Source organism: Microtus oregoni, unplaced genomic scaffold, assembly GCF_018167655.1.
Source record: "Microtus oregoni isolate MIOR12 unplaced genomic scaffold, Mior012 000014F_ref0000157, whole genome shotgun sequence".
NCBI classification, from domain to species: Eukaryota; Metazoa; Chordata; class Mammalia; order Rodentia; family Cricetidae; genus Microtus; species Microtus oregoni.
Window position 1 is genome coordinate 16,854,768 of NW_024543073.1, and position 72,089 is coordinate 16,926,856.

At 45.2% G+C, this 72,089-nt stretch overlaps 1 protein-coding gene across 1 annotated transcript; it reads left to right on the top strand.

Annotated features, from left to right (window-relative positions):
• Positions 1 to 10,840: 10,840 nt before the first annotated feature.
• Tmem174 (transmembrane protein 174) lies at positions 10,841 to 11,780 on the top strand. Its single transcript, XM_041663209.1, has 2 exons — positions 10,841 to 11,469; positions 11,641 to 11,780. The coding sequence occupies exons 1-2, from the start codon at positions 10,841 to 10,843 to the stop codon at positions 11,744 to 11,746; spliced, it is 735 nt and encodes a 244-aa protein (XP_041519143.1). The 3' UTR covers positions 11,747 to 11,780.
• The last annotated feature ends 60,309 nt before the right edge of the window (positions 11,781 to 72,089 follow it).

Genomic DNA, 72,089 nt, shown 5'->3' on the forward strand with positions numbered 1-72,089 from the left:
CGAACACGAGCACGGGCAGATGCCCTGTGGACAAGTTCATGTCCTTCATGGAAGAACAGTTCCAAAACACGTGAGGGAAACAGATCATCTCCTGCCTCAGCTATGAAGTCAAATGACTCCCCTCCTGCGTTGGGGTTAATCACCTAGAACATGGAGGCCCCTCCCCTTGCTAGGATCCTGGGAAGCCCGAGTCAGGGGAAAATCTAAACAGGCAGGATTCACACAGAGGTGTCTCCACCCTGATGGCTCGTGCCACTCTTGAAACAAAGCAGTGTTTAACTTCGGTGAGACAGTTTCCATTTTCAGCAACACTGGGGTACCTAGAACAGTCTAGCCACAAGCCAACTGCCTTGTCTTTTCATCATGAGACTAACACTAACCATTTGCTGCCACAGTCAGACATATTAAAGAAATAAAACAGGTCACTTCATAACTCCTGCTATTGCGACACCCCTCAAGTCCCCCCCCCCCCGCCAGTGACTTACCCCAGGCATTCAGAGAAGTGGGGGCTCTGTGTGGGGTCCAGGAGCCAGTGCAGGGTTCCAAAGCACCTTTTAGTGCACTGCCCCTTTTGTTGAAAGTCCTTGCGAAGATGCTGGTGAGTAGTGCGAGTTGCCTCATCTTTGCCTAGAGTCCTGTGAAGACCTCATTCTTGGACCCCTGAAAGCACAGAGCTGAGCATGCAGGCTTTTTTGACTCTGCTCACCCCTCTCCCTGACATTTGCCTGCTTCTGCTCTAGCCCCATGGAACAGGCATGTCATGATGCTTGGCTTGGATGGGAGATCAACATGTCTAGTTCCTGGGTTTCTGAGCTCTGAACTCAGACCCTGTGCATCTTTCCAGTCTGAGGGCAAAGCTGAGTCCACAGGTGAATTTGTTTGAGGACCTAGTCAGACCATCTACACCCATTTGACTTTGTTGTTTCCCAGTGTGAGGGATGATGGCCATGGATGGGCTCCCACCACACAGAGCAGTGGTCGTGGATGGTCTCCCACCACACAGAGCAGTGGCCGTGGATGGGCTCCCACCACACAGAGCAGTGGCCGTGGATGGGCTCCCACCACACAGAGCAGTGGCCGTGGATGCGCTCCCACCATACAGAGCAGTGTCTGCCTGTGCTGCTTCTCTGTCTTCCTCTCCACACCATGTGCTTCAGAGAAAGGAAGCCGATTTATGTTGGGGAAAGGTTCTTTGCAGTCTTGGACATTTCTGGTTTTCCATATCCTCGAAGCTCGTGATTTTATTTTACTTTGCTGTGCTGTAAGTGATTTAAATATTTGACACTTAAAAATTATTTTTTTTAGGGTTTAGGAAACTATGCAGAAGAGGAGACAGGATTGTAAGAGTCAGTGGTGGTTGGAAGACACCAAAGAAACAGTGCCTCCGGTCAACAGCAGGCCTCACATGCACACGAGCCCACAGAGACCATGGCAGCACACATAGAGTCTGCACAGGTCCAAGTCAGATGGGGTTCCACCACTGAGATGGGATGTGGACGTGAGCCCCTATCCCTGACCCAGAAGTGTTTTCCAACTGATAGCTGCTCACATAGGACAAATCGGTTTCTCTAATGGAGTTCTGTTGGTTACATCAATCACACTTAAGGGCAGGCCCCATGCCCAACAGTAGATGGCCAACACAAAAAGAATTCAATGATATTTTTGGAGCTGTTAAGCCTCATAATGTTTTTGTCTGGGCATTTTTTCCTTCCTTGTTTTTTGCATATTTATTATAGTTTTCAATTTTGTATTGTTATGGAATGTGTGTGTGTCTTTTTGTGACTGTGTTCCTCGTGTCTTTCCTTTTTTATTTTCCCCATTTTTTTCTCTGTTTTGTTTTATTCTGACTTTTTTTTTTTTGTCCTGTTTGTTTTCTAAATAGAGAGAAAAGAAAGTCGTTGAATTGGCTGGATGGGGAGTTAGGGAGGATCTAGGAGGAAATGGGTGTGTGTGTGATCAGAATACACTGTATAGAATAAAATTATTTTCAATTAAAAAAAATCAGAGAGCTTGGTAGTTTTTCACGGTAGTCAAACCAGAGTGAATATGACCCACATTATTGAGGAAAAACCCACAAATGAGGTCCTGAGCATCTAAATTTTTGAAACACAAACTTGTCGCATTACTAAACTCTTTCTTGTTGTGTTGTTGTCCCGCTGTGTGACCTGGGTTAGCTGGCAACACACTAATACATTGTGTAGCCCAGGCTGGTCTCAAACCCATAGATTTCCAACTGCCTCTGCCTCCTGAGTTCTGAGATTAAAGGTGTGTGCCAACCACATGACTAAACTTTTTTTTTTATTTTTATTTTTCGAGACAGGGTTTCTCCGTAGCTTTTGGTTCCTGTGTTGGAACTAGCTCTTGTAGACCAGGCTGGCCTCGAACTCACAGAGATCCTCCTGCCTCTGCCTCCCGAGTGCTGGGATTAAAGGCGTGCGCCACCACCGCCCGGCATGACTAAACTTTTTATAAAAGCATTCAATCACACACACAGAGAAATACTTATACACATACCTCATACACACACGCTCACACACACACACACACACACACACACACACACACACACACACATCTCTGATAGCTTCTGAAAGTCCTTTTTTATTTTAATGCCATTCCTCCTCTATCTCACTGACCCATCCTCTCACTTTGCACCTTTTAGCCAGGAAAGGTGCTTACACACAGGAAGTCTGATGTGTCAGTCTGAAAAGCAGTGAAAATAGACAGGAAATGCAGAAAGTTCCAGAATGTGGCACTGCTGATGAGCGGGCTGATGTCTCCTAGGGACGCAGTGGGAACTTGAGCCAGGAGGAGGTTAGGAACCAATCAGTGTACAAATGAGTATAGGCACGGCCGATCTGAGTCTTCGTGAGTTCTCGGGTGTTCTTGTGAACAGATGTCCCAGTAAGAAGTCCTCAGTGGAAGGTATTTTGTGAAGAGGGCAGCCACTATAATCTCCCGTCCAACAGGTCTGTCTGCAATGTGACCTTCACATTCTTCTCATAGTGAAGAAGAATCACCTTCCATTCCCTGGCATAGGGGTTGCTTAGTCACTGAGCAATGGGATGAAATGGAAATGTTTTTCCTGGTGTTTGCAAAGCCGGGCAGACTGCTCTAAGACACTGTACAAATGGAACATCTTCCGGGTTCCCAGTGTGTATCCTGTCTGCCAGAATTTATGCACACACACTCAGTGTCCAGGATGCCTCTCTCTCCTGGCACGGCACAGGAGGCTCACTAGCTTCTGCTCCCTTTAGGCAACAATGCATCTTGGGAGATTATGCCGAGTTTGTTTATACAGACCTGACTTGTTTGTCAATCGCAGATCCTTGTAATGGCTTCTTTGGCTCTCCCATTTACAGATTGCTGTTGTGGGGCCACTTAGTGTTTGACTGCTTAAGTCAATCTAAGAGTAAATTTATTAATAACTCTTATAACTTATAAGAGTAAATTTATTAATATAGTATATATATATATTCTATTAAAGAATCCTAATACCCCATTATCACTATAATTGGCCCAGTCCACCACTGATGGGCATCATTAGATTATTAAAAGGCAGCTGTAGAGAAACAGAAGACTTGGTCTGACCTTAGGTTTATTTACAGCGAGAGAGCACTTTTGTCACACATGTGTGTGGCCAGCTAAAAGGCCTACAGAAGAAGATGGGATGGGGCCCCTTACAGGGGCAGAATGGGGTTCTGTGTTACGCAAGGGAAGCTGGGAAGTGTAGTCTTTTAGTAGGAAACTATCATTCCTAACTCTGACAGGATTTTATATATGTGTGTGTATATATATGTGTGTGTATGCAAGGCAGGGTTTTCTGCCTGTTTCCTGCTGAGGAGGGTCTTTGCTGGAGGGAATAGTTCTGGGTCCTCTGGTCTTGTAGCAGGGGTAGAGTCCTAACTTGATCTGCTGCGCTGGATCAGGCAGTCACTGTCTGATATTCTTGAAGACACTTGAGAAATAATTATTAGAGGGTATAAGTGGATGATTCGGTTACAGAGTAAAACGGAGAGATGTCCTGGGAAGGCTGAGGGAGGGGGAAGGGCAGAGGTGGGAGAGACAGAGTGGGTGGGTGAGAGGAAGTAAGCATAATGTTGATTCAGGATGCCAGTGACTGGTCCATTGCCAGGACTCTTGCACCAAAATAAGCCAGCAGAAGTAGCAGAGAGCCAAGAACATCAACGAAGGGAAGAGGAGACCAAATGTAAGGAACTGTATCCTGCCTGGGGTGCGAAAGAGGAAGGTCCCTTTTAGCTAGTCTCTTGACAGTGTCTAAATGGTCTGTGCACCAATGTATCAGGAACAAGCTGCGGAAGGCTTTGGGATCACTCTGGTGGAAGATTCTGTTTGGGTATAGAGTGAAGTTTAGAAAGTAAAAAGGGTAAAAACCCAGGTGTGAGGATAACAGAGAGGAAGCAGTCGTCAAGGGGAGGAATCAGAGTGGGAGGGAACCAGAATGAATTTTTGTCTTGTTCCTGTGTCTTTAGGCCCGATTTCAAACCAGTTAGGATTTGTTACCATGGAAGCAGCATCATTCTCAGAGGAGGGCACAGATCCCATCCTTAGCCTTTTTAGTTGTGAATGCTACAGCAGTCAGGAGTGAAACTGGTCCTGCAGGTGGAGCTGATCTGAGCTGGTGAGGCAGAGAGGTTAGTTGATGTGAAGAAGGCTCAGGCACAGCTGTTTCAGTTCTGAGTCCCAGGAACAACGTCCAGAATATCAAGAAGAGAGATGAGGTAGATGGCCCTTGGACCAATAGACTTCTTATAGAGGTCTTTTTAATTGCTTTTAGGGTTTTGGGGGTGTTGATCTCTCTCAGTGCTTTAAGGTTGGCAGAAGGCAGTTAAGAGACTCAGACGAGGGTCTATGATAAAACTTAACAGCAAAGATCTAGAAAGTAAGCCAAGAGGTAATAACTGCAACTTTGCAGGAACCATTAAAAGACAAAGTTACAGCAGGACATGGTTTTAATCCCATCACTTGGGAGGCAAAGGCAAGCAGATCTCTATGAGTTCGAGATGAGCTGTACAATAGGCTGGACCATGACCAGAGTTCTGTAGAAGGATAAGGTAGCTGTAATTAGCATAAAGAACAAGCTCCTGGAAGCTTTGTAAAGAAGTCAGTTAAAATCAGCATCCACGGAATGAATCTGAACAGCAAGTGTCTAAGTGATAGTCCCTGTTTCCAAGTATGATGGCCTTTGTATATTGGGACTGTTACCTTCAGTGACTACGTCTAGTGTTTGAAAACATGACAACACGTATTTTTGTTGACACCGAATTGTTACAGTAAACATGCTTCATATTGTCAGGCCATGTGAAGAGACAATTTAATTCTAAGTTGTATTCCCCCAAAAGAAATGCTGTTCAACTTCCAATTTAAAAATTATACTCCCAGAGACAGGGCTGCCTTGTCAAAAGTAAATGATTTATTTTACAAAACTTTTAAAAATTTACCCTGTTAACAGAACCCTTAAAACTTCTCTAAAACATTTTCATTCTATACACTCAGCCAACAGATGAAAAAGCAGCCAGTTATATTAAATCTGTGAAAAGTAATGTACATGTAACAGACTGAATTAACAAAGGCTAAAGTCAACTTTTCACTCCTCCTGTCAATGGATAAATCTCTAGGTCACCACATACTGACAGTAGTTAGTATTTCTTAACATCATTAAATTTAAAAACAGACTGTTTAGAGGCATAATTTATGAAGCAAGCTAATTAAATGGGCTTTAACAAATCCTCGCTTTTGGAATTTCTTGGAGAACTTCCACAAGCATCACCCAGCTCCTGGAGAACAACAAACGATGTATCTTTTTCACTCAGGCCTTTGCTTCACTGCCAAAGCCCTTGTACTCCTTGTACGCTTCAAGGTGAGGGTAGACCAGTTGCCCCAGGTGCTCTATCTATGTAGAGACTGGATCATATTCCCAAAGCTCCACAGGTGAGCCTAGGTTGGAAAGAATCTTATTCATCTGCATCATCTCCTCCTGAAGAATCTGAGGACTTAGGACATCATTCTATAGACTCATTGGATGACTGTACAGATATAAAACTAACTGCCAAAGGAACCACTTGGGTATTCCCAGGTCTCTGGCACCATATGTTAGATTATGAAAAGGTAGCTGTGGAGATACAGAAGGTGGGGAGAAAGAGAGGTGTGGTCTGACCTTAGGCCTGACAGTGTTTATTCACATTGAGGGGCCAATTTTGTCATCCAAGTGTGAGGATGGTCAAAATGACTACAGAAGATGGCCTCTCATAGGGGTGGGAATGACTTCCACAGTCCATGAGGGAAGCGGGGAAGTGTAGTTTTTTAAAAAAGATTTATTTATTTATTTATTATGTATACAATGTTTCTCATGAATTTATATCTCCATGCCAGAAGAAAGCACCAGATCTCATTACAGATGGTTGTAAGTCACCGTGCAGTTGCTAGGAATTTAACTCACGAACCCTGGGAGGGCAGCCAGTGCTCTTAACCTCTGAGCCATCTCTCCAGCCCCCAGTAGTGTAGTATTTTAGCAGGAAACTATCAGGCTATTAGGATTCCCCTCTCTAACCCACACTTAGTGACTACAATGTTTTGTTTTTTATTCTGGTAAAATATTCCTATGGAGCTGTCTAAAGAATACATGTTATAAGGGCTGGAGAGATGGCTCACTGGTTAAAAGTATCCCTGCTTTTCCAGAAGATGCAGGTTTGATTCCCAACACCCAAACTGCAGGTCACAACTGTCACTCCAGCTCCAGGGGATCCCATGCCCTCTTCTGACTTCCTCAGTCACCAGGCATGCAAGTAGTGCACAGGCATACATGCATGCAAAGTGCCCATACACATAAAAATAAATTTCAAAAAAGAATACATGTTATATACATAAGTATATTTATATATACATTAAATTATGGTTTAAAAACCCTCCAAATTGTGTGATTGCCACTGTGTGATGGTCATACTGTTATGGCCACCACATGAAAGCCACAGTGTGATGTCTGTGTAATGGCCAGCGTGCAATGGCCACTATTTGGTGGTGGTCACTCTGAAATACTCATTCTGTGATTGCCACGGTGTGATGGTCACTGTATGATTGTCACCCCATGATAGTACTGTGTGATGGCCATCATATGGTTACCACAGAATGAGGCCATCGTCTGCTGTCACTGAGTGATGGCCACTATATGATGGTTATAGTGAGATGGTAGCTGTTTGATGGCCATTGTGTGAAAGCCAGTGAATGACGTACACTATATGGTGGCCACCATGTGATGGTCACAGTGTGATGGTCACTATGGCCACTGTCTGGTGGTCTCAGTGTGATGGTCACTGTATGATGCTGTCCTAGGGTTTATATTGCTATGAAGAAACACCATGGCCACAGCAACTCTTATAAAGGAAAACATTCAACTGGGGTGGCTCACAGTTCACGGGTTTAGGCCATTGTCACCATGGCAGTACATGGCAGCATGCAGGCGGCAGACATGGTGGTGGAGAAGGATCTGAGAGTCCTACATCTTGATTCACAGGCAACAGGAAGTAAGCTGAGACTATGGACATTGTTTGAGCATCTCTGAGACCTCAAAGTCCTCCCACCCCCTCAGTGACACACTTCCTCCAACAAGGCATTGCCTACTCCAACAAAGTCACCCCTTCTAATAGTGCCACTCTCTATGAGCTTATGGGGGTCAATTATATTCAAATTACCAGATGGCAACCATGTGACAGTCACTCTTTGGTGGTCACAGTGTAATGGCCACTCTTTGGTCATCACTGTAGGATGACCAGCATGTGATGGCCATAGTGAGATGGCCACTGTGTGATAGCTTCTATGTGATGGCAAGAGTGATGGCCTCCAAGTGATAACAACCACTGGGTGATGTCCACTGTACATGGTCACAGTGAGAGAGAGTACCAGCTGAGGACCTGCATCCCTGCTGTCTGCTCTGTCCAGATGTGAGTAGCAGCTGAGATCTGCTTGCCCCATGATGAACTGTATCTTCGAACCATGAGCCAAAGAAAACCCTGCCTCTTCTGGTTCATTATTGTTGGGGATTTGATCACAGGATTGAGATGAGTAACAACCATAGCATCCTGTAAATATATGATGTATTTTATACCTGAAGACAAGCGGCAAACATAAATACTTTAGAAGGACGGTTGCAGAGCCTGGGTGTTTCTGAGTGTCAGAGACTGTATCGACTATTAACTCAAGACTCAAGAGCCTGGAAGCATGTCGGGCTGGCCAAGCAGAGACATTTTGACCAAAGAGAGAAGGTGGTTGGTGTCAGAAGGCTGCATCTGTCCATGTCTGTGGACTCTGGGAAAGACGTTTCCTCCTACAGCAAGATGGCCCAACCTTAGTTGTTTGGAGGTCTCTTGAGAAACTCTGAGGCCACCATACAGTTTCCCATATAATTGACTGTGACACAAGAGGTCCCAGGCCATGTCCTTTAGCAAAGAGGGGCATTTGGATGGGTAGAAACAAGTCTCTGGGCTTCTAGAAGCATTTGGGTTAGATTTTTCTAAGCTTCCTGATGAGGGTCAGGAGGCACTGGATTAGTGATTTTCTCATTGCAATAACAAAACACCTGACCAGAGCAACTTAAAGGAAGAAAGTTTGTTTTTGGCTTACAGTTTGAGGTACAGTCACCAGAGCAGGGACATGGGTGGTGAGAGGACTGTGAGCCATCCAGTCACACTCTGTTCACAGTCAGGAAGTAGAGAGATGGACGTTGATGCTTAGTTCATGTTCTTTAAAAAAAAAAAAAGACTTATTATTATTTTTATGTGTATCAGTGTTTCTTTTTGCATGATGTATGTGCACGCCTAGTGCCCAGGGAGGTCAGAAAAGGGTATCATATTTTCTGAAAAGGAAGTTACAGATGGTTATGAATTGCCCTGTGGGTACAGGGAACTAAACTTCGGTCCTCTGCAAGAGCAACACCTGCCCTTAACTGCTGAGCCATCTCTCCAGCCCTCTTTCTTTTTATTAAGCTCTTGAGACTAAGCCACTCACATTCTGGGTGAATTTCCCCTCCTTACTTAAATCCTTCTGGACACACCCAGAGGCCTCCTTGGTGACTCTAAGTCTGGTTAAGTTGAGGGTGAAGATTAACTATCATAGGCACTTGGCGACCTTCTCCCTTGAATATTTTGGGTGTGTTGGTTTAAGAGCTGGGAACACAGCTCAGCAGTAAAGCCCTTACCTGGTCTCCTGAGGCAGCCTGGCCTCCACCCCCAGTACCTGTTGAAAACAGTGACCTGCGTGTCTCTTATCGTCAGAGGAAGTTTAGGAAGGCGGCCTCGGACAAAAGGGCAGTTCTCTCGCTTCTACAAAAGGAAGCTGATGTAATATTTAACCATCGAAGAGAGGCAGCTGCTTGGACAAAGTCTGTCCAGGAATTAAAAAAAAAGAACAAGACCTAAGTTACCATTCAGTGGAGGAAGAAGTTCATGGGTCTTTTTGGAAATTCTGTAGTCTGTCATAAAAGACAAGATAATGTCATTGAAGATCAGGTGGTTTTCTTTACATCGGCTTGGATTTGGTTGCACAACAGGGCAGGTTCAAAAAGCCAGCAGTTAGTCTCACCTTTGTTGACCCGAAACTGTGCAGCTTCCAGAACACAAGGCCCGAAGTCAGTGTCCAGGCAGCATCTCACTACATTTGATGCTCATGCAGAACCTCTGCCAGTGATGCCACACACACCAAGGGCTCCTGCGCTGTCTTTCCTCTCCCACCGCTAGAGTGCTGCCCAAATGCAGAGAGCTAGAGAACCATGAACTGGGGCCAGGACTTATGCTCTCAAGGATCTCAAGCCTTGCTGAGAGATGACACGAAGGACAAAGTATCGCTGTGGCTTGTGTGTGATCCCAAGGCTTGTATGTAACTCACCTCTTGGATTCACGTATTGATGGCATTTGGAGGTCAAGCCGTGGGGACATAACCAGGGAGAGGTGAGGAAGCCAGGGTGGGGCTCCCTGATGGTATTAGTGGCTTTCTGAGAGGAAGAGAGACGTGGGCTGATGTACTGCCGTGTTCTCATCAGATGGGGAGAGGCGACAGAAAGAAGATCTTCCGTAGATGCCTGCATGCTGATATTGGCCCCAGAAATATGGAACTGTGAAAAATAGCTTTTTTTTTTTTCTGTATAAATGACTCAGCTTGTGGTTTCCTGTTATAAATGGCATAGGAGATTGCTTCTGTGACTCAGACAGGGAATACTATGTATGGACCTATTTCTGCCGAGCCGACCCAGCCAAAAACCAGGCAGTGGTGGCACACCACTTTAAGGCCAGCACTCAGGAGGCAGAGGCAGGCCGAACTCTGCGGGTTAAGGCCAGCCTGATCTACAGAGCTAGTTCTAGGATAGCCAAGGCTACACAGAGAAACTCTGTCTCCAAAAAAAAAAAAAAAAAGTCCAGTTAGGCTTCAAGCAGGTGGTGGCTTTGGTAGGACAGAAACAGAACCACATGCAGTGCCATGTGTAACTATAGAAAAGCAGCCCCTGATACAACAGTGGCTTGAGAAGTGATTATTATTATTATTATTATTATTATTATTATTATTATTAATGCATAGGCGTCTGGATGAATGAATATAAAGTAGAAAGACAGCTTGCCAATTTTTCATAAAACAGAAGCCTCCACTTTCTGGAAATCCACAACAATACTTAAGGCTTCACTTGGACCTTATTCTCCTAAACAAAGTTCAGCATTTGTTATACTCTGTTAACCACGGAAACCCAAAGGTCCTTCTCTAACTAACCCGCTGCGCTCCCCCTGCTCTCCCAGTCTCTGTGTCTTCTCATGTCGGGAGAGTCGCTGCGTGTGGAGCCATGGAGCACAGCAGCAATCGCCCAGAGGACTTCCCGCTTAATGTGTTCTCTGTCACGCCTTACACGCCCAGCACCGCTGACATCCAGGTGTCTGACGACGACAAGGCAGGGGCCACGCTGCTCTTCTCGGGCATCTTTCTAGGACTGGTGGGGATCACGTTCACTGTCATGGGCTGGATCAAGTACCAGGGTGTCTCCCATTTTGAATGGACCCAGCTCCTCGGGCCCATCCTCCTGTCAGTCGGCGTGACGTTCATCCTGATCGCTGTGTGCAAGTTCAAAATGCTATCCTGCCAGCTGTGCATGGAGAGCGAGGAAAGGGTCCTGGACTCGGACCCGACTTCCGGCGGACAGTCGTTCGTTTTCACGGGCATCAATCAGCCCATCACCTTCCACGGGGCCACCGTGGTGCAGTACATCCCTCCTCCCTACGGCTCTCAGGAGCCTCTGGGGATGAACGCCGCCGCCTACCTGCAGCCCATGATCAACCCTTGCGGTCTTGTACCTTCTAGCGGAGCGCCGGCCACCACCCCAAGTCCCCCTCAGTACTATACCATCTACCCTCAAGACAATGCTGCATTTGTGGAGAACGAGGGCTACCCTCCTTTCGTGGGTGTTGGAAATGACAGGTATGCGGGGTCCTGGGATCTCTGCTCTCCCGTTCAGCGTCACAGTTAGTATCGATGGCTAGGTTTGGATCTCCAGGCAGGAGATGGGAACTGTAGATGTCGGTGTAGCCTGCCGCCCAGAGTGGTGGCCACGGATCTCTGCAAGTGCCACTGTGTTTTGTACTATTTCAGGCCCAGCTCTGATCCTGACCAGCTAGAAGGGACGCAGATGGAAGAAGAGGACTGTGTACGTTTCTCTCCTCCCCCCTATGAGGAGATATATGCCCTCCCTCGCTAGAGACTGTAACATTAGGGAATGGACATTTAGGTCATTGTGTTGTGAGATTTGGAGAGACGTGTGTCGTGATCTTCAGACGTTAGATGCCAAAGCAGCTCAGGCAACCTTACAGCTGCCATTTAAGGTAGGAAAGCAGTGGGGGTGGGGATGTGAAATGTTTCAAGGCTGTTAAATTAAGCTGCCCTGGGTAAGTTCACAAGTGCTACCGGTTTGAATTCTCTCAGCTGAGAAAGTCTCCACTTTCGGAGGCGCCACTTAGTGCTAGAATGATATGTAGTGTGTTCTGTGCCTTGGGCTTGATCTTCAGTGCCAGAAAATGAAACCCAAACCCAAACCAAATACGATCCCTCTACATAAGGTTCAGGAGGAAAATGTCACCTCTCTCTCCTCCCAGACTCTGTCCTTTTCCAGGCATTAGTTTTAACTCCAGTGGCCGGGCATCTTTCAGAGAGATGAAAGCGGGGGCGGGAAGGAAGCAGGAAGAGAAAGCCGGCCCAATAGAGATTTCCCTGCACCCTGGCCTTCCAAAGTGGACTTCCTTATCCCAAACAACCTGGTTGCTGTCTGGTCTCCCTTGAAGCCTTTGGATTTGGAAAAGTCTGTAAAAGAAGTAAAGAGGGAAACCCATTAACAAATAAATGAATAAAAAGAGTGGGATAAAATAATGCCTGGTGTTAGCATGGTATCGGATGGCTGATGAGACCATTTGGAAGAGAGCGGCAGGAAGATGAATAAATCCAGAAGCTGTCACCAAGTCACAGTGACTCTCGCTGCTATTGTTGTCTTCTACAAGGTTGAAGCTCAAGGTGTCACAGCCAGGAGTGAGCTCCTGGACCTCCCAGGCTAGGATCTGCTGACTTGAACTAGCTCAGTCTGATCTCCACAGGTGAGAAGCCTTCACATATTCCTCAGAACAAAGAAAGCTGATCTCCTTTATCTTTTGAAATCCCAATAGAGTCATCAGCAATCAGGACAAAGCTGCAGCTTTAGGAGGTTTCTCAAGGTTTACAAAGAGAAAGGGCCATTCAGGGTAAAGATTGTTTTCCTCAGAAAAGATGCAAGGATTAGCAGGTTTTGGTACTGTGTTTTTTTGTCAAGTGATTTTTACTTTCTATGATAAATATCTAGATTTTTCAATGATAGTAAAATAATCTTGGCTTATTATTGTGATTCATATTATACCTTAGGGATAAAATCTTTTTTGTGGGGAGGGGGCGGGTTGAGACAGGCTTTCTCTGTTGCTTTGGAAACTGTCCTGGAACTAGCTCTTGTAGACCAGGCTAGCCTCAAACTCACAGAGGTCCTCCTGCCTCTACTTCCTGAATGCTGGGATTAAAGGTGTGCGCCACCACCCCCGGGTGGGATAAAAGCTTTTATAGTTAATTTCCACATTGGTGTTAGCAAGTAATAGAAAACTAGAAGCCTCTATACTCAGCGTGCTGACTCTCCATCCAACTTGTTCATGAAATCCCAGACACTCACTATTTAGACTGTCTTAGAATTCTCTATGTAACTAACTATGTAGATCAGGCTGGCCTCAGTCTCGTAGAGATCCGTCTGCCTCTGCCTCCACATGTGCAGAGACTACAGGCACGCACCAACATGACCAGCAAAATTCCCAATTTTTAGCTAAGGGTCTCTTAGCTAAGGGCCACGGACTTGAGGGAGGAAATTAGGAGACAAAGACATAATAGAGCATCATTAATGGCATGCTGACTGACAAACGACACAGCCCTGCCTCCCTCATCCCCTTTCTTCCCAGCCTCGCCTCCTTTTAGAATCATGAGTTGAGTCATAATGAGCCTCAGAAAGGAAACGTCGGGAAAGAGCATTTGTATGGAGCCAGCTTGGACAAGACAGACAGTCGTCTTGGTGTTTCTGGGAGGGTCGGCTATTCAGGAATGGGACTGCTGGGTATTTTAACTCCAGGCAGCATAATCATTCAGCATCACTGTTCCAGTCCCTATGCCAACAGAGGTGTCATTTATGTCCCCAATGATGCTACTGCAGAACTGATATCCTCAGAGTTCAAGGTGCATGTGAGATTTGCAATAATTGGGGGACCAGAAAATTAGAATTTGGGAGCTAGGAATGTAGCTCAGTTGATATAACACTTATGGAACAAGCACAGAAATCTGGTTTGGTCCTCATTGCTACATATACTGGGCGTGGTGGTCCATGCTTGTGATCCAAGCACTCTGGGGCAGAAGCAGAAGGGTAAGACATTCAAGGTTGTTACCTGCTACAGCTCATGTCCTAAGGCCAGCCTGATGTACACACGACTCTATTGCAGAAGAAAGATAAGGTGGGAATTTGGGTTTTTTTTTCAAGCCACGCTTATTTGTTGACATCTACTCTTTGTGGAAACAGCGGCCACAAAGCCAGAAGATATTTGTGAGAAACCAAACCGAGAAGGAACAGACACAGCTTGGCCGGCAGAGCACTTCCAGTCCAGTGGGGGAATAGGCAGTGGTTTCTTTTCTCTGTTATCTATTGTTGACTCTCAGATTTCCAGGCGGGATCCTGGGGAAGTCAAGTCAGAGCCACGGCCTTGTGTGCCCCCAGGGAGTGCTGTTCCCAGGGTCAGCCCAGCCACCGGTGTAGGTCAGGGAGAGAGGACTATGCAGGAACTTAAAGAAACATTTATTTTTATTGGAAAGAGAAGGTGGGGGGGGGGCACAGCACACAGAGGGAGGAGCCTGCAAATCGCTGTGGGAGGCAGACGAGGCAGCAGGTGGGCTGTCTTACCGGCTACAGCTGCCCCAAAGGGAGCGTCCGTAGTCAGTTTTTCCGTCTGCACGGGAGTGAACTCGCTCATTTTCCTGCTGTGAGACAGCCCCACCACACTCCGTTTTTGTATTTGGGAGTGAATAAGGCTGAAACCCACTGAGGGACACCTGGCCTGTGACCACCAGGTCCTTGCTCGGACTCCTGGTCAGCCAGTATGTGTTCTCAGCCGATTTTGGTTGCTGCTGAAATGGCTGCCTTTGAACGTTCTCTCCACATCTTATCAAGGGTGCGTGTGAGACTGATCTGGGGACAGGGGACTGGAGCCAGACCTCTGGTTTTCTGTCCCCTCCTTAGATGATTTGTGGGGGAGGCAGCATGGCTCCGGGCAGACACTGAAGGAGTCTAATGTTCAGCTTTCCAAGCGTGTAGGCTTTGTGCGAGGACTATTTCATTTTTATCTCTCTGGAAGAAAGCCAGTCCATTCTAATTAAGTCACCAATAGTACCTTTATGTGGCCAAAGGAGACACACCAGTGTGTGCCCAGCCCCCAGTTCTGCACTGTCTCAGGGAAGGCCAATGCAGTGAGAACAGCCCAAGGAGTGGGAGATCTCTGAGTAAGAGAGGGTTAACGTGTAGCCTCGCGCCCTATACTTTTATCACCGTACATTTTTTTTGAGGTGAAAAGACTTGGTGATCAGAGCCAATTTTCCATTTCTTCAATTTGACTAAAAAAAAAAAAAAATTAACCTCTCTTATTGCCTTCCTTCTGTCCCATTCAAACCTTCCTTCTCAACAAGTGCCTCTCCTTTGTATGAGTGTGTGTGTGTGAGTGTGAGTATGTGTGTTTGTGAGTGTGTGTGAGAGTGTGTGACTCTGTATGAGGGTATGAGTGTATAAGTGAGTGTGTGTTTGTGAGCGTGTGAGACAGTGTTTGACTGTATGAGTGTATACGTGAGTGTGTATGTGTGTGTTGTGTGAGTGTGTGTGTGAGAGAGTATGTATGAGTTTGTATGTGTGTGTGTGTGTAAATGTGTGTGTGTATATATATGTGAGTGTGTGACTGTGTGAGAGTGTGTGTGAGCGAGTGTGTGTGACTGTGTATAAGTGTGTGTGAGTGTGCATGTATGTGTGTGTTTTATGTTTGGTCCATTGAGTTTCACGAGGGTCATTTGCATGAGCATGGGAGTGAACTCATTTGCAGCCTGATGCACTCTTCGTGGTCAGCACTTCGCTGAAACCCTCGTTGAACAGCGCTCAAAAATCGTCTTAGCTCATGAAAAAGAGGACCACCATGCAGCTGTTGCTGCTTCCCGAGGCTCCTGTGAAGCGAATCAGCAGCTGAGGTCTCAGCATTTCTCTCCACCTCAGTGGATTCACCAGCCAGCGAGTTGCTGGCTAGCCACAGGAACTGTAATGACTGTGAAATGGGACCAGCTGCTGGGGGAAGCATTAGTGAGCCCACCCGAGATGGGGGCTACAGTATGAGGCAGAGCAGTAGGGGTTGGCCTGAGGACAGCTCTCACCCGAGGGACTCTGATGGCGTTGGGGCCATGTAGGAAGTCTTTGCTCCCACAGGCATCCCAAGTGCATGGTGACTCAGTAGCTAGAACTGCAGGACTCTGTGGGAGTGTTCTAAGGAGGAACTGTGACCTCTTAGGCCATGGCCCAGAAGACTTATTGGGGTGTGATGCCTTTGCTCCTCCCTTCACACTCAGCCTCCAGTGGGGTCATGTAGTAGACCACCTACAGAGAACTCAAAATGTTGCTGAGAAAACTTATAATTACAGGAAATAAATGGGCTTTAAAAATACTTTATTAGTTGTGGTAATTAAACCCACACAGATAAGACTTTTCAACTTAATATTGTGTGTTACCTCTGTACAAATAAAACAAGTGAACTCAACATTTTAAATAAAACTATTAATTCCTGTACATTGGTAAGTCGACATGGTAAACTTGTTTTCCAAAGTTGACAACATAGTTAGTTTCCAAAAATCAAATATATGTGCATATATCTCATTTTATGTTTGTATTAAAAGCCCAATAACATGTATAGAAACATCCAGAACACTTCATTGAAACAATGTAAAAAACAAAACCCTAGAAAAGAACACAGTTGAGGCTGTGGGACCCACACCACTTCTTTCTTATTAGCTTGTCAATCATCATCTGGACAAAGAACATTCTGGGAGCACCACCGAGAACAGCTCTAATAAGGCAGGGTCACTATTAGGCATTGTGGGGCAGGTGCAAGCTGTTCTACAACCATGGAGGTTGGGCACTGACCTATAATGGCAGTGCCAGGAGATACACTGAACAGGGACTGTTTAAGACTTGGGCCGACTTTGGGGCCCTCTGTTTCCATCAAAGGGCCCCAAAGATGGCATGGAGAAAGGCTTGTGAATGAAAGAAACAAGTTCCTTAAGAACCCCCTAGATGGGCATGCTGGTTCTCTCTTGTAAACTCAGCACTTGGAGATAACAGTGGGGGGCTGAGGCAGGAGGGTCCCCACAAGTTCAAAACTAACCTGGGATACACAGGGAGTTTTAGCCCAGTCTAGGCTAAGTCTCAAAACAATGACAACAAAAGGACAACAAAGAGGTTAACATCAGCTGGGAGCATCAGGGAGCAGACATGAGCTGGTCTCCTGGTGGCAGAGCTGACAGCGTTGACACCTTTGGTTGGGCAGGCATGAGCTCATGCAGGCTTGAGAAGCAAGACCAGAACTCCCAGGGCAAAATGCTTCCCCAGAGCCCTTGGGACACACCCTTTCTCTCCTGAGCCTGGGAGGGGCAGATCCCTCTTGCAACACCAACACCGGGTCAGCACAGGTGTAGGCTCCCCAGGGACTCCCCTCCCTTCCCCTTTGCTGCACTAAGCCCATATGAGGCAACTTTCCAAACTCACCCTGTGGCTTTTGGCTACACAAACAGCCCTTTCAGCTCTCCCCTTGCTTTTCTTCTTCTTGATGCAGTAGAAAAATAAAGCCTCTTGTTTGTGGAGCGCTGACCTTGGGTGTCTGTTTTCAGCGTTAGTCCTGTGGGACTCCCTTTGGCCTTCTTTGCTATTAGATCAGGGGAGTAAGATTTCACTGTACCTCAATACTATGGGGGTGGCTATATCCCAGACAGACCCCCCTCTCCAAAGCCATGACATGGAAACCTGTCAACCATGAGTTGAGAGGTTCCAGCATTCATCAGATATGATATGGTCTAGATCCCAGCATTGTCCCCAACTGTCACACGCAACCTGCATGCTATCTTAATGCCTATGACACCATCAGCATCCACAGGGGCCTCACTGGTCCTGCACATGGCCAATACTCTGTTCCTGTTGAGTAGCAAATTGGAGGTGAAAATATAAGAACTTTCCAAAAGATGACAAATAACTTAGTCTGTTAGCTGTTTGCAAGGTTTCGTTTGTTTGTGTTGAGATGGAGTCTTGCTAGGTTGCCCCAACTGGTCTTGAACTTGTGGACTCAAGTGACCCCTTCACTCAGCATTGTATTAGATGTGATTATGGGCATACGCCTTCATATCTAACTTTTGGATTTCCACCTTGTGTGTACGTGCACATGTGTGTATACATATAGAAGTCAGAGACCGGTCTCTGATATTGTTCCTCAGTTGACATCCACTATTTTTTTTAAAGTAGAGTCTCTCCCTGGCCTGGAACTCACTAAGTCAGCTAGGCTGGCTGGCCAGTGAAGCCCAGGTATGCACCTGTCTTTCCCTCTCTGGGATTTTAAACACATATATAGCCAAGCCAACTTTTAAAAATTGGTTCTGGGGCTGGAGACTTAAACCTAGCTAGTTCTTCATGGTTGCACGTAAGTACTGTCTAAACTGAGCTATCTCCCCTCTCCTTTCCTGTTATTGGAGGCTGCTTATTTGTTCGTTCCCAGCTGCCCAGACTTCCAAAATAATCACGCAGAAATTTGTATTAATTAAATCACTGCTTGGCCTATTAGTTCTAGCTTCTTTCTAGTTCTTATGTCTTAAAAACACATTTCTATTATTTTATATTTTACCACAAGGCTCGTGGCCTACTGGCAAGGTTTCATCTGGCAGCTCATGTCTTTCTCCTCTGGCTACTACATGACTTCTCCTCTAGCTCTGCCTGCTCTATCTCTGTATGGATTTCCTGCCTGGCTTTACTCTGTTAAGCCATTGGCCAAAAGCAGCTTTATTCATTAGCCAATAAAAGCAACACATAGAGAGAAGGACTTTTCACACCATTTTCCCTTTTCTGTTTAAATAAAAAAAAAGATTTTAACTTTAACAAAGTAAAATTACATATAACAAAACAGGTATCAAGCATGAATTACAATATTCATATCTACTTTATCTTTTATCATAACTAAAGAAAATTTAATTATGACTATCTATTCTTCAGCTCTGTCAAAGACTCCAGAAGGATATAATATTATCTAAGTAAACAGGAAGTGCATTGTAAGCAACTTCTAAAACCCTAGAAATGACAAAGACATCTTACTGCCTGGACAGTCACACCCTAACCTTAACCTTAATCCTAATGCCTCTTCGATGTCCATCATTTTCTTGAAGTAGATTGGTGCTGCCAGGAGCAGATGTATCTCATTGTCATGAAAATTCCTAAGTTTTTAAAACATTTTAAATGTTCTGAAGGTCTCTGAAATAGTTGAAGAATACTTATCTAACTGAAATATATATATATATATATATATATATATATATATATATATATCCTAACTAACATGACTTCAAGCTTGACCATTATAGACAATTGTCTATTAACCTGTATTTCTTAATTATACATTACATTTTTAAATGAGCTACACAAATACAATACCTTAATCAAGAGCAGAAATATACATATAACAAAGTTTGTATCAATAAACCAAGATCCATACTAACACAAGAAGTATCCATCTCTATATCATATCCCCCTTTAAATGTAAATAATCATTTGTAAACAGTATTTGGGAATTTGGGCATAGTTCTTTTCAAATTGCTTCCAGCTTTTTATCGGGCAAAGTAATTTTTGGGAGTGTTCATGGTGACCTTTCAGGGGGTCTTGGTCCATCAAACCACTTTAGTCTGGAAGGAATCCACATGTCCTCATCCTCTGTGGAAACAAAAGATGACCCTTTTTTCCAAAGCAACAAATCTTTAGACCCAAATTTTGAAGTCAAGATACCTTTATACATATATGTTGGTTTAGTTTGGCAACCTGTACAATGAAATGTCTTTCTGTATTTAGCTCATTCACAGTCAAAAAAAGCAAACACAATAATATACATAATCCAGACTCTCTGTGTATATTACATCTTTATGTTGCTTATTTTTCTTTACTCCTTTTATCTATGACTGTCTGTGCTCTGTCTCTTTACAGACTTTGTTTTATTTTTTATAATCATTTACTTCCTTTTATAACTGTATATATTCTTTATCTTCTCTCTCCCAAGCCTACACACATTTATCCAACACTGTGACCCATTTAGAGGTCTTTTCCATCTGGATTTGTTTTTAGTGCATGTGTATCTGTAATTATTTTTTGATCAGGAGTGCTTTTTTGTTTTAATGCTAAGCAAGTATGGACCAACTCCATGGTCCTGCATACTTGCTCTTTCCAGTCCAACACGGCAGAGGCATGTTCACTGCCTCTGAAAGCCACTTTTTTAGCCCCAGAGATAGGAAGAACAGTCAGTGCTTTTAACCTCTGATCCATCTCTCAGCGTCCTTAATTCTGTTCTTTTGTATCTAGAATTCCTTTCCAAACTTTCTCAGGTTTTACATGGATGTAGTCAGCCCACGTTGGCATGCCAGTTTGTTGTTGGAGTCCCAAAATAACCACACAGAAACTGTACTATTTACAATCCTGTTTGGCCAATATCTTAAGCATCTTTCTAGCTAGCTCTTCCTTTCCTTTCTTTTCTTTTCCTTTCCTTTCCCTTCCCTTCCTTCTTCCCCTCCCTGTCCTTCTTCTTCTTCTTCTTCTTCTTCTTCTTCTTCTTCTTCTTCTCCTCCTCCTCCTCCTCCTCCTTCTTTTCTGGGACAAGATTTCTCTGTGCAGCCCAGGCTGTTCTGAAACTTACTCTGTAGATCAGGCTGACCTCGAACTCAGAAGTTTAACTGCTTCTGTCTCCTGAATTCTTTTTCTTTTCTTTCTTTCTTTTTTTTTTTTTTTGAGAAAGGTTTTCATTACATAACCATGCTGGCCTCAAATTTATGATCCTTCTGTCTTAATCTACAGCATGCTAGGATTTTAGGTACATACTACCTGGTCTGGTCTATTTGTTTTTTACAGGATCAATATCTTTGAACAAACAGAAGAGTGATGATAACAGTTTAGGAGATCTGTGTAGCCATCACCCTACTTCAGTGATGGTCAACTTAGAGCACCATGCACAGTCACCTGGACACTTAAAAAATCTATCAAATTATTTATTCTGAAATATTTTATTAAGCCAGGCAGTGCTGGTACAAACCTTTAATCCCAGCACTCGGGAGGCAGAGGCAGGCAGATCTCTGTGAGTCTGAGGCCAGCCTAGTCTACAGAGTGAGTTCCAGAACAGCCAAAAATACAAAGAGAAACCCTGTCTTGAAAAAATCCATAAAAATAATTTTTATTGTATATCTCAAAAAAAACAAAGCTCATAAACAACTACAACACCTATCATCACACTTAAAAATGTAAAATTGCCTCATGTCATCAAATACCTAGTCATTTCACAATTGCCCCTCTTCTTTCTAACTCTCCTACTTTCCTTGATTTGCATCAAGATCCCAACAGAATGAGATGCTTTTACTAGATACCTAAATACCCAAATCTCTAGCTGTTTTATACTCTATCTTGGGTGGCAGAGAGCTTGCGGATGATTCATAGTGGTGAACAGATTTTACTTCCCAAACAAAAATATTTTTTGAGGATTTTCCACTTCACATCTCTTTGTCAGCAGCCCCAAACTGTAGGACTCCTATGGAGTTTGTAGATTTGACCCCTACTTTAAACATATTATTGGACCCCCCCCCCCAAATGGAGGCCTAGAAAAGAAAAAGAAAAACATAACAAGAGAAGAAATTTGGGTGTTTGAGAATTATCTTTCACAGAATAGTTTTGGGAGCATGGGGAATCTTGACAAACTTCAACACTTTGACCTGGTCAATACGGTTTTTTTTTTCCTCTAAAAATCTCTGCCTAGGAACCATAAAAACTCCTTTGAACATCCCCAAACCAAGAGTGAAACCTCTCACTTGGTCTTTATTAATATATTGCCCTGTACGATTTTGCTCTCAGAGGTGTGCGCACACTCATTCACCTGTACACTCTTATTATGTAGTCTGATTTATGGATTTCTTCCCCACTTACTACCTGTAAATCATCAAGGTTTTTATGTCCCAAGGAGTCAGCAGTTGGCTATAAAATCAACAGAAAGCTGCAGTAAATAAAGCTTCGCGGGGTCGCTGTGGAAGAATCGATGACAAACCAGAAAGCAGAGACGTCGCCTGGGGAACGGTTCTCACTCGCCTTAGGAAGCCACAGAGGTCTCAGACAGGGGATTTTGTTTGTCTTGAGCTTTTAAGAAGATAAATGACCAGACGAATGGGTAAGGAAATCCGTTCCCTGGGTTTCAGACGTTTTCCTCTAACAAGGATTCCTCTCTGTGTTTCAGAACCTACGGGGGTGTAAATCATAGACTCAAACAAGAATGTGGGCCCCAGCCCGTGTTCATAGGTGAGGCAGGAGAGGAGTGTTTTCCCAGGCCAGCCCTCTCAGACCTTCGTTCAAAAGAATAGCATTTCCAACGTGGACCCGAGAGCAGTGCATGCTGGGCATCCCGACGCTAAGGAGGCAGAGGCAAGGCCTAGGCCAGGCAAGCCAGGGCTATACAGAGACACCCTGCCTCAAAGGTAGAGAAATTGCTGGTTGTAGCGGCATACCCCAGCAGATGCTGAAGAGGCAGAGGCGCAGGATTATGGGTTTGTGGCCAGCCTGGTCTACACATTTTCTCATCCACCCTTGTGAGTAAAAAACCAGTACCTAAGTAAATAAATGAACGTATAAATAAGTGTGAAAATATTCTTGTATATGCTTAATATTGTTACATATGGAAAATCCCTTAAACTGTACGCAAGAACTGGTAATGATTATTCCTGGGATAGAAAAATGGAAGACTCATTTTCCACTTCAGTGGAACTAATGACTTTTTAAAATCACATTCATATATTACCTGTTTGCAGTGGTTCACAGGAATTCACACGCATTTTCGTCCAGTTTGGTTTCCCATTGCTATGATAAACACGACAACCAAAAGCCACCGGGGAGGAAAGGGTTTATTAGGCTTCCATGTCCATCACCGCGGGGAAGTCAGGCAGGAACTCAAGCAGAGCAGAGGCAGGAGCATGGAGAAAAGCTGCTTAGGGGCTTGTTCTCATGGCTTGCTCAGTTTGCTTTCCTTCTTAGTTTATACCTAGTAGTATTATCAATTATGTATAAGTGTGTGTGTGTAAATGAACGTGGGTGTGTCAGATCCCATGTGGGTACTGGGAATTGAACTCAGGTCTTCTGTGAGAGCAGGACACGCAGCCATCCATCTCTCCAGCTGTTAGTTTTATTATGCAACCCAAGTCCCACCCACTCAGGGGTGACACCACCCGCAGTGAGCTGGGCCTTCCCACTGTCAATCATCCACCAAGAAAGTGCTTCCCCAGACCTGCTCACAGGCGAGCCTGAGGGAGGCGCTTTTCTCAGGGGAGTTGTCCCCTTCTCAGATAGCTCTAGCTTGTGTCAGGTTGGCGAGAAAACAAACCAGAATGGATACAATAAAAGAAAAGAATATTTTAAATAAAGGTAGAAGAGGTAGGGAAAGACCGGGATCTCTCTGTGGACCCTGTCAATGACTAGTTTTCGTGGACGCTGCGGCAGTCTGTGGAGTAGATACACGGATGACACGGGCATGCGTGTGACGTACACACAGCACTGTATCATGATGTGCACAGCACTTCCACGTCGACTGAATGCTCCAAGCCTTTGGAGCCGCTTTCGTCTGGTATCCCCATGTGCACGCACTGCTGAAGTTCCCCATGACATGTCCCGGGCCGCAGCTGCACGCACTTTTCCAATCCAGACCCCTGCTATGCCCTGGAAAACTGTGTGGTGCCCACAGCAGTCCGGGTCCTCCTAGAGAGGAGAAATGGGAGGAACCAAGCAACTGGCTGTCCTGGCAGGCTGGGAGCTGCTGGGGTAATTAACTCCATCCCTGGGAGAGGAGGTGTGGGTAGAGGGAACCTGGGAGGCAACCTGGCTCTTTGAATCAACTGGGACACTACCCACAGGCTTGGTGTGACCCTGGCTTCTCTGTAAGGACACCCTGATCCCAACACTCCGGGCCGCATGTACAGAAACATGACCACTGTGACTTCGGTGAAGCCCTGCCCTGGGCCATCCATCAGGGCTCTGTGGAGCTCAGGCACACCAGCTGTTCACACCCCTCAGGGCTCTGCAGAGCTCAGACACACCCACTGTTCATACCCCTCAGGGCTCTGTGGAGCTCAGGCACACCAGCTGTTCACACCCCTCAGGGCTCCGTGGAGCTCAGGCACACCAGCTGTTCACACCCCTCAGGGCTCTGCAGAGCTCAGACACACCCACTCTTCATACCCCTCAGGGCTCCGTGGAGCTCAGGCATGCCAATTGTTCACATCCATCAGAGCTCTGTGGGGCTCAGGCACACCAGCTGTTCACACCCCTTAAGGGCTCTGTGGGACTCAGAAACACCAGTTGCTCACACTCATCAAAGCTCTGTGGAGCTCAGGCACACCAGTTGTTCACATCCCTTAGGGCTCTGCAGAGCTCAGACATACATACTGTTCACACCCCTCAGGGCTCTGTGGGGCTCAGGCACACCCACTGTTCACACCCCTCAGGGCTCTGCAGAGCTCAGCTCAGGCACACCCACTATGCACACCCATCAGGGCTCTGTGGAGCTCAGCTCAGGCACACAATTCTCAAGGAAACCTTGAACTTGTTTGGAAAGAACAGTTTCACAGATATGATGGCTCTAAGGCCCTCAGGATAGCGATATTATTATCCTGGGTCATCTAAGTGGGTCCTACCTCTAACTACAGGTATCCTTAAACAAACAAGACAGAGGAAGATCTTACAGACTAGAGAAAAGGCCGACTCCTAACATTGGCAGAGTCTGGAAAGAGGTGGCCACCAGCCAAGGAATGCCAGCAGCCACCAGGAGTTGGGAGAGGAAAGGAACAGACTGTCCTCTGGAGCTTCCAGATGGAGTTCAGTCCTGGCACCATCTTGATTCCAGACTGTGAGAGAGTAAATTTCTGCTGTTTTAAGTCACCTCATTTGTGGTAGTTTGTCATAGTCGGCACGGGAAAGCAATGAGAGCAGCGTATTGGCCAACAGCAGTTACATCCCTAGCCAAGCGTGGAGGCGCACATCTGTAGCTCCAGCTCTTCAGAGGCAAAGGCAGAACTGCTAAGTTTAAGGCTAGACTCGGCTACACAGTAAGACAGTGTCTCAAAAACCAAATAAATGAATTAACTGAATTACAATTTAAAAATATTCTTCTCTAGTACTTATAGTAAAAACGAAACCCGGCCTGTACTCAGGAAGCAGAGGCAGAAGGGCTCAAAGTTCAAGGCCTGCCTGGGCAACCTCTTTCACAATAGAAGGTTTAAGAAAAGTGTTTGGAGGTCCCATTTATTCAATGAGGCCCTTAATGTCTGTGCTGCTGGGGTTATACGTAGGAAGTGGTCTCCTGTGCCCATGTGTTGTAGAGTACTTTCCACTTTCTCTTCTATCAGGTTCAGTGTGTTCAGACTGATATTGAGGTCTTTAATCCATTTGGACTTGAGTTTTGTGCATGGTGATAGATATGGATCTATTTTCATTCTTCTACAGGTTGACATCCAGTTTAAAACAGATTCCTCCCTTCTCCCCTTTCTCCTCCTCCTGCTCTTCTACCTGTGCGTGTTTTGCCTGCATGCATGCTTGTATATCACATGTGTCCTGCAGAGGTCAGAAGAAGACATCAGATCCCCTGGAACTGAAGTTGTGGAAGACTGTATGCTGGGATTTGAACCCAGGTCCTCTGCAAGAACAATAAGTGCTCTTAACCCCTGAGCCATCTCTCCAGCCCCAGGACCTAGCCTTAGCTAATTCTTATGCATGTTTAAGATTTTATTCCTATGTCAACCATTGTCTTAACATGGTGTTGAAAGAATATTCAAGATCAATAGTAGAGGGTTGGAGAGAAGGTTCAGAGGTTAAGAGCACTGGCTGTTCTTCCAGAGGTTCTGAGTTCAATTCCCGGCAACTATAGGGTGACTCACAACCACTTGTAATGAGATCTGGTGCCCTCTTCTGGCCTGCAGGCATATGTTCAGACAGAATGCTATCTACATAATATTTTTTTAAGAAAAAAAGATTAATATTAGAGAGATTCAGAAATTTGTTCCACTGTCTGAAGAACATTTAGGGATCTGAGTCACTGGCAGTTTGTAAGTCAGGCTCTGAGCCATGAGCATTAGCAACCCCGTTGTTATGGGGGTACTCACCTCCCTCCAGGGCCTAGCATGGGCCTGTTATCAGTGCCAAGACAGACTCAGATCTCTTCCTGACTTAACTGCTGTTCTAGGGGCACGACTTAAACTTTTCTTAACTGAGGACAGAGCTCAGTGTTTGTATGCCTGCTTAGGAGTGGGTCGGTTGCCATTTCCCAACCTCCCAAAGCAAGTCTCTTGAGTAAATTCCATCCTCACTCATGATCCGGGAACGAGCAGCTCAGCCCAAATAAGCAAAGAGGCTCCCCTCTCCCTAGTGCTGGTGGGTGACCACAGCTAACCTCACTGATAGCCTGGTTGGTTGTCGACGGCTCTCTTGCATCTCTTAAGCCATTATCAATTATCAGCACAGCCCGGCGGTGGTGGCGCATGCCTTTAATCCCAGCACTCGGGAGGCAGAGGCAGGCGGATCTCTGTGAGTTCGAGACCAGCCTGGTCTACAGAGCTAGTTCCAGGACAGGCTCCAAAGCCACAGAGAAACCCTGTCTCAAAAAACCAAAAAAAAAAAAAAAAAAAAGAAAGTGTAGTCTTAGAAAGTCAACCTTGACCATGGAAGCACCCAGTAACCCACATTCTCTAAGCAAGGGTGAAACAGTCTGGAAGCCCAGGTGGTCTTATCTCTTCTGGTTCCCAGGCGCTGTTACTGATGACTGAGGACATCATCTTAGTTATGGTTTCTATTGCTGAAATAAAACACCATGATAAAAAGCAATTTGGGAGGAAAAGGTTTATTTGTCTTACGTTCCTACATCATAGTCCATTATTGAAGGAAGTTAGGACAGGAACTCACACAGGACAGGAATCTGGAGGCAGGAGCTGAGACCATGGAGGAGGCTTGCTTCTTTTGGCTTGCTTAGCCTGTTTTCTTATAGAACCCAGGACCAACAGCCCAGGGGTGGCACCACCCAGAATGGGCTGGGCCCTCCCCTATTGCTCACTAGTTAAGAAAATACCATACAGGTTTACCTAATCCCAGAGCTTCTAGAGCAATGGTTCTCAGCCTGTGGGTCTTGACCCCTTTGCTGGTTGCCTATCAGATATTTATATCACAACTCATAACAGTAGCAAAATTACAGTTATAGAAATAACAAGGAGATAAGTTTATGGTTGGAGTCACTACAACATGAGGAACGGCACGAAAGGGTCTCAGCATTAGGAAACACTGTTTTGGAGCCATTTTCTCAGTTGAGGTTCTGTCTTCTCAGATGACTCTTGTGTCAAGATGACATCAAACCCAGCCAGCACTGGCGTCATTAGTGGGGAGTGGGAAGAAAGAGAGACACCCAAGAGCCTGACAAAGGCTCAGCAGAGTCTAGAAGGGAGATCGTTGGGAAACCCAAATGTCTACTAGAGGTCTTAGATCTGGTATGGGTTGGGGCGGCTCTACCCGTTACACACAGCCTCATAAGGATTAAACATGACAGTATGTGCCCATTAAAAACTCAAACTCTATAAGGCTGTATGAATGCCAACTGCAGCTATTCACCCTTTTAAGTAGCGTTCAAGCAAATGCACAGGGTTAATTAAAGTTTTAGCTCTTCTACTTTTTTTAAGCAAGTTCCTCTTTTGTCCTGCTGCTATTGCTAGACAAACCATCCAGCAACTACTCATATAGAGAGTATGTCCTAGGCATTATAGGTGATACGGAGGTGATTGAGAGTATGAAGACGCTGCTAGTAGTTACAGGTAAATGCTGTTCCGAGGTAAATAGGAGGCTTGAATATCTCTGGGCTTTCATAGCCACGTGGAGCCCTAGAACTGATGATCCCTTGTGATACTAAAGAATGATTGAATTGGGTTTGGAAAACCAGGTCAGTTCAGACTGGGGTTCGGGTCCTAGCACCCACATGGTGACTCACAAACATCTTTAACTACAGTTTCGGGGATACAGCACTTCCTCCTGGCCTCATTGGGCACAAGACAGCATACAGTGAACATACATACATGTAGGCAAAACACTCAAAGATACAAAATTAAAAGGAACAACTCTTCTTTCTCTCTCTCTCTAGAATTATTGTACTTTCATTTCTTCCTCTCTGATAGAATTGGCCTAGACCAAGGTGCAAGAGAGTCTAGAAAAAACCAGTGTTTTGTTGTTGCTGTTCTGCTACAAAGAGTCAACCGCATTGAATAGGCATCTAATATTCTCTTCCATCTGTAGCATTCTCTCCCCGCCCCCTGATTCTTGCCCTTTGTCTCTTCAACTTCAGTCTGGAATCGAATATCTGCTCCAGAATTTGGAATTTAAAAAGAAAATGTTTGTTTTTTAATCCCATTGATGCACCAAAATCAGCAGTTTTGAGACTCCAAGGATGAATAAACACAACAGATGCAAGGCTTTAGAATGTTCCCCTTGTACTTTCTGAGTGACAGCCGCACTCACCAGCTTAAAATCATCAGTGAGTCAGAGAGATCCAAGCTGTAAAACAGGCCGGCTTTGGACTCAGCACAACAAGGAGGATTTGTTCGTGTTACATATTTGTCTCATTTTGCCGAATTCTTGTGGGATTTTGGCTTCGTCCATCTCCCCATTTGAAGGCCATCGGTTGTTACAAAGCCGTTGCCATTGAATCCCTGTGGCAGGACCAAAGGACACTGATGCATGCAGAATAGAGACCATTCCAAAGGTTGAGATCTAGTGGGCTCTGATTTTCTGGGGTTTAACTCACCCCTTGATGTGGGAAGGTGACAGGAGGGGATGAGCAGGAAGCCAGACATGTTGGGGAGCCACCAGACTTCACTGGGGGCCTTTAGGGTTGTGTTTGGTGTGATTAAATTGCTAATTCGGCAAAAAAAAAAAGACACAGTTCCTTTGTGGCCTGAGAGGAAAATGTAGCCTCTAAGGTGGCTGATTTACAATCGGAGAATGCCCTAGGTACCAGGGGAAATGGGCCAGATTCTTCCTAGAGCTTAAATTACACTTTCCACCAAGCAATCAAAGCAGCATGCTCACCGGGAACTGGGCAGCCTCCAAAATGGGGCTGGAAAGATTCTTGAGTTTTTAGCAGCCTCTGACCCTCAACTGCCTCTCTTTTTCTGTTGTTGTTTTGTTTTTCGGAACAAGGGTTTCTCTATGTAACAGCTCTGGCTGTCCTAGAATTTGGTTTGTAGACCAGGCTGGCCTCGATCACACAGAGATCAGCTTGCCTCTGCCTCCTGAGTGCTGGGATTAAAGATGTGCACCACCACCACCACCACTGTCCAGCTGCCTGCCCCTTTGTCAGAAAGGAGAGGAAGCAGAGGAGTTCCTTTAAGGATGAGGCTTCAGATTTATTCTATCTTCAACCCTAACTCCACCCCAAGGGGAAAAAGAACCAGGGCAAACCATGCATTTAGCCTGTGATCTCAAGTCATTGGGGATAGTACAGGGTCAAGAGGGGCGGGCAGGAACAACTTGAAGGGCTATACAGGTTACGTACCTCATGTCTCAAGGGTGCATCACTCACATCATGGATGGTTGTGTACCACATGTCCCCTGTGGGACATTCACATTTGACTCTGTGATTCTCAGCTGTGGCTGAGTGCTAGAATAATCTGGTCAGTTTTAAAAATTTCCAACTAGAGTGCAACTTAGATCTATAACACTTGACTATCTGGGGGGATACCAAGACATCAATAACATTTTTTAAAATATGTATTTATTTATTTAGTATACAATATTCTGTCTGTGTGTAGTCTGCAGGCCAGAAGAGGGCACCAGACCTCATTACAGATGGTTGTGAGCCACCATGTGGTTGCCAGGAATTGAACTCAGGACCTTTGGAAGAACAGACAATACTCTTAACCACTGAGCCATCTCTCCAGCCCAACATCAATAACATTTAAGCACCCCTAAGTATTCCTACCCGCAGCTAGAAGAGCTGACCACTGGATTCACAAGGACTTTGATGTGTGTGATCTGCTACACAGCTGTGTAGTCCTGCTAGGGGGTGGAGAAGCAAAGAGTTGGCAGAGGATGGTAGGAGAAAGGGATGCGTTCTAGAAAGAAAATAAATCAAAAAGAAACCTAGAGGTTGGGACTCGACCAGTATCCTGTGACTAGGTCTGCTCACTGACTGCCTGGAAGATTTAAGCACTCTGCACGTGATTTGAGTTCTGAGGTTTGTATGATTTCAAATTTCCCCACTCGGAAACCTCTCCCAGTTCAGCTTTACTGTGTGTGTGTCTGTGTGTGTATGTATCTATCTGTCTGTGCGTGTGTGTCTCTGTGTGGGTGTGTGTCTGTGCTGTGTGTGGATGTCCATGTGCATGTGCCTGTGTATGTGTGTCTGTCTGTGTGTGTATCTGTGTATCCCTGTGTCTGTGTTTGTGTGTGTTTATGTCTGTCTGTCTGTGTTTATGTGTCTCTGTGTCTGTGTCTCTCTGCCTGTCTGCATGTCTCTCTGTGTGTTATGTGTCTCTCTGTGTTTGCATGTCTGTCTGTGTTTATGTGTGTGTCTCTCTGTGTGTGTCTGTGTTTATATGTCTCTCTCTGTGTGTGTCTGTGTGTCTGTGTTTATGTGTCTCTGTGTGTGTGTCTGTCTGTGTTTATGTGTGTGTCTCTTTCTCTGTGTCTGTCTGTGTTTATGTGTGTCTCTCTCTGTGTTTGTGTTTATGTGTCTCTGTGTGTGTGTGTCTGTGTTTATGTGTCTCTGTGTGTGTGTCTGTGTTAATGTGTCTCTGTGTGTGTGTGTCTGTGTTTATGTGTCTCTGTGTGTGTGTCTGTCTGTGTTTATGTGTGTGTCTCTTTCTCTGTGTCTGTCTGTGTTTATGTGTGTCCCTCTCTGTGTGTCTGTGTTTATGTGTCTCTGTGTGTGTGTGTGTGTCTGTGTTAATGTGTCTCTGTGTGTGTGTGTCTGTGTTTATGTGTCTCTGTGTGTGTGTCTGTGTTAATGTGTCTCTCTGTGTGTGTGTGTCTGTGTTTATGTGTCTCTGTGTGTGTGTCTGTGTTAATGTGTCTCTGTGTGTGTGTCTGTGTTTATGTGTCTCTGTGTGTGTCTGTGTTTATGTGTCTGTGTGTCTGTGTTTATGTGTCTCTCTGTGTGTCTGTGTTTATGTGTCTCTGTGTCTGTCTGCTTGTCTACGTGTCTGTGTGTGTGTCTGTGTGTACGTGTGTAAAGATAGGTACTTTTACATAATGAATGGGGCTGGGGAGAAGGCCCACTCTGTAAAGATCTTGCTGCGCTAAGCACTTGGACCTGAGTTCAGATCCCTAGGAACCATATGAAAAGCTGGGTGTGGAAGTACTGATCTGGAATCCTGGCTCTAGGAAGGCAGAGATGGATGGGCTGGTAGATCTCTGGAGCACCCTTAGCCTAAATGACTGTGTGAGCTCTAGGTTCAATGGGAGACACTGTCTCAAAAACACACAACAAAGGAACAACACACAAAAAAACAACAGCAACAAAAAACCAAAAACCGTAAGATAAGAAGCAACCGAGGAAGGTACATGACGTCGAACTCTGGCCTCCACTTGCACACACGCGAACACCCCCACTCCCAACCGTGTACTTTATATAACTGAAACAACAGCCAGGGCTCAAGCCTCACCCCAGAGTCTGTGAAGCACTTGTCCACATCCACTATCTTCAGAGGGATGGTCCAAGTGGTGAGGTCCTTGTCCGCAGTTCTGGCCCAGACACCATTTGAACTGAGGTTTCCCACCCATCCGATCTGATGAGATTTTTTTTTTCCTTTCTGTGCTGGGGATGAAACCCAGGGGTTTGTGAACGCTGGGCAAGGATTCTGCCTCTAAGCTGTATGGCCAGCACTGTGCGTTTATATAGCTGATATGGTAGAAGGCTCTTCTGGCCTCAGCCTGCCTTGTTCAGTGTGAGTGTGGCCTCACACTCACCTGTAGCTGTCATGTGATCTCACGCTCACCTCACACTCACCTGTACTCACAGTGTCTCCATGGACATGCACTGTGGCCACGTAGACAAGACCTGGCTTCTAGTAGCAATCTGGTATATACCCCTAGAAAGTGTCACGTGTTCCCTTCTTTGATCTGTCTGCCAAGGGGAGTCAATAGTTTCAGCCTCTTACTGTAACTGTGAGCTCAGCTCAGGGCTTACGCAGGCCCAGAGTCCAGGAAGGAGACCAGAGAGACATAATGGCATAATTAGCCTTCACCAGTGAAAACTGGCCAGAGTCTGGTCACTCTCTGGTTGCCTTGGTACCTGATCAATGGATCGATCCTCTCACACCAGGCCATGTGGTGAGTGTCAAAGATCTAATAGAAACCAGTTCTTTTAGCCCAGTAGGTTGAAGTTTTGTCCCCAGGTCAGTGGTTATTGTCACAGGTTTAGAACGGTGTCAAATGTGACAGTGATTAAACTCTCGCCCTGGGGAAGGTCTCTCTGTCTCCAAACTCTGTTCCTAGACCTGGGATAGATTTAACACTATTGCCATGGCACTGTCCTTTTGGAAGAAAGAAAGGACAAAATGTTTAGCACAGAACCAGCATCTCATAAAGATAGGTGTATTATTGGGCAATCCTGCCTCCTCTCCCCTGTCCACAAGCCAGGCTCAAGCACTCTCTTGTAGTTTATTTTTCTCTTTGGTAGCCTGCCACTCAGTACCCAAATAAATACATGGAGACTTATTCTTACTTATGAATGTCTGGGCTTAACTTGACTTGTTTCTAGTCGGCTTTTTTAACTAAAATTTAAATGATCCCATCTACTTTTTGCCTCTGGGCTTTTATTTTTCTCTATTCTATACCTCTTTCCTTCTTACTCTGGGCTGGCTGTGTTGCTGGGTGGCTGGCCCCGGATGTCCTTCTCTCCTTATTCTCTTCTCTTCCTCCTCCTCTTCTCGCTCTTCCTCTATTTATTCTCTCTGCCTGGCAGCCCCGCCTATCCTTCCTCCTGCCTAGCTATTGGCCATTCAGCTCTTTATTAAACCAATCAGGTGTCCTAGGCAGGCAAAGCAGTATAACTTCACAGAGTTAATCAAATGCAACATAAAAGAATGCAACATGTCTTTGCATTAAACAGATATTTCACAGCATAAAAGAATGTAACACATCTTAAAGTAATATTCCACACTCTCTCTCCTAGTTCCATTGGCTTCCCATGGTAGTTATGACTAACTTCAGCCCTATTCAACTACAAGGATTCTAGAATCCTTAAGCCCCCTTTCCAGAAGTTACCATTCAGAAGGATGTCCTGCCGGGAGAAATTGTGCTCTCTTCCTAGGCACTGGCCCTTCCTAAAAAGATTGTAACTTTTAATCACTTCTTTCTCCACACACAGTGAGTTGTTGGGGAATATTATTTTAAGATGTGTTGCTTTTGCTTATGCTGCATTTGTTTAACTCTGTGAAGCTGTGATTCTTTGCCTGTCTAAAACGCCTGATGTCTAATAAAGAGCTGAACAGTCAATAGCAAGGCAGGAGCAAGGATAGGTGGGGCAGGCAGAGAGGATAAGTAGAAGGAGAAACAAAGAAGAGGAGGAGCAAGAGAACAAGGAGAGGGGGACATCAGGGGGAGCCACCCAGCTACAACACAAGCCATGGAGAAAGAAGTAAAGAAAGATATACAGAAATAGAGAAAGATAAAAGCCCAGAGGCAAAAGGTTGTCAGGATAATTTAAGAAAAGCTGACAAGAAACAAGCCAAACTAAGGTTGGGCGTTCATAACTACGAATACAGCTCTGTGTGTGATTTATTTGGGAGCTGGGTGGTGGGCCGCTCAAAACGCCAAAAGAATAAAACATCGCACAACAGTGAGTGATCGGTTGTTAGCGTCAAGGCCGTGGAAATGGTTGAGTGGGTAGAGTTTGCTGTGCGAGTGTGAGAACAGGAGTAGCGCTCAGATTTCCAGAACCACAGCCAGGAGGGCATGGGGGCCTGTCTGGAATCTTACCTTGTGAGACGTGAGACAGCAATCCTCTGCACAGGCTGGCAAACCAGAATAACCTAAAACAGCAAGCAAAGTTCTGCAAGACAGAGATTGATGGAGAAAGTCAGCTAGTGATAACTGTGGGCCTCCACACACTCGTGCACACAAGTTTGCGTGTACATACACCCACACACAATATATACAGGCGTGCATACCTCACATTTACATATGCAAAAAGCAAACTAACAAGTTGTTTTGTTTTGTTTTTGTTTTTGCTTTGCTAGAATCGTTTCCAGTTACCCCTCTGCTCTGTTTGTACTGTTACCACAGGGAAATTGTGTCCTATTTGGGACATTTAACCCAAGTTGCTCCTGCTACTTAAATATGCATTTTCTCTTAAGCGAGACGCCCTGAAGCCTACAAGACTGTGCCATCCAAAACATGGCGCATGTGAGGGGTGACCCACACAGCTGGCACCTCCTCGACCCAATAATAACTTGCACCCTGTGGGATGAACTATTTGTGTTTATTTGTGGCCTGAACCCCACCCACGTCCATTTGACATCAGCGTTTCCATGGCAAATAATAATCTTCAAATGTCCCAGAGCAGGGGCTGCGAGCCCACAAAGTGCAGCCAGATGAGCTAAACATGCTGCTTAAACAATGGGGACAATGGAGCAGAGCAACCAGCAGCCTGTGTGTTCGTGTTCCAGATGGGTCCACATCACAGCCTAGGGGTTGCTCCGCTAATGAGGAACGAGGAAAACTTGTAGTTATGAACACTTGATGATACGCCACGACATCCCGTGTCCTGTGGGAATGTGTATTTATATGGAGAGACATGACTGTCGCATTAAGACATGTGAATGCCGCCCCGCATGGGGAGCATGTGTTCACCCTCAACATTTCAAAGTCAGTATCTGGGCTTCAGCTCTGCACAGACGCTGGTGTCTTACTCTCTGTCGTCTGAAGCCCTCATTTGACACCCAGGTCTGGCTTTGTGTAGGCGCATGTACTGGAATGGTAACATGTTAAATATAAACTCCGTCAAGCTAGAAACCCCATGCTATGACAAATGCCTTGATTTCTAAGACGCAGCAGAGAGCTTAACACATTGAAGTACGGGACTGTGCTTCCGGAGGGACAGGGCAACATCACGCTGCCTCAGAGGGAAGAGAGTCTGGAAGAAAAGTTACTACGTTTGAACACACTCGAGGGATTTTGTTCCTAGAAATGCTGAAAGGACATCAAGTCACCGTGGTACTCACGTCTCCAAGCGTGTCCTGCTGGCTTGCAGCAGGCATCATCAAGAGCTTATGGAAATGTAGAATCTCAGTCTCCACCCAAGACCCGCTGAGTGAGCGTCTGGATTTTAACAAGGTCCTTAGATCATTTGAAAGTCTGAGAAGGGCTGGCTTGTCCTCCTCACCCATGATGCAGAGAGATAGTTGAAAACAGTGAACAGGAGAGAAGAGGAGAGAGGAAGAGGATCACAGGGAGATGGAGAGAAAGAAGGGAGAGTAGGAGAGAAAGAAAAGGGAGCAATGGAGAGAGAAGGGGAGGAAGAGGAGGAAGAGGGGGTGAAACAGAGTGGAGGGAGAGAGAAGGGGTGCACACAATGATGACTGACACGAGGAGCACGCACTGGCACTGTGGCGGGTGCTCTCTGACCCTTGACTTCTAGACAAAGCCGGGGAGGTATAGGTTCCTGTGTTTCCATTCAGCCAGACGGCATGCAGTGGGGAGATAGATTCAAACTGCAGGACACATGCTTGTCTATGTGCTGGGCGCTACTGAAATCTCATGGGGACCATTATTTCTTTAATGACTACAGGAATCAGAACTCAGGGTCAGGTACCTTTCATACATGAAGCATCATTCACGTCGGAGAGGCTCTGGGCAACCTTTAGTCTTTAAAGCAGTGGCTCTCAACCTGTGGGTCACAACCTCTTTGGGGATGGATGAACCTTTCACAAAGGGTCACGTATCAGATATCCTGCATATCAGACATTCACATTACAATTCATAACAGTAGCAAAACTGCAGTTATGAAGTAGCAATGAAAATAATTTTACGGTTGGGGTCACCACCACATGAGGAACTGCATTCAAGGGTCACAACATTAGGAAAGTTGAGAACCACTGCTTTAAAGGAAGTGCTGTGGGATTGCATGTTCATGGCAGAGCTGTCAGGAAGTCCAGGAAAGCATTTAATAACCCTAGCTGCCGATAGCCAGTAAGGCTCCTGAAGACATCCAGGCAGCGACTTGAGCAAGAGTTGGTGAGCAATGGGTGGAACCTCTGTGTTTACTACAGAGAAAAAAGGCTCAAGTTATGTCTGGTGGAAGAGAGGGAGTGCTGGCGGCAGAGCAGGGACAGAGTGGGAGGGAGGAAGGCCCCAGCCTCTTGCTTCCTGGCATTATCTCTACCTACTAAACCCTTCGTATCTTGGGTGCACCCAGGCGGCTGCATAGTACCGCCGCAGGAGACCTCACACGTCAGCGATGCCAGCGCCAGGATATGGAAGAAGAATTCCCGCTCTGTGTAGGAGCCTGGGAACAAACTGCAACGCTGCCATGAGCATCTGGACCTTCAAAAGGAAATAATTTTGTCCCAACTATGTACAAAGACTTTAGACGGACTCATGCAAATGAAGGACCGTAGAAGAAGATGGCGCTGGCTCAGCTGGGGAAGCACCCAGCACCACCCATGTTGGGTAAGGGCTGTTGCTGGGAGGAGGTCAGGCTCTGCCGTGACACTCACTCACATCTCAGAGCTCCTTGACATTTTCAAAGTCCTTGTTATTGAATTACACAGAAAAGGGACCCCGGGAGCAGCTTTGTCTCCATCCAGGCCCCTCTCACCATGCACCACCATGCTACTTCTTTGTATTGGACACTTGGCTATGAGAAAACTCCATGACCCAAAGTGACTTCTGGGAAAAAGAGTTTATTTGGGTTTCTAGTTCCAGAGTGGTGAGAATCTATCTTATTGGAATGGCATAGTGGCAAGGGGCAGGCAGCTGAGAGGTCACATCTCAACTGTAAACACCAAGCCAAGAATGGAAACAGGAAGTGGGGTGAGGCTATAAACTCTCAAAGCTCCTAACCCTATCCCAGGGATACACCTCTGCCAGAAAAGCTGTGCCGCTTCCCTGAAGCAAGGCCACACCTGAGCCTATGGGGGGATAATTTTCATTCATATGACAACGATCTTCAAACTTAATTTCATAACACATGCTGTTTATATTATATATATATATCACTTGTCTGGGTGATCAAGCTTTTTTGCAAACATAATAGTGCTATAGCAAAATGCCTGACCAAATCTACTTTAGGAGAGATGGGTTAGTTTTGGTTCATGATGGAAGAAGGAATAGGAAGGGCAGCAAGGTGGCTCATTTTTGCTGCTTTGCGAAGATGCTTGCTGTCAAGCCTAACACCTGAGTTTAATCCTTAGGAACCACATGGTGGGAGGAGAGAACTGACTCCCACAAGTTGTCCTCTGACCTCGAGTCACACACCATGGCCTGTGCTCTCCCTCCACACAAATAAAATAGAAAGGGTGTAGCCTACCATGGCAGGGAAGGTTTGGCAGCAGGCGTTTGCGGCAGCTGACCATATTGTCTCCACTCAGGTAGCAGGGAGGGATGCTGGCGCTCAGTTTACTTTCTCGTTTTTTTGTCCAGTCTTGAATGCCAGCCTGATGAGTCTGGCTGCGTTCCCAGTGGGTCTTTCCTCCTGAGTGAAGTCTTTTGGAAATGACCCCCCCACAGACACACACCCAGAGGTGAATGGTGAAGATTAGTGAGGCTTGCTTATGAAGCGTGCTGCAGACTTAGCGGTCAGCGATTCCACTCGCGTGGAAACATGGAGCGCCTGTCCAGAACCAGTGACGAACTTCGGTGGTGCTGAGCGTGAAGCTCTTCTGCGTGTGATGACAAGGGTCTTCTGGCCATGTGGTCAACTCCAAACCACACAATCAAATTCAAGAAATGTCAAACGGATTTCTAGCTACAGAGTGAAATGTAGCCTAAGACTGGTGAGACGGCTCAGTGCTGTGATGTGTGCATGCCCTTTGCCCAATAAAGAAATAAATATCTAAAAAAAAAATCATTGTGGCCAGGCAATTATGGCATAAGCCTTTAATCTCAGCACTCAGGAGGCAGAGACAGGTGGATCTCTGAGTTCAAGGCCAACCTGGTCTGCAGAGTGAGTTTCAGTACAGTCAAAGCCACAACAGAAAAACCCTGTCTTGAAAAAAACCCCAAATCCCAAAACAAACAAACAAAAAAGTCATTGTACAATAGAATGACTGTGGCTACAAGATGCACAAGAAATTATAAATAAGTAAAATACAATAAAAATACCGTTTAAAGCTCAATCTGGAGCTGGAGAGATGGTTCAACAGTTAAAAAACCTCTTTTATGTAGAGGATCCAGATTTGGTTTCCAGCAGCCACAAGGCAGCTTACAACCATCTAGAACTCCAATTCTGGGGATCCAACCCCCTCTTCTGGCCTTCTTGGTCACTATGAATGCAGATGGTGCACAAACATACACGTAGACAAGACACTCATTCACATAAAAGGCAGTTTAGCCTGAAAAAGCATCAGGGCACTCCCTCCCACCATCCTGAAAACCTGCTCAGTGTAAAGAGCTTCGTGTTCCTGGCTTGGTAACTGTCATGGTTTGCATGTGGTTTGTTCCTCAAAGATTTGTCTACTAGAGGCTTTGTCCCCATGTGGTCACAGAACCTTTACAATGTGGAACCTAATGAGATGGAATGAGGTCACTGGGGCACGGGCCTCAAGAGGGATTGATGCTGATGTTGTGGTGTGAATGAGTTGTTGAAATAGAGAGACTTTGGCTTCTTTTAAATTGATTTTTATTGAGCTCTACATTTTTCTCTGCTCCCCTTCCTGCCTCTTGCCTCCCTTCAACCCTTCCCCCAAATCCCCAAGCTACCAATTTACTCAGGAGATCTTGTCTTTTTCTAATTTCCATGTAGATTAGATCCATGTATATCTCTCTTAGGGTCCTCATTGTTGTCTAGGTTCTCAGGGATTGTGATTTGCAGGCTGGTTTTCTTTGCTTTATGTTCAAAACCACTTATGAGTGAGTACATATGATAATTGTCTTTCTGGGTCTGGGTTACCTCACTCAAAATGATGTTCTAGCTCCATCCATTTGCCTGCAAATTTCAAGATGTCGTTATTTTTTCTGCTGAGTAGTAATCCATTGTGGAAATAACTACTTTTTTTTTAATCCATTCTTTGGTTGAGGAACATTTAGGTTGTTTCCAGGTTCTGGTTATGACAAACAATGCTGCTATGAACATAGTTGTAGGATGAATTCTGTTTTTATATCCAATCTGTTAGCCTGTGTCTTTTTATAGGTTAGTTGAGTCCATATACATTAAGAGATATTAATGACCAGTGATTGCTATCTCCTGTTTAGTTTCATTGTTGGTGATGTTAATTTGTGTGCTGCTGTGAGATCACCAATTGTCTATGTTTTTGTTGATGTAGCCAACTTCCTTGGGTTAGAGTTTTCCTTCTAGTACTTTGTATACGACTGGGTTTGTGGCTAGGTATTGGTTAAATCTGGTTTTGTAATGGAATATCTTGTTTTGTCCTTAGGGTATAGTAATCTGGACTGGCATCCATGGTCTTTTAATGTCTGCATAATGCTTGACCATGACCTTCTGACTTTCATTGTCTCAAATGAGAAGTCAGGTGTAATTCTTTAGGTCTGCCTTTATATGTTACTTGGCTTTTTTCCTTTGCAGCTCATAATATTCTTTCTTTATTCTGCATGTTTAATGTTTTGATTATTATGTGGCCATAGGACTTTTTTTATAGCCAGTTTATTTGGTGTTTTGTATGCTTCTTTTATCTTCATAGCATATCTTTCTTTAGATTTGGGAAGTTTTCTTCTATAATTTTGTTAAATATATTTTCTGTGCCTTTGAGTTGAACTTCTCCTTCTATACCTAAGGTTTGGTCTTTTCATGGTGTGTCATATTTTCTGGATATTTTGGGTTAAGCTTTTGTTAAATTTAATGTTTTCTTTGACTGATGAGTCTATTTCTTCTATTGTATCTTCAGCACTTGAGATTCTCTCTTTCATCTCTTGTATTCTGCTATTCATGCTTGCACTTGTGGTTCCTGATTGTTTTCTCATGATTTCTCTTTCTATAATTCCCTTGGCTCTGTTTTCTTTATTGTCTCTATTTCAGTTTTCAGGTCTTGCATAGTTTCTTTCATGTGTTTGATTGCTTTTTCTTGATTTTCTTTAAGGGATTTGGTAATGACTTCCAATTTTTTGTTTGTCTTTTTCTCCATTTCTTTGAGGGTATTTCTCATTTCCTCTTTAAGAGTCTCAAACATTCTTCCAAAGTTATTTTTTAGGTCATTTTCTTCTGCTTCATCTATATTTGGTTGTTCAAGTCTTGCTGCTGTAGGGTCTCTAGATTTTACTGGTGTCATGTTGCTCTTTGTGGTGTTGTGTGTGATTTTACCTTGTCTACTCATTTTTTCCTCTAATTGGTGTCATTGAGGCTGTCTTTGACTCTGGTGATTAATCTTCTAGGTGCCAGTGAATCCAAACCGGAGGCAATGGCACCCTCTACAGGGAAAGGATGGTAAATGTGGCATGTTTGTAGAATGGATTGACTCTCAGCGAAACTGAAACATGTGCACACACACATATTGCTGTGGCAAACTTTGACACTTAACACCCAGTCAACAATAATTAAGTCTAAGAATTCCTACATACAAGCATGAGCTTTAGCATGTGTAAGTATGAACACAGAGAGGATTTGATGGGAGTGCCGTATCCCTAACCCATCACACAAAGGCAGAGTCACTATGTGACACCAAAAGTACTGGACAGGTTGCAGGGGGCATATGGGGAATACTCCAATTGAGAGCATAAGATTTTATTTAGTTTCTAAAATGGATGCTCTGAAAGCTGGCTGTGTAAACCCAGCACTGAGGAGGCAAGGACAGAAGGACCACAGTTAGTTCAAGGCTAATTATGGTGGTGACAACAGATCCGACCTCCTCTTTCATTCACAGGCAAGCTTTCAACAGAAGAGAAACACCAATGGCTTTGTCATTTCCAAGTTGGTCTGGGGGCAACAGGACAGACTTTGGTTCTTTTTTGTCAATCTACATGAATAACAAAATCAGAGTGGTCAAAATGTAGGCTCTGGACACTGTTTTTGGTTCTGCCATTTACTGACTCAATGACTTTATGCACCTGCCTCAGTTTCTTCATCTCTAAATAGTTTAATATTGTCACCTTAAAGTTTTTAGAGACAGGGTTTCTCTGTGTAACAATCCTAGCTGTCCTGGAACTCGCTTTATAAAGCAGGCTGGACTCACAGAGATCCTCCTGCCTCTGCCTCCCAAGAGCTGGGGTTAAAGGTGTGCACCACCAAGCCAGGCTCAAACTTTTTAATATAAATTAATTAATTTAATTATTAGTGATAATTCACAAATTTATACACACACATATATAATTTTGCTCATCTTCCCTCTTTATTTTTTCTTTCTTTTTTTATATTTATTTATTATGTATACAATATTCTGTCTGTGTGTATACCTGCAGGCCGGAAGAGGGCATTACAGATGGTTGTGAGCCACCATGTGGTTGCTGGGAATTGAACTCAGGACCTTTGGAAGAGCAGGCAATGCTCTTAACCTCTGAGCCATCTCTCCAGCCCCTATTTTTTCTTTCTTAAATAGTTTTTGCCACCTCAAAGTTTTGTTTGAAGATGAAACAAGCCAACACACAGTCACTCTTCACGTGTCAACATCTGGGTAGTACGTGCACCACAGACACGGTGTTGGCCTCAGAATACTGTAGGAGACTGGGAAATCCTGTCCCCTGGTGATGGCACAGCCATTGTGACACAGAGGTGCAACTATTGCTCACATTTTCCTGGTAGTGTGGTTCAAATTGTGCTGCTGGGTGTACAAAAGTATACCATATGCAATCATATACAGTTCATAATACTTCATGACAAACATCTATGTTGCTTACTTATGTATTTACAATACTTGATTTTGTTTTCTGCTTTTGCCTTTTTTGCTTGATTTTGAGATGTGGTCTTAATATGTAGCCTTGGCAGCTACCTAGTCTGGGGTGGACCTGAGAAAGCAAGCTCCACGGGAGTGGGAGCCAGGAGCTGATCCAGTCCTGGGATACTGGCGGACCAAGACTGAGCCAGTGACCTGGTCCAGAGCAGACTTGAGACAGCAAACTGCCCCGGAATAGGTACAGGAGAGTAACCACTGAGTGAGTGAGCCAGAGCCAGAGACCGCTGAGGGTCCGGAAGTAAATCTGAGACCTTCAAGGGAGTAGACCTAAGCCAGGACCCCTGTGGGTCTGGGCATGAGTCTAGGACTTCTGAGGAACTAGGCCTGACCAAGGTTCCTTGCAGGTCTGGGTAGGAATCTGGGACCTCCAAGGGAGTAAGCAGGAACCAGAGACTTTACTGGTTCAAGCGTGAGTCTGGGACCTCTGAGGGAGTAAGCCTGAGCCTGGTCCTCTGCTCTTCTAGGCACATCTGAGCCTGGGAACTCCAAGGGAGTCGACTGGAGCCAGAGACCACTGCAGGACCAACTCCTAGCCAGGGACCTCTGCAGGAATGGATCCAGACCAGGGATTTTACAGAAACAGGTCTGATCCAACAACCTAGGCTAGAACAAGCCCGAGACAGCAACTCCAAGGGAGCAGAGTAAAGTCTGGGAGCACTGAGCGACCTCTAGGAACATGGAGTGACCAGTGGGGTAACTAGAACCATGGCACTGACTGTACCACGAGGAACAACCATCTGAACCTTGGATTCACTGGCACCTAGAAGATTAATCAACAGAGTCACAGACAGCCCCAACCACACCAATTAGAGGAAAAGATGAGTAGACAAGGTAAGAACACATGCAACACCACAAACAACAACATGAAACCAGTAAAATCTAAAGACCCTAAAACAGCAAGACTTGAACAACCAAATGTAGAAGAAGCAGAAGAAAATGACTTTAAAAATAACTTCAGGGGGGCTGGAGAGATGGCTCAGTGGTTAAGAGCATTGCCTGCTCTTCCAAAGGTCCTGAGTTCAATTCCCAGCAACCACATGGTGGCTCACAACCATCTGTAATGGGGTCTGGTGCCCTCTTCTGGCCTGCACAGACAGAATATTGTATACATAATAAATAAATAAATAAATATTTAAAAAAAAATAACTTCAGGAAAATGTTTAAAACTCTTAAAGAAGAAATGAGAAATTCCCTCAAAGAAATGGAGGAAAATACAAAAAAATGGAAGACATCAGCAAATCCTTTAAAGAAAACCAAGAAAAAACAATCAAACATTTGAAAGAAACTAGGCAAGACCTGAAAACTGAAATAGAAACAATACAGAAAACACAAGCCAAGGGAATTATAGAAACAGAAATCACAAGAAAATGGTCAGGAACCACAAGTGCAAGCATGAATAGCAGAATACAAGAGATGAAAGAGAGAATCTCAAGCGCTGAAGATACAATAGAAGAAATAGTCTCATCAGTCAAAGAAAACATTAAATCTAACAAAAGCTTAACCCAAAATATTCAGGAAATATGGGACACCATGAAAAGACCAAACCTAAGAATATAGGTATAGAAGGAGAAGAAGTTCAACTCAAAAGTACAGAAAATATATTTAACAAAATCATAGAAGAAAATTTTCCCAACCTAAAGAAATATATGCCTATGAAGATACAGGAAGCATACAGAACACCAAATAGATTGGATCAAAAAAAAAAAAGGTTCCCTCACCACATAATAATCAAAACACTAAACATACAGAGTAAAGAAAGTATATTATGAGCTGCCAAGGAAAAAGGCCAAGTAACATAAGGTAGACCTATCAGAATTACACCTGACTTCTCATTGGAGACAATGAAATCCAGAGGGTCATGATCAAGCATTATGCAGACATAATGCCAGCCCAGACTGCTATATCCAGAAAAACTTTCAATTACCATAGAAGGACAAAACAAGATATCACATGACAAAGACAGATTTAACCAATACCTAGCCATAAACCCAGCCCTACACAAAGTGCTAAATGGAAAAATCCAACCCAAGGAGTTGGCTACACCAACAAAAACACAGACAATTAATGGTCTCATAGCAGCAAAACCCAAGGAAGGGAAAAACACACAAATTAACATTACCAACAATGAAAACTAAATTAACAGGAGATAGCAATCAATGGTCATTAATATCTCTTAATATAAATGGACTCAAATCACCTATAAATAGACACAGGCTAACAGATTAGATACTAAAACAGAATCCATCCTTCTTCTGCATACAAGAAACACATCTCAACCTTAAAGACAGACATTGTCTCAGAGTAAAGTGTTGGGAAATAAATTTCCAATCAAATGGACCTAAGAAACAAGTGGGTATAGCTACCCTAACATCTAACAAAATAGACTTCAAGCTAAAATCAATCAAAAGAAACAAAAAAAAGGATATTTTATATTCACAGGAAGAATCCATCAAGAGAAAAATCTCAATACTGAACATCTGTGCCCTAAATAAAAGGGGACCCGCATATGGACAAGAAACACTTCTAAAGCTTAAATCATACATTAAATTCTACACACTAATAGTGGGAGACTTCAACACTCCACTCTCACCACTGGACAGGTCAGTCAGACAAAAAATTAACACACAAATAAGGGAAGTAAAAGATGTTATGACTCAAATGGACTTAACAGGCATCTATAGACTATTCCATCCAAACATAAAAGAATATACCTTCTTCTCAGCATGTCATGGAACCTTCTCAAAAACTGATCTCATACTCTGTAACAAAACAAACCTCAACAAATAAAAAAAACTTGGAATAACCCATGTGTCTTATCAGATCATCATGGCTTAAAATTAGAATTCAACAACAATACTAATTCCAGAAAGCCCACAAACATATGAAAATTAAACAATGCTCACCTGAATCATCAATGGGTCAAGGAAGAAATAAAGGGAGAAATTAAAGACTTCCTAAAATTCAATGAAAAAGACCACACAACGTACCCAAATTTATGGGATACAATGAAAGCAGTTTTAAGAGGAAAGTTCATAGCACTAAATGCCTACCTAAAGAAGCTAGAAAAAATTCCACACTAGTGAATTAACAGAACATTTGAAAACCTTAGAACAAAAAGAAGCAAACTCACCTAAGAGAACTAGATGACAGGAAATTATCTAATTGAGAGCTGAAATCAACAAAATAGAAACAAAGAAAACAATATAAAGAATCAATGAGACAAAGAGTTGGTTCTTCGAGGAAATCAACAAAATAAACAAACCTTTCTCCAAACTAACCAAAAGGCAGAGAGAGAATATCCAAATTAACAAAATCAGTAATGAAAAGGGGGGCATAACAACAGACATAGAGGAACTCCAGAGAATCATCAGGTCATATTTCAAAAACCTGTACTCCACAAAATTGGAAAACTTAAAGGTAATGTACAACTTTCTGGATAAATATCACTTACCAAAATTAAACCGAGACTAGATAAACAAATTAAACAGACCTATAATGAACAAAGAAATAGAAACAGTCATCAAAAGTCTCCCAACCAAAAGAAGCCCAGGACCAGACGGTTTCAGCTCAGAATTCTACAAGATTTTCAAAAAAGAACTAGTACCAATACTCCTCAAATTGTTCCACACAATAGAAACAGAAGGAACATTGCCAAACTCTTTTTATGAGGCTACAATTACCCTGATACCAAAACCACATAAAGGCATTACTAACAAAGAGAATTACAGACCAATCTCACTCGTGAACATTGATGTAAAAATACTAGATAAAATACTGGCAATTAGAATCCCAGAACACATCAGAACCATCAAACACCATGATCAAGTCGGCTTCATCCCAGAGATACAGGGATGGTTCAACGTATGAAAATCTATCAATGTAATCCACCATATAAACAAACTGAAAAATAAAAAACACATTATCATCTCATTAGATGCTGAAAAAGCTTTTGACAAAATACAACATCCCTTCATGATAAAGGTCTTGGAGAGAGCAGGGATACAAGGCACATACCTAAACATACTAAAGGCAATATACCGCTAGACAATAGCCAAAATCAAACTAAATGGAGAGAAACTCCTAGTGATTCCACTGAAATCAAGTACAAGACAAGATTGTCCACTCTTTCCATATCTATTCAATATAAGTTCTTGAGGTCGTAGCTAGAGCCATAAGACACCAAAAGGAGATTAAGAGGATACAAATTGGAAAAGAAGAAATGATGACATGATAGTTTACATAAGCGATCCCAAAAATTCTACCAAGGAACTTCTACAACTCATAAACACTTTCAGTAATGTAGCAGGATACAAGATTAACTTAAAAAAAATCAGTAGCCTCCTATACACAGATGATAAAAGGGCCGGGGAAGAAATCAGAGAATCAACACCCTTCACTATAGCCAAAAATAGCATAAAATATCTCAGATTAATTCTAACCAAACAAGTGGAAGACCTGTATGACAAGAACTTTAAACCTTTGAAGAAGGCAATTGAAGAAGACACCAGAAAGTGGAAAGATCTCCCATGCTTTTGGGTAGGTAGAACTAACATACTAAAAATGGCAATCTTACCAAAAGCGATCTACAGATTCAATGCAATGCTTATCCAAATCCCAGCAAAATTCTTGACAGACCTCGGAAGAATGGCATTCAACTTCATATGGAAAAGCAAAAAACCCAGGATAACCAAAATCTGTACAATAAAAGAATTTCTGGAGGCATCACAATCCCTGACTTCAAACTCAACTACAGAGCTACACTATTGGAAACAGCCTGGTATTGGCATTAAAACAGACAGGAGGACCAAGGGAACCAAAGCAAAGACCTGGATATTAATCCACACACTTTCGAACACCTGATTTTTGACAAAGAAGCAAAAAGCATGAATTGGAAAAAAGAAAGCATATTTAACAAATGGTGCTGGCATAACTAGATATCAACATGTAGAAGAATGAAAATAGACCCATATCTATCACCATGCACAAAACTCAAGTCCAAATGGATCAAAGACCTCAAAATGAAGCCAGCCATACTGAACCTTATAGAAGAGAAAGTGGGAAGTACACTTGAACGTATTGACACAGGAGACCACTTCCTAAATATAACCCCAGTAGCACAGACACTGAGAGGAAACAATTAATAAATGGGACCTCCTGAAACTGAAAAGCTTCTGTAAAGCAAAGGACATGGTCAACAAGACAAAACAACAGCCTACAGAATGGGAAAAGATCTTCACTAACCCCACATCAGACAAAGGTCTGATCTCCAAAATATACAAAGAACTCAAGAAATTGGTCATCAAAAGAACACATAATCCAATAAAAAAATATGGAGTACAGACCTAAACAGAGAACTCTCAACAAAGGAAACTAAAATGGCTGAAAGACACTTAAGGAAATGTTCAACATTCTTAGTCATCAGAGAAATGCAGATCAAAACAACTTTGAGATTCCATCTTACACCTGTAAGAATGGCCAAGATCAAAAACACTGATGACAGCTTATGCTGGAGAGGTTGTGGGGAAAAGGGAACACTCCTGCATTGCTGGTGGGAATGCAAGCTGGTACAACCCGTTTGGATATCAGTGTGGCGATTTCTCAAAAAATTAGGAAACAACCTTCCTCAAGACCCAGCAATACCACTCTTGGGTATATATCCAAAAGATGTTTAATCGTGCCACAAGGATACGTGCACAGCTATGTTCATAGCAGCATTGTTTGTCTTAGCCAGAACCTGGAAACAACCTAAATGCTCCTCGACTGAAGAATCGATAAGGAAAAAATGGTACATTTACACAATGGAGTACTACACAGCAGAAAAAAAAACAACATCTTGAATTTTGCAGTCAAATGGATGGAGCTTGAAAGCATCATTTTGAGTGAGGTAACCCAGACACAGAAAGACAATTATCACATGTAGTCACTCATAAGTGGTTTTTAAACGTAAAGCAAAGAAAACCAGCCTACAAACCACAATCCCAGAGAACTTAGACAACAATGAGGACACTCAGAGAGATATACATAGATCTAATCCACATGGGATGTATAAAAAGATAAGATATCCTGAGTAAATTGGGAGCATGGGGACATTAGGGGGGAGTTGAAGGGGAGGGGAAAGGCAGGGAGGGGAGCAGAGAAAAATGTAGAGCTCAATAAAAATCAAAAAATTAAAAAAAAAATACCAAAGTTAAAAAAATATGTAGCCTTGGCTGTCCTGGAACTTGTACATCAGGCTCGCCTCCTCCTCAGAGATGTACCTGCCTCTACCTCCTGTGCTACCAGGCCCACCCCTGGCCATTCCGCTAGTTTGTTTGTTACAGAGATCGATGCAGCCCTTTGAACTTGACCTGTACCAGAGGATGACCCTAAATCCCTCCTTGCCGTCACCCACACACACACACCATGCTAGGCTTAGGTGTGGGCCGCCACACCCAGCCACTGCACTGCACCTTTGGCTGTTTTTCTGGAGGGTAGTCCTACTTCAATCTAAAAAGTGGACTGTAAAGCCGGATGCCTTGTAATCCCGATGGCAGCTCCGTGTGTCTTGTGACTGCCACATCTCTTGATTGCATCAGGAGCCCGTGTCTCATGACTGACCTGTGCCTTCTAGGCTGTATAAGTGCACCCCATGATGTTCGTAAAATGATCGAATTACCGAATGACACATCTCAGAATGATCCTAATCCCTGTCGTTAGGTGACTCGTGACCGCATGTCATTTAGGATGGGGCCTGACATGCCAGAAAAGGCTCAGAGTTGAGATTTCAGGGGTTCCAGTGGGCTTGAGCACATCTCTCGTTTCCACGCAGAATTGACAGGGACAGAGAGTGCAAGACCATCTGTGTTCTAATTGATTTAGAGGAGCCGGGATGGAATTGGGTTCTTTTCACCAGTGAATACAAAAGTATATAATTAAAAACTCCTTGTCCCTTTGGGCACTCTGGGATGTCCGTGGAAAGCAGAGAATGAAATCCAGAAATAGAGCTTCCTGAATGAAAACAATAGCGTCCTTTTGAATGGGAACGGAGTTAAGTGAACTTTCATTGCTGCTGCTCCTGCACCACGCTCATGTGTGGCTTCCTCTAAACAGGAAATCGTGCTTGTGGTGTGCTCTCCATTGTCTTAAAAAGGCTCTAGGTCCTTGCAATAATTTCTGGATTTGTTTAGTAAGCTCGTTGGGATGCAAAGAAATTGCATTCCGAACTAGAAAACGACTTTTTGCCTAAGAAATCACTTTTTCTCTCCCAGGCAGTACTGATACTCAGTTCCGACATACCTACTGGCCCAGACTGGTCTGAGACTCTTACATCTGATTCCATACTCCCTCATCATTGTCTTCCTGTGAGTCCCGAAGAAAAGTCTAGGGCCACTCCGGGCAGCTCTTTTCCCCTTTTCTGTCAACAGCCGCCAGCACAAGCTCACATTTCTTTATTTCTAAGTTAACGTTCCTGTGTTACACATTACTACCGCACGGAGCTGCAAGGAGACTTGCCTCGAGTGGCCGAAACCCCTTGCCTATTTCAATAGCCCAAGCTTCACATTATGATGCCAGGTCTCGACCATAGCAAAGGAGCAGATATATCTCAGAACCCGAACATCTCCTAGAGAATGGCAGTGCCGGCTGGGCAGTGGGTCCTCTTCATGGCATTCGTCCTCAGTACCATGCAGCTGACCCATGCCTTGTACCCTGTCTCTCTGGAGCTTGTACGCCATGAGACCCTCGGTCACTCTCCCACAAAGCTACGGTCCTGCCCATCCCTCCTCTCTCTAACTCCTGGGTTTGGAGAGACCTTCACTGGGATCTGCTCTCCCCTGGCTCATGGCAAGCCGTTCCCTGCATCTGGTCCTCTGCGATTCTTTCCTGATTGCTCTCACAGCAGAGTTTATTCCCTGCCCTCCACTCTGGAAGGACTCAAAGACCGACCTCAAAACTGCAGCAGCTCCCCCTACAGGAGAGAGGGGGAAATTCTTAGGGTCCCAGAGCCCTCTCAAGAGGGACCCAGACCTTCAGCCATATGGGTATATGTTAGGGCAAAGAGGCAGACGGGTGCAGAACTGTTACCCTCAAATCCCACCTGCACAAATCGCTGCAAGGTTAGACTTCTGGTGTCGTCTGCAAGCAAGCGAATGGACAAGTGTGTCACATGCGACTTTGTTAGGTCCTGTCAGAACTGGAAATTGGTATGGTGTGTGGGGAGGGGGGGGGTAGGGGGGAGAATAGGGGGTGTAGGCCAAAAGTCTAATTGGAGGTCTCTTCCAACAAGTCTCCATATTACTTTTTGAGACAGGATCTCATTGAACTTGGATCTTATTGATTCCACTAGAATGGCTGGAGACCAAGTCCATGACGTGTCCTCAGTGCGGGGTAAACAGGCCCATGCCGCCACACCTAGCTTTTATGTGCACACGGGAGATCAAACTGAGGTCTCTGAGCCTGTATGGTAAGTACTCCTGTCTTGTACAACAAGTACTTTGCCAACTGAGTCACCTTCCCTGTCCCTTACCTTTTGTCATAGTGAGGGCTCTATGACTGTGAGGAAGTCCATGACCCAAATCAACCTGGGAAGGAAAGGTTCTATTTAGCTCATAGGTCCACATCATGGTCCACCATCTGAGGAACTCAAACAGGGTGGGAGGGGATCTGGAGGCAGAAGGTGATGCAGAGGTCACGGAGGAGAGCTGCTTACTGTCTTGCTCTTCAGAGCTTGCTCAGAACACTTTCTTATAGAACTCAGGACCACCAGCCCAGAGACAGCCCCACCCACATAGAGCTGGGCCCTCTCACATCAATTCATTAATTTAAAAAAAAATGCTCTATGAACTTGCCTACGGACCGATCTTATGAGACCATTTTCTCAATTAAGATACCCTCTTCCTAGATATGTCTAGGTTTGTGCCAAGTTGAGAAAAACTAACCAGCACACATTTCTTCCTTCTATTTCTCCAGATCTATTTTTTCCTGGTCTCAGCTTTGAATGTGCCTCCCTCCTTCTCCTCTCTTTAACAGGTTACTTGCTGAGCTCATTGCCCATAATCCTCCCTGTTGTGCTGAGCTCAGGCACAGTGTGGTTCCTCTCCATCTCTCAGTTCTCCTATCAGGGCCACAGCCATGGTACCTGAGCACATTGCTAACCCTTGTTCTTCAGGTCTTGACATAAATGCTCTAGAACGTCATATTGTCTTTTCAATCTGTCGGCTTTTTTGTCTCGCCTCATCTTCTCCTCCTGTGTCTGAGGCAGTTGTGTATACAGGAAGTGCTCAAAAGCTCAACTCAGGCTCGTGTTCTTGAATACCCTGAGGGACTGTCCTCCAGGATGGTCATTCTCCATCTGAAGTCCTTAAGAGGGCTTAAGGGGGCTCTCTAAACCCTCCGAAATTGTGCAAACTCTCCTGCACATGTGATTTTACGGCAAGAGGGTTTAAAGATGTCTTTCATCTCAAATGAGCCTATGACCTCAAAAACACACAGAACTCCCATCCTGAGGTCCTCCAGGGTATAACAGATAAATTAACAAAAGAGCCCAATTGTTACATCTGCAGAGTGGCCTAAGGCCATGTGCTTGCCTGTGTGTGTGCTCAGTGAGTGGCAGTTACTGTGTTAGTGTCCCTGCCCTGGTCCCAGAAATACTCCCACTCTGGCCTCCAGGTCCTAGGTCAGGGGGTTCCAAACTGGAGCCATCGTTAAAACTCTCTCAAGGATCTTCTTTTAACTTATCTACTTATTGTGTGTGTCGGGGAGAGGGGGGCGTGGAGATAGGCAGTATGCTAGAGCATGCGCCTGGCGGTCCAAAGACAGCTTGCTGTAAGTGGTCACATGGGTCCTTGGGCTCTAACTCGGGTTGTTGGGCTTGGCAGCAGACCCCTGTATTCTCTGAGCCACCTTGATGACTCGAGAGAACTTTTTTTTTTAAAAGCAGATTCCTGGGCCCAGTTTCAAGCACAAAAGAACGACCATAGCTAGAAGAGGCGCCTGATTTTCAACACCTTTATCACGCATGCTGGAGGATGGTTCCGGCGATCAGCGAGGCCTGGGCGCCATCATGCTGGGGTCCTCAGGAGCTCACAGGTCTGCAGCCTCTGCTGCAGAATCACGCTCACCCGCTTTTCTCACTCTGGGAGGTACCCACTCTGAGAGTAGAGGCACACTGCGGAAGCCTTTCCGAACAAAGGATGAAGTATCTTCATAATTATATCCAGGCACAGAGTTCGGCCATGGCTCACATGGCCTCTTGAACTTTAAATAAATACCTGTTCTGTTCCTTGTTTAAACAGGTGTAACAGCATCGGCGGAGGCTCGATTCGTCCGGGCAGGAAGGCGGCTCCCACAGCTGTCAGAAGCACACTGCCCTTTCATTTCTTACAGGAGAGGAAGCTAATTATACTGTCACTGAGAAATATAAATGTACAATTTCTACCGAAGCTCAGTGAGCAGCAGGGGAAGCCTTCTGGAGACTGCTCTCCACCACGGCTCAGCGTCAGCCCAGGTGGCACAGGCCACAGCATCTGGGAGGCCACTGCAGTGGGGAGAGGTAGGCTGGCCATTGTCCCCAGAATCAATCTCTCTCTCTCTCTCTCTCTCTCTCTCTCTCTCTCTCTCACACACACACACACACACACACACACACACACCACACATCCGCCACAGTCATACATGTGCACACACACGCATACACTACCACAGTCAACAATAGAACTTACACACACCTTCAATACACATGCCTTTCACAAACATAGTCTCAATCATATACTCAAGGACACACACACACACACCCTGATAGCAGGGTACCTTCCCCCAACTCCAAGCGCTTACCTCCATGGACTTCTGCTTTGCTGTCCCCACTAAAATTCCTGAACAGTTCATGATTTAGCATTTCCAAGCCCCCAACTCTGCCTGCCTCCACAGTCTCTCCTTAAAGGAGCACTTGGGGACTGCCACTATTTTCCGATTCCATGGTTACTAGATCACGCCACAGTAGGTAGGTGCCTACCTTTTGGGGAAACTGAGCAGGGCTGGATGTTGAGGCCGCTAAAGGCTTCATTGGCTGGGGTAGAACCTGGCCACAGACAGATGCTTCAAGTTTTTGTAGCGGTTGCAAAGTGTGTCCAGGACTGACGCTCACTGAATTGGGGCAAAGGGTCCATCAGGTAGGTCCTTCCCTGGGGACTTTCTTTCCCTCTGAAGTGGTACACAGAAACACAAAGATGTCGGCCATGTCACGGCAAACTGAGGTTTCCCCATCCTGGCCTTTGAAGTGAAGGATATACCAACTGACACACACACCTGTGCATTAAGCGAGCAGAAGCCCAATTTGCCAGTAGTTTCCCATTGTGCGGCTGGCCTGGAAACTTGCAACTGAAGCCTATTTGCAGCCTAAAGCAGTTCAAGAAGCAGCAGCAGTCTGGCTGCCTTCAGGGAGGAATCCCCAGGGAAAGCCGGCCTTCTGACTGGGAGTCGCTGTTCCTGGGGGTGGATAGGGAAGCTGCTGGGTATGCGAGCTGTTCTCTAAGAAGGGGGAAAGCCATCCACCAAATGGAAGAGTGTTGGAAGTCACTGAGGAGCAGCTCCGGGGGAGTCAGTTACATGGTCAGCGTCAGTTTCTTCCTCCATGTAAAGTTCATCAGAGTGCCTCACCCAAACAGCTCTTAGTGACGTCAGTGGTGAAATGGGGGGGGGGTGGCAGCTCTTGGGGTGAGGGAATAAATGGGGACACAGCTTTATTCTTCGTGCTGTGCCAGTGTCCCCTTCAAGTCTAAAACAAGGGTGGTACTTTTGTGAAGCTGTGTCCATAGGTTCACGGACACCGTGATGGTCTACTGTAAAAAGCAGCTACAACCTCAGTGGCCTAAAGTAATGCAGATTTATTAGCGTACAGGGCTGGAGGTTACAAGTCTGAAATGGGTCTCGCTGGACTCAAATCAAGATGTTGGCAAGGCCTGCTCCTGCTGGAGGCTCGCAGGGAGAATCCATCTTTTTGACTTTTCCAGCTTCTAGAGGCTTCCTGCATTCCTTGGCCCATGGCCTCTCCCTTCATCATCAAAGCCCGCAATTTGGCATCTTCAGATCTTCCTGCCTGTCATTCTCCTGCCTCCCTCCGGTACTTACAAAGGCCCCTGTGATTACATGGGGGTCCATACAGATCGTTCGGGAAAATGTCCCCATCTCAAGACCCTTGACATAGTCACAGCTGCAAGTCTTCTTTGCCAAGAAAGGTAACAGCCACCTGTCTCCATTATTAGAAAGTGGACCTTCAGGGGAGGCCAATGTTTTGCTTACTTTATCTGAGAGTGTAGTGAATTTAAAGGCTTTACTCTTCCAAAAAAGTTTCCCCCAACCTTTGACACTCGCTCCTACTTGCCTAGTAACAGATGTTGGTAGAAGGCTAAAGAAAATATTCAATAAATAAACTTCACCAGGAGATTCACAAACTGCCATTTGAGGGATTTGATCCTTCCCGTCACACAGACATGAATGTGTGAACCTGTTTTTCTGTGGTTGTGACTGTACAGTTCTTGACACAACAAGGTCATAGCTTCCGCTTGTTAAAATCATGCTTAGGACATTTGAGAGGGTTTATGGGCTCTGTGGCAACCTGCAGAGATGGCTGATTTTGCAGGACTCTGAGGACCACCCCTAGGGTTAGAACTTGTCTGAGCCGACCCCTCTTCTGAGACAGGAACAAGCCGAAAGAAAAGGCTCCTGTATGAAGGTCAGTTCAGAATCTGGGATGTTTTTCTACTTTTTTTCCAGTGAGTCAAGAACTCATGTGGAGTTTGGACTGGAAACTGAAACTCAGTGGGAGGTCTGTGAGGGGAGGAGGGGTGCTTCAGGCTCTCCCAACACAAAACAGGTGGTTCTCAGCAGTGTGGTGGTGGGGGCACGAAGGAAGGGGGGGTAAATACTGAGTGGGCAGGCTTCTGGGAGAGGGGACCCAGGCTCCCAGGCCTGCGGCTGGAGGCTAGAGTTAACAGGTAAGGCTACGAACTTCCCTGCATGTTGCTAGGGGCCCGCATGGGGACAGCCCAGAGGCCCAGGAAGGAACCCCGAAGGTCTGCTGGCAAAACCTTCTCTGTTTAGCTCAGAGGCCGTGGAATGAGAGACACACAGAAACAGGTCTAAAGTAGAAACCTCCCCCAGCAAAAACTAGAGAGGCTCATGGTAAAGTCTCTCCTTCTTCCAAGCTGTGATGTGGAGCAGGCATCAGAAGCCACAAGTCCAGCCAGAGGCAGGCCCAGCCGAACCTGGGACAGGCTTTAATTATTTTAGGGTAAGAAATGTGCGCTTTGTAAACACACCAGATGTCTTTCTTTTGTTTGTTTTCATTTTTTGTTGTTTTCGCGGATGTTGTTGTTTTAGTGAAGCTTTAAATAAGGAAAGGGCAGCAAGCTCCTTGTCCTTGTTTGGGAAGGCCCAGCTGGAGAAGCGGAGAATCTTTTTACAGCTCGAGCCTCTGGGGAGGCAAATCATGAAAACGCCATAACTGAGGATCCCAGAAGTGGCTGCTGGGTGCTCCCAGGGGGCTCTTAATAGCCTCTTCAACACATTGTGTGGATGGGGGAAATGACAATTTCAGTGGGACAGAAAGGAAAACACCCTCCTGTTAGGCATCAAAATGGACAATCATTCAAGTGTCACCTTCCCTCTCAGGCCCAAGGACAACCCCTTGTCCCTTGCTGGGTGATGTGAAGGCCCTCCTGGCTCGCCAAAGGCCTTGGCTGACCATTTTCCCTTTATAGGAAGAGCACAGCACACACAGCTCACGGTCTCAGCTGCAGAACTGCCTGGCATCAATTAGCACCAACTTCTGGCGAGTGGCAATCCTTAAACAAGCACCAAGATGTTCTCAACAGAAGCATCGAGCATGATCTATAAATGCGCCTCAGTGGCTGTTTGCCTGACAAGACAACCAGACTCGGGATGCAAACTGTGACCCTGTGACCCAGGAATAAGCCTGGGACCGGAAGAAAGCCCAAGGGTCCAACTCCCCTTACCTAACTCAAGTTTTTCAGTCAACCACATAAGAAATCGATGTTGTCCCAGGACTGGCAAGTGACAGATAAATCCAATTACTCTTGTTCTAAGAGGTGCTCGAGAACAAACAAACAAACAAATAAAACTCACTTTCCGTTCACACTGGGGAGGGGCGAAGTTGAGGGCGGGGCAGCAGAGGGGAGGGCTTTGTTCAGGAACTGGAAATGGAGAAACAGATTTGAAGACATATACTCCAAAGCCCTCTAGGAAACTTCAGTAAAACACAGACCCTATTCGGCAGCCAGTGAGTGATTTCTAGCGAGGAGAGCTGGGTTTATCAGCACTGCTTTGAGCAGCACCAATAATTTTTCACCTGACACGGGATCCTGAGCCAGCAGAAACCGAGATGGCCGCAGGGACCCGGGATCTCCAACTGATCTTTGTTCACCCAAGCATTATTCCTCAGGGCAGCAGAGACAGGAAGCCAACCCTCTTCAGACACATTGTATTTGTCCTTGTATGACAAACAGAGGATAGTAAACATAGTTTTTGGCAGCTGAAACTTAGAGGGCTGACGTGGCCACAGGAAAGGCCACGCACCCACACACAACCAGATGTGGAAGTTGTTCCTAAGGCCTGGCAAGCATCCTGAAACATCCTCCTGCGCCTGGCCTTGCCAATGGGCCGTCAGGCTGATTGACCTGGGTCGAAGCTATGCCCCTGTAGGACTTTTCCATCTCCTACCTCGGTAATGCACCTTCACTAGCCTCCCACAGCAATCACGTGATTACCCACGAAGCCAGAACGGTCCTTGGTCAGAACCATTGATGGCTAGTTCTTGGAGGACCATCCTCCCGCCAGAGCCTATGTGGTCTCGGTCCTTCAGAATTAGCGCCACTTCCCTCGACAGTATTTTTTCCCCTCCGCCGCCGGCGCACTGACCGAGGTGTCCCCAATAGGGACGGCAGCGACGGCAGCGGCGGCAGCAGCTGTCCTGGGTTACTGGAGAGAGCCACGCGTTTTTCCCTGGATGGCCACGCGGGGGCAGGAAAGAGACCCGAGGATGCGGGTCAACCCAGTTGTAGCGGCGCACAGACAGAGCTGGCAGCCTGGAGGAGGAGGGTGTGCCCCGGGAGTCCCCGGAGGATAGCAAGGATCCCCCCTCCGACACATGCCAGCTGCCCTGACATTGGCCTGGGCACCCCAGCTCTGCTAGCGCGGCGACTCTACACCGGGGTCCTGCAAGGGGCCGCCAGGGAGCTTGTTTGAGCCGAGAGGAAGGGTCCTCCAACCCTGAGACAGACATTTCACCCTGCGAAAAAAGGTGCCCAGCTCCTGACAGCCTTTCCTGCTGCCTCTGCGAATCTAACTACCCAAAGACTGGTGGCCGCAATTACCCTCATCCTCCCCACCTACAATTTTGCATACACGGAGGTGCAGAGTCGCCGATACCAGCCGATCTTGACTTCTGTGGCTCAGAATCGAAGCTCAGGAGCCATCTTTTAATAATGAATTTGATGGATCCCTTCTCCCTCACCCTCCCCTCCACCCTGGCTCCTTCAGCTCTTGGTACCAATTTCCACGCGTTTCTGTCATCCCACCCCAACAAGATACCGTTCTTCGGTTTCTCCTCTCTTTGCTAAGCTTTGCTTCTCTTGAATTTGGCATTCAAATGCGTTCTGAAGCTTTGGAACCTGAGCTAACCAAAGATTCTGGTCTAGCAGGTTCAACTTAAATAAACATACCGGTCAAAATTGAGCGGGATCTTTGTGTATCATGTGCTTTTGAGTGGACATTTAATTCCTTAAGAAAATATTTTCCAGGTTTTTTTTTCTTTTAAGGGGGAAAAAAAACTTTTGGCTTTAAAATACTTGTAAAACTTATTTCCCTGATGATAATTATTTTGGAGTTTTTAATATGATTACTGATAATATAAAATTTTTAATGTCTCTTCAAAACAGACCACGCTCAAAGAGATTATGAAACCGATCTGATGCTAATAAAAAATATTTTTAAAGTCTCAAGAGGAGACAACATGAAAACAAGGGTTGCAGGGTCAGCTGAGCAAAACCAAAGTCTTTGCTCTCCCCCTCTGGGCCTAGCTATTAGATGTTGCACCTCAGTGTGAAGCAGGTGAGCCCCTCCCAGGGCTGGGCTTGTCTGGATCTAGAAGCCCAGAGCGGCAGTGGTGGGTCCAGATTCCACTGTCTTCCACCCCTACCAAGAGGACGCTATCCCAACCAGGCAGAGAGTAATGATCTCAGTGTACCATCTAAACCAGGGACAGGGAGCTCCTTCGCGACGCTGGCGCCCAAGGCTCCTAGGTGGTTTGTTTCTTTTCTACCAGGACTCTGTTTGCTTCTTCAGCAGGCCCGTGGCCACTCTCCCTAATACTGGCTTTCTCCGTCCACCCCTTAAGAATTCTGCAATTCCTTTTCATCTCTAGCAGAGGGTAGGCAGGAGAAAGAAAAACTGAGCACCAAGTCAGCTTTGCCGTTCTTAGTTGGTGCTTCTGGGGTTGGAGTTGGTGGGAAAAGAGCTGCGCTGTTGGCTAAAATGAGATTTGGGGATTATCTGTGGATTTAATCTGGTCTCACATCTACCATCTCCGCAAATAATTAGAGATTACTAGTCACATTCAGAAGTTGCATTAACCTCAAAGAATTCACAGAAAATCTAAATAGGCTTAAATTCCATCCTGCGATCCAGAATCTTAAGCACTATGCTCCAGAGAATTAGCATTTTAGGATCTCCCCTCCCCCACCCCGGGGGTGGGCGGAGCTATAACAACACCTAGGTGGGTGAAGAGACTTGAAATATAGCTTGTTTTGCAGGAGAGAATGACCCAAGAAGGAGGAGGGTTGCCTCCACAGCACTGAAGATCTGCAGCTTCTCTGGTCTTCAAGAGAATATTCTGATTTTGGAGGCATTGAGACGGCTGATTCATAGAGCAACACCTACTCTGTCTTGTGGAGAACATTCTGGACACAGAGCCCCAGTGGGAGCCCTCCATTGACCTCGGCGCAGTGAAAGCGGTGTTGGTCATGGTCCATGCTTAAGACAGTGCTGGTAACTGGGTTCTGTGTTGCTACGGTGAGTAACAGTTTCCTGAGTCGTTTTTCTACTGTCCTTCACAGTGACTTTGAGGTAGGAGAGGAGATCAGAGAGCTAGGAATTGAGCAGAACTGGAATCTAGGCCTAATGACCCTCTCCTCCATGTGCCGTGAGTTTTTACAGCCCACTGTAGCTCCCTTTACGACTGCATTTTCATCCTGGCTCTCTGTTCTTTAAATGGCCACTACCCTAAAATGAGCTCACTTATGCTCGTCTAAATATGCAAGTTCTACTCAGGAAAAAAAAATAATTAGTGCCACTTAAACATTGTCTTTCCTTGAATCCAGTTCCACCCCTGCCTTCCTACCTGTCGACTGCATTATTTCCCTCCTTAGTCAGCAAGCCTCAGTCTGGGCATACTGGGCGGTGTCTCCAAGTTATTTATGAACTGCCTTCCAGAATCCACATGATTCCATGGAACTTCCTTTCTACGCCTGGAATGTGCATGGGTACTGGGGTTCTCCAGAGAAATGAGTGAACGCCCCAAAGACTCCTCAAGCACAAACAAAATGTCTAGTGTGGAATAACTTCAAATTGTTTTATCCGTTGATATTTTTTTTAGAAAGATTGATTTAAAAAATACCCTGCACGCCTTATGCTGATAGTCCAATACATGATCAAAATTTTTTTAAAACAAAAGGCAGAGCCAATTAGCACCATTCATATTTTGGAACACAGTTTTGATAGAGACCTCCCCAAAGTGTTTCCTTCAACCTCTGCCAGCCTGGAGGTGGGGGTAAGGAATGGCAATATTATATAAATATCTGCACGGGGTTCTTGGCTAGAATTTCACGATGGCCATATAAGGAGAAAGGTACACACCTTCCACCCCCTCCCCGACTCTGTTGTTGGGATATGTTGAAATACACATGTCTCCAGTCTGCTCCCAAAAAGCTGGTGCACAGATGTGAAGGGCTGGGGTGGTGGAAGCGCCGCTGTCTACAGTTTACGTGATGTCTAACGGGCCTCCAAAATGTATTCAAAAGGCGGTGTGCAGAAGGCAGCCCCCAAACCGTCTTTGACGTAATTGTCTTTCTTTGGAGACACATCTTGAAGGGAAAAATGAAGATTTGAAAAGGGAATTAATTTTCTCAAACAGATTTATAATTTCCCCTGCACTTCATAGGGACTCTTTAAACCCAACAAGAACCGGAGCGAATCCAGCGCGCTGTGACTCCTCACCTGAGCAAAGTCGCTGCCTGTGGGCGGACCGGTCCTCTGGGTTTTGATTCTGTCGCCCGATTCTGCCTAATGTGCTCACATGTGGCTGCTTTTCATACGGTGAACGGAGAAAATAAGAAGCCCAAATCGAGAGCTTGTTTTGTAGTTTTGGTTATAAAAGTAGAGCTCGGACATCCTGTCCGAATTCAAATATGATTTCCTCTCGTTCTCTGTGGACTGTACTAGTGAGATGCATTATGAAATGTGGTCCAGTGAGGTGAGGTGAGGAGGAGAGGATGTTCAAGGGGATCTTGAAAGACCTGTTTCCTGATGAGCAGAAGGGACCCTGGATGGATGTCAGGGTGGTTAACAGGTTTGTTCCTATCTTCTAAGTGTAATAATCTCTAACCACCACTAGCTCATTAGAGATTTACAGTCACTATAATTTATGTTAATTTATATGTGGGACCCTTTTCCCTTCCAACGTTTGGCGGCCAACTGTTCGCGGACTGGCATGTTTCACGTTAGGCAGCACCCCTCTTAAATTATTCCTGGGAAATAATTTATGGTGGATTACAAATTCTTATATGGCATTTAAAGTTAATGATTAGGCAGAGAGATATATCAAAAATATGATTGCTCACATATGTATCTAGCTCGTATGATTCAAACTCTGTGTGTGCTTTATAAAAAATTGCCTTAAAAAGATATTAAATGTATTTTTCCAACGAAAGACAAACATTTCCAAAGGAAAGGGGGAAGAAAGATGTGCACATCATCCGAGCCGTCTCCTCTAAAAAAACCGCTCACAAAATTATTTTCTATTTCGCGATAGCTGTTGAGCTGCATCAGATCTCAAGTGACGATAACGACAATCTGTTGTTTCCTATTTAAAGCTCAATATATACAAATTTTTATAACATAAGATTTTTATTGAAGATATGAATGTCTCTCCCAGAAAAGAAACTAGTAATGAGATATGACCAGGTCTGAACACAAGGAGGAACAAAAGAGAACCCCAACTTCCTCATTCATAGCTTCTCTTCCTTTCTCTGTGTGGTGGTGTGACGTCTCGTACAGATTGATTCCATTCTTTACCCAGGGAGGACAGACACAGAAAGATGGCCCTGAAGGCTCCCTTACCATTTTAGGTACGTGAAAGGGACACCAGGAGGACCTTTTTGCATCTGAGACAGATATTTCTTTTCCTTTTCCCTTCTCTCCGCCTATGCAACTGTGGCTTTAACACAACTATTTATGATCCGGTTTCATGAAAGCCTCTTTTCTCTGGGGTACTAAAAACTCTTAATGCTGTTTTAGAGACTGGCAGCAGCAAGGACATCTTCCTTCATGCTATAAAACAAAGTCATTGTCAATAGTCTATGACCGGCAATAAACTATTAGGAAAGGAATTTATGATGGCCAGCCATTGTCCTCCTGAACTAATGTTGTTCCAAGTCTGCCCTTGTCAGTCATCCACAGGAGTCTGGTACTGAACACAAACAAAGAGAGGGCAGTGCACCCACACAGGGAGGGGTTCAGGCAAACTGCCCAGGGGAGGGGGGCCTTGTCTGATGTCCCTCAAGCCCTTCGTCACTGCTCAAAGCCACAAACTACTAGCCACAGGCACACTTGTACTGATTGCCTGAAGCAGCGCCATTTTGTGAGGAAGAAATTGACTTGAGAAGAGGAAAATGAAGGGCATGGTTGGAGTCAGTGGACTGTGGCAGTCTGGAGTGAGGGCTGACAGATGTTGGTTCTGATACAAATCCTGAGAAGGCCTCTCTTTTCCTCTCTTCGCTCACGGGCACCTTTCTTTGCTGAAGCTGTACAAACTTGCCAAGGTAATAGGGAGTCTTAGGGTGTGTAGGAGCTGAGGAGGAAGGGGTGGGGCTTGTGCCAGAGGACAGAATCCTGTGGCTTTAAGGTAGAGCACCCAGAAGTGTCTGCTGGACTGAGAGACCTCTGAAGCCAGAGGGGTCACCTACAAGCAAAAGCTAAGGAGCGTGACTTCCGGGGAAGAAAAAGTGAAGCATGTACGGTAGAGCAGATGCTAAATGGGCATCCAACGAGAGGAAGGGGGAGAAGAGGAGGCCAAGACCTGCTTTGCTTGGATTCCAGCAGCTGAAGATGTAAAATCCCTTCATAGATCACATCTTCATTTCTCCAGGGTCTGTCTTTCTTTCTTTCTTTCTTTCTTTCTTTCTTTCTCCCTTCCTCCCTTCCTCCTTTCTTTCTTTCTATAATTGTTTTTAACTTTATCTTATGAGCATTGGTTTGAAGGTGTCAGATCCCCTGGAACTGGAGTCACAGACAGTTGTGAGCTGCCATGTGGGTGCTGGGAATTGAACCCAGGTTCTCTGGAAGAACAGCCAGTGCTCTTAACCACTGAGTCATCTCTCCAGCACCCCAAAGGGGTTTTCTAAGTGCTGTGTTTAATGGAAACCCCAAAGTCCACTAAGAGAGTGTAGTAACAATTTGAAGTGAAAGCAAGACAAAGAAATACAAAGAAACAAACAATAAGTGCCCAAACAATGCTAATTTCTATGAATGTTTGGCTTTCTGTGACAATAAGTGCCCAAACAATGCTAATTTCTATGAATGTTTGGCTTTCTGTGACATTACAGAGCAGTTCCTCTGCATTAACCTTCCTAAAGCAAATCCTTATTCTCCAGAGGAAGTAGCCGACTTTCATTGGCAAGTGATGGCTTTAAAAAAAAAAAAAAAGATTTATTTCTTTATTATGTATACCACATTCTGCCTCCATGTATGCCCGCATGCCAGAAGAGGGCACCAGATCTCAGTACAGATGGTTGTGAGCCACCATGTGGTTGCTGGGAATTGAACTCAGGACCTCTGGAAGAGCAGTGAGTGCTCTTAACCACTGAGCCATCTCTCCAGCCCCTCTGATGGCTTTGTTTACGGAAAAAAAATACACGCTGTGTTTACTAATGTGCGTTACAGGGGAAGGGAGAGGCACCTCAAGATTTAGGTGAAAACTACTTAACATCAAACATGAAAGCCATGAAAACCAGCTTTAAATGGGACTAAAAATTGGAAGTTCTACTTTTTCTACTCCTTGGCTATTAATTTAAACAAGCATGTTCTCCCCTGTGCCGTGTGTTGCCGGCTTCAGAAAGGTATTAGTGGCGGCAGTGGGGTGTGGCTTTGAGAGCACATTGTAATGTGTGGTGGTGGTGCTGCCCACGTGAAACAGAAGAGCACGCACACTCCTTTAATCCCGCGGTCTTGGAGTCATAGAAAAGACTTGATGCCACTTGGAATATTAGTTTTAAAATTTGAAACTCAAGATCATAGCAATATGCCTGGCATGGTGCTACACACCTTTGATTCCAGCACCCAGGAGACAGAGGCAGGAGGATTTCTGTGAGTTACAGGCCAGCCTGGTTTGTTTGTTTATTATGTTTTATTTTTTTATTAGCATTCATTATTTCTGTTTTTAAAATTATTTTTACTGAGCTATATATTTTTCTCCTCTCCCCTCCTTTTCTCTCCTCTCCTTTTCTCTCCTCTTCCCTTCTACTTCTCCCATGGTCCCCATGCTCCCAATTTACTCAGGAGATCTTGTCTTTTTCTACTTCCCATGTAGATTAGATACATGTATGTGTCTCTTAGGGTCCTCTTTGTTGTCTAGGTTCTCTGGGATTGTGAATTGTAGCCAGCCTGGCTTATAAAGCAAGTTCCAGGACAGCCAGGTTTGTTATTCAGAGAAACCCTGTCTCGAAAAAAAAAAAATTACATGTAATAAAAGAATAAATATGGCCTTCCAAAATAATGTTAAGTTAGATTAGTTATTTGGTTGTTGTTGAGACAGGGTCATCTTGTAGCTATGGCTGGCCTGGAATTCACTAAATAGAGGAAGTTAAGACTGGCTGAGACCAGAGACCTACCTACCTCTGCCTCCTAAGGGCTGGGATTAAATGTCTGCATCAAGAATCAACTAGCTAGCTTTTTGATGCAAAATGTCAGAACATCTATGCGCTAATGCTTAGGGAAAGTTAGCCAGTGTTACCAACCCTGTCTAAATCACATGCCGTGCCCATGATGGAGTGCTCTCCACAGCTTTATCAAGACTCATTTCCGAAAGATGGAAACTATCACTGGTTGCCTTTTAGTGAGCTATCTTCTCTTGATCAACTGTTGCTGTAGAAGTCACCCCGCTTTGAAGTGGCATGGATTAGATCTGCAATTATGTTGTCAAAATAAAATGCATTTAAAATATGCAAGAAAGAGAAATTTTTGAATTAAATTTTAGGGGAAAAATGCAAGACAGTGTTTGCTTTTGTGTTTTGTTTGCCTATTCATGTTCATCTATAAATAACCAGAGCAGAGGAGGCCCCGGGCCGGCAGCTCTCTTGTCAAATGATGGAGATCTGATCTGTTTCACCATGGAAAACTTACCAGAACTTGTCACTGTACTAGAAAAAAAAATAAAAATCCAATAGAATATGGTTTTCTAAAATATTTTTCTAATTATCACCTTGGATCTCTGTGGTTCCACAAATACAAATAAATAGAAAGCGAAGTCCTTCATTTCTTCCCAACTTCAAACGTAGCTCAAACACCGCTAAATGAAAACACAGCTCTCTGGAGTTCTGCCATGTCAGCCTGTTGAAGACCAGCCACAGCAGTGCTTCTGGGGAGAGCTGTGGGGGGCAGCAGGGCAGGTGGGGAACTGGGTATGCTGGAGAATGCCATGTTTCAGGGTGTCCCTTCTTCACTCAGATGCACTGATCCCCATTTGTAAGGGGCCATTTTGGGGGTGGGGCCTCACTAACATGGGTTTCATTATCAAAAGAAACACCATAACCACATGATAGTGAATGTTGAGGTAAGAAAATGCTGGAAGGCTGGAAGAGACATTGAAAGTGGCCTCTGGGACAAAGGGTTAGTTTTTTGGCATGGTGCTTGCCTAGCTTGTGCAAAATCCTGCACCCCATTTCCAGGAAAAAGAAAAAGAGAGAAAGAGATCTTTCTTAGTACAATTTCCACTTGATTGTGGGTTCTTGTGAAATACAGTGTTTCCTGTCTATCAATCCAAAGCTTTGTATAGTATGTTACTGGTAGAGGACACATTCTAACATACTTTGTTAGATTTGTAGCTAAATATTTTACTTACCTATCTATCTATTTATTCATTTATTTATTGGATCGTAAAATTGAGACCAGCTTCATAAATCCCAAATTAAGCCTGGGCCACTTTGTTCCCTTCAAACCATGGTCACTAGTGCTGTCCAATAGAGATATACACACTGTGGGCCATTAGTTTCTTATAGCCACCTTTTTAAAAACTAAAAAGAAGCAGGCACAATTGAGTTTACATTTGACCTTGGCCAAAAACCCGAGAAGTGATTCAAAATCAACTTTAGAAATAGAGCATTCCTTATTTGTTGCTATAACAGTTTATTTAAAACTTCCCTATAAAACCTTTACTGTTTGCTTGTGGATTAACAGCACACACGTGGTTTAGCGCGACAGTCCAGGCTCTGGGATCTCCTGAGTCTACAGTCATACTGTGGGCGTGGTGACAGTCTTTTACAGCACTGTCAGGGGTGAGATAGTCCTTTTGCAAAAGCCTCCCTGGGTCCTGTGAAGTCTCAGTCCCATGACACACCTATGACCTACCTCTGTTGCCGGCTGTCAACTAACGTGCCTCCTTTCTCTTCCACGTGGCTCCTCATCCTTTTGGTCTTAGTCCATTCTGTGTTGCAGCAAGAAAATACCAGACATTAGATGATATTTAAGGTATTTGGGTTAAGGTTTCACCCCAGCTCCTGGCATCCCTATACCTAAAGAGTCTGGGATGTTTGGCTGGAAGCTCCATCCCAGGCCCTGGCACTCCTATACCTAGAGTCCGGAATGTTTGGGTGGAAAGTTCCATCCCAAGCCCCCTCCCCTGGGAGTTGCCTCAGTCTAGACTCCATCTCCAAGAAAGTCTGACAAACAGTGACCCCTTCCACAGAGATGCTCAAGACCACTCCCACAGGGTATTTAAACTGCCCCCCAAAGAACAAAAACATGGTTTCCGGGTTTTCCTCTCTGAGGGCCTGGAAGGCCATCTGGGAGTGTTAGTGTCCATTAAACCTGGGCTCTCTCTAATTCGGTTTGATTTGGTCTGATTAGAGTTATTGCGTTGGTGGAGAGGTTTATTGGAATGCAAAAACTTTTCATAAGGAAAAGAGGGTTTTGGGCTTCTAATGTGGTAGCTGGAACATCTCAGCTGCAGGGCATTAGCATCTGACAAAGGTCCGCTGGCTGAGTCTTGACACAGATGGGAAGTGAGAGGAATTTTGGGAGGGCAACAGAGGGAAGAGCAACCAAGCTTACTTTAGTGACACACTCTCTCCATAACCAATCCAGCCCTTGGAGATGGAGGCCACACCTGTGGAACAGGCTGGCCTTGCCTTCTGAGGGCTATGCCCCCTTGGCCTAATTATCTCTCTTAAAGACACTACGACCTTAGTGGTGACATACTGGGGCTCAAGACCCCAGCACGGGAACTGTTCAGTGGCAAAGCAAGCAGGTTCTCTCTGTAGGGCATCTTCAGCATGGCACCCTGTCTGGGATGACTGGGATCTAAGATAAATAGAGAACTAGAGAAGAAATAAATAAGACTGAAAGAAGGATCATCCAAAACGGCAGTTGTGGACTCTTACCATGCGAGCGTGGACACCACAGTCCGTAACTTGAACCTTGTTCTATACTAGAATTGAGCTACTGTGTTATCCAGGCTCAGGACTCAATACTGAGACCAGGGGATTGCTGTGTGTTTGAAGGCAGCCTGGGTAATACTTTAGAGGATTGCACTGATGGAAAGAGCACACAAGTTCCACGTTGCACCTGTAGCACAGATGAACTTGGACCCGCCAAGCATCAGTGGCAATGGATGACAAGTGGCCACTGCAGAACAGCACAGATCTAGGTCCCTCACAGCCACCTGAAGGCACAAAGGCCCTAAGAAAATCACTAATGTGAGCTTAAGCCATCTGTAGGGCCTGTCATACAGGGGCATGCTGGTCACAGACACAGTGCATGTCATACAGGGGCGTGTGGGTCACACAGACACAGTACCTGTCATACAGGGGTGTGCTGGTCACAGACCCGGTACCTGTCATACAGGGGTGTGCTGGTCACAGACACAGTGCCTGTCACACAGGGACGTGCAGGTCACACAGACACAGTGCCTGTCACAGGAGTGCTGGTCACAGACACAGTACCTGTCACACGGGGGTGTGCTGGTCACAGACAGTACCTGTCACAGGAGTGCTGGTCACAGACACAGTACCTGTCACACGGGGGTGTGCTGGTCACAGACACAGTACCTGTCACACGGGGGTGTGCTGGTCACAGACACAGTACCTGTCACATAGGGGCGTGCGGGTCACAGACACAGTACCTGTCACACGGGGGTGTGCTGGTCACAGACACAGTACCTGTCACACGGGGGTGTGCTGGTCACAGACACAGTACCTGTCACATAGGGGCGTGCGGGTCACAGACACAGTACCTGTCACAGGAGTGCTGTTCACACAGACACAGTGCCTGTCATACAGGAGTGCTGGTCACACAGACACAATACCTGTCACAGGAGTACTAGTCACAGACACAGTACCTGTCACACAGGGGTGTGTGGGTCACAGACACAGTACCTGTCATACAGGGGCGTGTGGGTCACAGACAGAGTACCTGTCACAGGAGTGCTGGTTACAGACACAGTACCTGTCACACGGGGGTGTGCTGGTCACAGACACAGTACCTGTCACAGGAATGGGATCACTCAGACACAGTACTAAAATGGATAGCTCAAATTGGTAAAACAGAGAGCTGTGGGGGCCTTCAGGGAGGATCCAGTGACTGTCCTGATCCACTTGTTTGTTCCTCTGGCCTGGTCTCTCAGCAGGTCCTTTCTGGCTTCCCTTGAATTCCAGAGTGAGCCCTGCAGGCTCACCTATGGCAAGAGTGAGGGCCACAGAACAGACCTGAGGTGATGTCAACCAGACTACACTTGACCAGAACCCTGGACTCATTATTATTCTTTCTCTCAGCATTTTGTGCGTTTTTCGTTAACTCCAAAGATCTCCGTAGCTTCCTGAAAACAGGCCTCAGAACACAGGCACCCCATTTCTTTCCAGCTTGGCCATACTGAGTAACTTCTCTTCTTAATTCCCCCTTGAACTCATCCTTCTGATTGGACAGATTCTCGGCAAGGGACCCTGTGTGGTCTTCTATGACCTCAAGTGCCAGGCCTTGGACCTCAGATCTGGTAATAATAATTGTCAGCTTCATCTTTAAAAGAACTCAGACCAAAAAGTTACCTTCTGATTCTAGATTAGCAATCCGGGGTCACCCCAGAGAGCTCAATTTGGAATCCATACTAGGATAAAGCAAAGGTCAGTCCTCCCAACTCTCTGCCTGGCCCACCCGGAGCCACGGCTCCTGACAGTACCAATCAGTTTCCTGGACCTGCCCTGAGCCGTGTGCTCCAGCCCTGAACTGGAGCCCATATGTTGCCCTGGAAGCTGATTTGCCTTGGATGGGGAACAAGTTAAATATTTGTTTAACTGAGTACATTGTATGCTATCCTCTTTTTCCACAGGCAGGTCTTGTGGGGAAGGGGGCTATCAGGGCTCCCTCCACTCCTACAGGCTTTCCCAATGCTTTGGAGGAGACTACAGAAGTATTGGGACACGACAGGTTACCCCAAGCTTCAAACGCATGTTGAAATGAATGTGGGGGAAAAAGGCCATTAATTATTTCACTAGCTATGAACGGTTTCAGCAAGAAACCCCATTGCCAAATTGACGGCCTTTGCTTTGACAGAATGGGACTGTGTGTTTGACTCGTATCTTTTCTCACAGCCTGTGTTCTGGGCTGGACTGATGTGAAATTATAACCACCATGGAAGTCTAGCGGTGTAGCAGCCTGCCCAGGACCCAGCCGAGAAAATGCTTCCTCTCCGAAAGCATTTAGACGCCACTCATACGCCGAGCCGTCCTGCTAAAGAGTTCTTGGGTTTCATCTGCGGAGCACACTACCAACTTTATGTGAGATGTGCAGCCTCTTTGCGAGTGGTAGCCATTTATTTAAAGTCAGAGAAAGCGCCGTGCCTGTCAAGTGGGGAGATGCTTGTGCCATTCACATGGTGTCTGGAAACATGGTCTCAGAACCTTCCTTATGAACTCTTGTCCTTACAGAAACATTGTTTATAAAAAGGTAAAACAAACACGAAGACAGATTCAAGTAGAGGACTACAAAGCAAACAATCTGTCTTCCCGACACGTAAAACCCATTTCAGGATTTTTATTTTAACATACAGACACGCACTGTTTAATCAATGTCACAGCAGCTACATCTTTAAGAGGCAATGCCAGTGCCCCCACGAGGCAGACACAGCTGAAAAAAACACGCGACGACGACACTGATCTCATTTCTGTGCTGTATAACTTGGTCTTCTCTGTCCTGGGCTTAGCCACGCAACCTGGAAAAACACTCAGGAAGGAACGGAACACAGGAAAGTCCCCAGGCTACTTGGCTGGAATGCGCAGGGTGAAAGGAACGCTTCTGTTCTGTGTAAATCTGTCCAGATTTAGTGTTTTACAGAACCAGGCCATGCTTCTGGTGCCAAGCCCACACTCTGCCTAGAGGCCCCTCCAAGAGGCGGAAACTCCCGTGCCCCGAAGTCAGGTTCCATAAAGGCGGAAATGAATTTTCAACATTCCACTGTGGATACAATTTATGTCCGTCATCTTTACACACATAGAGTGCCTTCACTCTTCAGTTAAGTTTGCTCTTGCTCTAGAGGTCCTAAAAGAATGAAAAGTGAGAAGTACTTTAGTTAGCATTTTAAGGATATCCAGACATAGTCAATTTAGGCTTGTGCAGTTATCATACCAAATTTTTGTAGCGTTTTAGAATGCAAATTTAAAACTATAGTACATATTTCACATCTGCTCTATCTCTATATGCATAGATATTTGCTTCACCTACAACTATAACTATATATGAATATAGATATATGTATATCTATATGCACATATAGATTCATACACATACATGCATTATATACATTCACACACATACAGATGACCCTGGTAAAACCAGTGTCTCTCTTTTATAATACATGTTTATCATCATTTGTTATCCCATGCCAGATGCCCCACTGCCTTAGGTGAAGGGAACCTCAAGGTGGGAGGTAGGAGAGTGTGTGCCTTTCTTTGCAAGAAGAAAGAGATTGTAGAGCCCGAGCAGGGGAGACTTGAGTTTTCCCCAGCAGTGTTTAGCATTGCTTCTTACAGGAAAAGGTGCTGGAGGTAGTCATGATTGCACTTTCCTGGCTGAGGCAGCAGAAAGCTGAGCTCAAGGCCAACTTGGCCTAAAGTATGGACTCTGTCTCAAAGAACAAAAACAGCAACACTACCACCCCCACCCAAAAATGAAAGCTGAGTTCCCCTGGGAACAACTGAGGCAGTAGTTTGCTCTAGAATTCAGTGCCATCCATTGTGGGGGTAGGTGACTGCCAGCAACCACCCAAGGCAACCAGTTCCAAGGAGGTGTTAACCAGTTTAAGTAGCCTGGTTCTAAGTCATGCGGCATTTCCAGTCCCAAGATCTTGTTTGGCCCTTCTGTCTAAATCTAGTCCCATGCTTGCCTCTTGAAGCTGTAGAAGCATGCTCCGCAGCAAGCAGGCAGGCCTATGCTGTTTGTTCTCAGGGGCATGGGCTCCGGAGTGGTGGTTGCTGGCAGGAGGGAAGCAGACTCTTGCTAAGCGGGCTCCACAGTCCCTTCCCCCAACACTGCCCCCCCCCCCCACCTTTGTTCCGGAGCTGCTGGTGGGAGAGGCTGCTTCTCCACCCCTCCCTCCAGGCAGGCAATGCAGCAGTTCCTGGTTGGGGTGTTGGGGGTAGGTGGGGGACAGGCCTAAAAAGGGAAAAGGCTTTAAAATTCCTTAGTTCTCAGAGACAGTTGTAATTAAGCCCAGTGCATTTGATTCAGCTGCTCAGAGATCTCCACTGCCAGAAGGGGCCGTTTAGTGTTGTCGTGGTGCTACTTGGAGGCAAACTCAGATACCTTCTTCTAAACAGGGAGAGGTGACACAGCTCAGTACTCAGCACTTGGGAGGCGGAGGCAGAAAAATCACGATTTCCAGGCAAGCCTGTGAGCTACCCCCACCCCAGCTTAAACAAAACAAAACAAACAAAAAGCAAACAGACAAACCAGCAGTTTAAAACTCCAAGCTAATTTATTGTGAAATTTGCGAAGTTTAACTTCGCCATCCCTCACTTAGCACAGCCCTAGCGATTTTGGAAGGACTGAGACTGCGTTTAGAAGTCTTCCACCCCCTTTGACACATCCTAAGACCTCTCCTGGGAACTGCACTCCTACCCAGAATCCCCAGTTACAGGCGTATCTATGGAATAACCCTGGCACACTAAGCTGGGTTTTTGCAGGGCATGGATTCAAACATCTTACATCATTTTCACACCTCTCTTTGGGATGGGATCACGGGAACTGCACAGCAGTTTAAGCAAAAATGTTACTCTGATTTGGTATAGATTCTATGGGCATTCTCACTGTTTGATGCACTGTTACACACACACACACACACACACACACACACACGTACACACCACCGCCGCCGCCACTGCTGCCACCACCACCACCACGGCGTAATAAATAATTCCGTCTCTTAGTCAAGGCTCTGGGAATGAATATTACATTTTCGTCAGTTGGCCAACACTCTGAAACTGAATGTGAAATTCCATGGCTTTTAAAAGTTGTTGAAGTCAGTGTGGCGTGATGAAATATATGTAGTATTAAATCTCAGAAACAAAACAAACCCCAAACCCCCAACCAAA

What these genes read in the sequence shown, in the direction of transcription:
- Tmem174 (XM_041663209.1), top strand. Translation starts at nt 10,841, where the DNA reads ATGGAGCACAGCAGCAATCGCCCAGAGGACTTCCCGCTTAATGTGTTC. An exon ending in GTGGGTGTTGGAAATGACAG is followed by an intron (nt 11,470 to 11,640) that starts GTATGCGGGGTC and finishes GTACTATTTCAG; the next exon opens with GCCCAGCTCTGATCCTGACC.